The sequence below is a fragment of the Dipodomys spectabilis genome, unplaced genomic scaffold, assembly GCF_019054845.1.
Source record: "Dipodomys spectabilis isolate Male_0828 unplaced genomic scaffold, ASM1905484v1 ptg000042l, whole genome shotgun sequence".
NCBI lineage: Eukaryota > Metazoa > Chordata > Mammalia > Rodentia > Heteromyidae > Dipodomys > Dipodomys spectabilis.
In genome coordinates this window covers 16,603,675-16,675,492 of record NW_024870719.1, presented here as the reverse complement: position 1 = coordinate 16,675,492, position 71,818 = coordinate 16,603,675, and the positions used below count along the sequence as shown (strand labels likewise).

The 71,818-nt window shown below is 42.5% G+C and overlaps 2 protein-coding genes across 2 annotated transcripts; both read right to left on the bottom strand.

Moving 5' to 3' along the window:
• Positions 1–20,898: 20,898 nt before the first annotated feature.
• On the bottom strand, positions 20,899–34,653 carry Ptger2 (prostaglandin E receptor 2). Its single transcript, XM_042677852.1, has 2 exons — positions 33,575–34,653; positions 20,899–21,856 (listed from the first exon to the last, which is right to left on the bottom strand). The coding sequence occupies exons 1-2, from the start codon at positions 34,418–34,420 to the stop codon at positions 21,611–21,613; spliced, it is 1,092 nt and encodes a 363-aa protein (XP_042533786.1). The 5' UTR covers positions 34,421–34,653; the 3' UTR covers positions 20,899–21,610.
• A 13,737-nt stretch (positions 34,654–48,390) lies between these two features.
• Positions 48,391–57,104, bottom strand: Ptgdr (prostaglandin D2 receptor). Its single transcript, XM_042677874.1, has 2 exons — positions 56,182–57,104; positions 48,391–50,165 (listed from the first exon to the last, which is right to left on the bottom strand). The coding sequence occupies exons 1-2, from the start codon at positions 57,022–57,024 to the stop codon at positions 49,941–49,943; spliced, it is 1,068 nt and encodes a 355-aa protein (XP_042533808.1). The 5' UTR covers positions 57,025–57,104; the 3' UTR covers positions 48,391–49,940.
• Positions 57,105–71,818: the final 14,714 nt, after the last annotated feature.

Sequence of the window (71,818 nt, the reverse complement as noted above, 5' to 3'; positions counted from 1 at the left end):
TCATTGATCTTGTCATTTCAATAAGTCTTCAGCATGCTTCTCCAGGAAGCTATTCCCCAAGAGTCTTCTCATAGGGACATAAGAGTGTGTAATAGCATTAAAAAAAATGCTCCAGCAAGATAAAAATACAAAGGACTGTGGGAACTGTTTCTGAGCATCACTTCTCTGTCCCTCCAACAGTATTATGGGAAGCAGAATAAAGGCTCTCCCACACCAGCAATCCCATCCTGTGAAATGCTCTTTTACATGGCAAATCAGACTTTGCAGATGTCATAAAGGTCTATAGACCTCCCTCTTATAAGCAGGAGGGCAGGGTTGGGAAGGTGGCTCAGTGGTAGAGCACTTGCCTTGCATCCATGAGGCCCTGGGTTCAATTCCTTAGCAACACATACGCAGAAAAAAAAAAAGCCAGAAGTGGCACTGTGGCTCAAGCGGTAGAACACTATCCTTGCGCTGATGAGCTGAGGGACAGCGCCCAGGCCCAGAGTAGAGGCCCCATGACCGGACCCCCCACCCCCCAAAAAGGAGGGCAGACCACAGGCCAAATTTAGAAGCTCTGACAATGCAGCAGAGGTTGGAGCAACCATAAATCAAGGACTTGAGTCAGGTTCTAGAAGACAGAGACTGTAAGAAAATAGAATTTCCCTTACAATTTCCCTTACAGCCTTCAGATGGGCAAGGGCTAACTCTGCTAGCCCATTTTAGACTTCTCATTCTGGCCCTGTATACTTGCATGTTTTCAGCCGCTAAGTTTGTGGTAAGTTGTCACGCAGCAACAAGGGATTAAAATAGCATTCATTTGGTTAGTCTTTCTCTACTGACTAGTGTTCAGTTCTGCAGTTCTCATGGCAAGCCATGACCTCCCCAGCGGCCCAGGTGTCATCACAGGTGTTATATGTACATCCTGACTCAAGCCTGTTGGTTTCACTTTTAAATTATAGAAGAAGAGAGTGAACCAGAAAGCTCTGCTCTGGGTCTTTTTCTTTCCTTTTTCTTTTCCTTAATCAGAAACAATCAGGATATCAGGCCCTATAACATGTGTTTTCTATTTTGTAAGTATGTGTGCATACATAGGTATTAGTGTCTTGGATAGACCTTATTCTTCAATGTAAAGAATGACTCTAGAGATTAATAAATATGGTAATGTGCTATTTATCATTATGGTTTTTAGGGTGAGATTTTTTTTCCTCCCCTCAGTCATAATACTATAGTTTGAAAATATCCCTCAAAGGCCTATGTGTTAAAGGCTTGATTGCCAGACTGTGGCACTATTAAGAGGGGTGGAAGGTTTAAGAGGTAGAACCTAATGGGAGAAGTTAGGTAATTGGAGTTATGCTCTTCAAGCAGATAGTAATATTGTAGTCTCTTTTTGTCTCTTTGCTGAAGTAGAAATTATTCTCTTAATCCGAAAATAACAGCCACCAATCTTACCATGCAGAACCCTTACCTTAATGCCATTATTTGATGGCATGCAATATTTATAAAGTCATGATGATTCTTAGGAACAGAATCGCCCGCTTTATCTCTTGGGAAAGGTTCACTAAGTCAGAGCCTTTTCCAGTTAGGCCTGTGTTAGGAGGGAGTGTTTATTAGTTAGAGAAAGCAGCATGTAAATGAAGCATTCCTGCGTGCTGAGCAGGCAGACGGTTGGCACACATCACACTTAGAAACGGCTCTGAGCTATGGGGACCACTGAACCTCTTAGCTAACTTTGTTAAAGAGTGGTCATTGTACATCTACTAGATATTGCAAATAAGGGAAACCAAGGGACCTATGTTTCTTTGGGCTTAGCTTACTTCACTTAATATAATTTTTTCCAAGTCTTTCCATTTCCTAACAAATGGGGCAATGTCATTCTTTCTGATGGAGGCATAGAATTCCATTGTGTATATATACCACATTTTCTTGATCCATTCATCTACTGAGGGGCATCTGGTATATGTATGAGTCAAGCAGAAAAGGTCAGATAAGGTGATGTTAGGGAAATGAACCCTAAGATATGTATTCAAATGTTTTTTTTTCTTTCATGCATTTGTTTCTAATGCATTTATAAGATTATTTCTTTGTTGCTTTGTATGTCTCTCCCCCACAGTATAACCCCTGCTTTCACTGTATTTGACGTCTGTATAATTTGTGGAGGGGAAGGGGAAAAACAAGTCGTTTAAATAAGGATACAGGTGGACCTGTTGCAACAATGAGAAGTATAAGTTGTCATGTTGAAAACGAACTTTACAACTTTGGTGTGGGGGGGGGGAGGATTGAGTCGCGGGGGGAGGCTGGGAAGGGATGGGAAGGGGAAACAAAGGAGGAGGCTACAATGCTTGATAAGAAATGTACTCATTATCTTGCCCATCTAATTGTAACCCCTCTGTACAGTATTTTCACAATAAAAAATAAATAAAAATTAAAAAAAAGAGTGGTCATTGTATATGGCTGTTTGAATTTTAACTCAGAAGATGTCTCCCAGGAAAGCAATAGCAGTTTATTAGTTAAATAAATCACTGGCCAGACATTTTCCATTTGTTATCTTCCAGAAAATGAGAGCGGCTGTCTGACAAAAGCCTCAATCATAAAAAGTTGGAGATGACTTTTTCCCCAGTAGTGACTGGAAGAGCAAAATAATCTAAAAGCCAACCAACTAACCTATGTTTGATGCAAGCTGCAATATTATGGTTCATATCAGATTTAAGACAATATGCAAATAAATGAGTTCATGGTCGAAGAAAAATATGAACCAGAAATGGGGAACCATTTTTGTTCTGGATTTTGTTTTTTTGGCTAGCTTCTTCAGAACAGGAAGTGGCCTTAGTCGGCTGTAGCACACACTGTCCTGGGCAAGCATACAATTTTCAGGCACTGTCCAAAGATGTCAGATTAGGGAGTGTCACAAAGTTATCATTATAAGGTCCTTTCTTCAAAGAACCCAACGGAATAGATTCTGTGCAATGGAAACTCTTGTCTTGTCTCAGTTTCTGTTTTTTCCTCTCTCTCTCAAAAGTTTCTCACTGTAGTGGCATGTATGTACTCTTCACAGGATTGTAATTTTCTTTCTGGTTTCACATTAATAGACTATTGGTTATTTCATTCTGAAAAAAAAAAAAGAATGTCCATAAAACATGGGAAAATATCTAACAAAGACTTAAGTACCAATGGTTCAGAATTAACAACTATGAACAATATGTTGTATTTGCTTTGCATTTTTTTAAAAATGAAAATGATTGAGTATGTCTTTTTGTGTCCTCCTTGGCCTGTCCCTCTTCTCTTAGCAACAGGGACATAGCCTTGTCTTGTGTGTCTTTTCTGTGGGCATCTGCATTAGAATCCCTTGTGTTTTAAAGTTGTATACAGTGTCAGTATATTCTACAAGTCCATCTGAAACTTGTCATTGAGGTGTTTCCATAGGAAAGCTTTAGATATAATTTATCCATTCATTTTCACTCATGTCTGATCTCTTGTCAGACTGTGTACGAAGTATGTTTTCATCTGCATTTCCTGATTGTTGATGAGGTTGGACCTAATTTCATGGCTATTTTTTTCTTGATCGTTTGGGTTCTCTCTCTTGTAAATTGTCTGAATGGTTCTCAGCCCATTTTTCCTTAAAGATTTGTAAAATTTCTTCTAATAATTTTGATGCCATTTTTGACTACATAGATGGCAAAGTTCTTTTTTATAGCTATGGTTTATCTTTTAACATCATTACTCATGGTGTATTCATTTGGTAGGAGTATTACATTTTTATGTATATAATTTATTGCTCAGGCTTTTAAACCCTTTAGGTTTTTCACTCAAGCCTGGGGTTCTACTACTTGAGCCACAGCATCACTTCCTGGCATTTTTGGTGGTTAATTGGAGATAAGAGTCTCATGGACTTTCCTGCCTGGGCTGGCTTTAGAACTTGATTTTCAGAAGCTTCCTGAGCTGTTAGGATTATAGCATGATCCACCATCACACAGCCCCTTATTTGCTTATGTTATTTTTCAGGTAGGATCTCATACTTTATCCCAGGGCTGGCTTTAGTCCTTGATCCACATTCTGAACAGCTGGAATCACAGGTGGGAGCCATCATTCCAGCTTATTGATAAAGTGGGAGGTGTCTCACTAACTTTTAGGCCTGGTGGGTCTCAAACTGTGATCTTCCCAAAATCTACCTCCTAAGTAGCTGAGATTATAGGCATTAACCACTGTGCCTAGCTAGAACATTATAGGTTTTTCTCAGTTGATCTTCTTTCTAGAAAACTTGCCAAATTAAAAAAAAATATTCAAGTTGTTTGCTTATTGGATTTTCCATGGAGACAATCACTATTTACAAATAATGTGTCTTCTTCTCTAATCCGCATCCTTGTTTCTGTTTCTGGTCTAATGGCATTGGTGAAGTTTGCAGGCCAATAACATATAATGGTAACAGTATTTCCTTCCTGTTCTGGTAGATTGGGTACATACTTATATATCTTGGGGTAGGTTTTTTTTCCCCTGTTTTAAATAAAGGAACAGTCTGTTTTGTTTTGAATACAGCTCAATTAAAACATGGAGACCAGCTACTTCTTTACTCTGTTAGGTCTATAAAGATCTTTCTAGACTGATCTACATCTTTGTATTCTTTATTTTCCTTAGCTTAAAAGACAGTGTTCTTGAGAAAGTCAATAGGTTCACCCTTAAAGTCCTAATATTGGCGTGAAGCTAAAAATATCTCCCAAGGGAGCAATAAGCCAAATAAATCTTAGTAATAGTGTTATCTTCTGCTAGGATCTCTTTCATCATTCTAGGATATCTAGACTACATTTCTTTTTTTCAGGATCTCACACAGTCCTAGGCACTTGGCCTGGATCAGCCTATGAATCTGCACAGGATGCCAACAAGCCAAAGGAGGAAATTTACTATATGCACGATGGTCCAGCTGCTGTCCCAGGAAGACCTGGGAAGAACTGGGGAACTCAAGACCCAGCCACTGGCCTGTCAGTGCAACAAGAAGAGCCAGAAGACAACAGACAGGAGCCACGGTGATGCCTAACAGTGACACTCTGGGCTTCAGTAGGAATCTTTACATCTACCTTCCAAAACTTTCCAGAATTTTCTCTCATGGTCCACTAGAACCTAGAACCTTGAAGAGGAGGGAGCACTGGGAAACAGAGTTGGAGCTCAACTACATCTACATATTAAATGTCACCACAATTGTCTTGCTACACAGAAAGTGTCTTATGAATACCCTATCATCTTGATTTATACAGAATATCTTCATTGGTCTAGTTAGAGCATTCTGGTGAAAGTCTATTTTATTTGAACAATATTTCTTTTGTTGCAGCACTGGATATTGTGCATTATATTTTTAGCATCCTTCATAATTGGAAGTTGAGCTTTTTTCCTTTCCTTACTAATGTAAGATAACAACCTTATAATCAAGACCAAAGACAGGCAATATGCTCTTAATGAAAGAAAAGGATCTTCTCATTTTCATTCATATATATATATATATATATGTATATATATATAATTACACATGATTATTTTGTGTTGCACATGTGATTTACAATTGCAATTTTCTTCAAATCCATTTTGGAGTACAGGCATCTAAAAATCAAAGATTACTTTCTAAAGAAAATCTAAATAAGAATCCTTTCAATCCATACTTAACATTTCTAGAGAAAAATTCTTTTGAATAATACTTCTACTTACTGATATTTGGAAATAAAATCTACACTCTTCACTACATTTCTCTTGTGTGTACATTTGCTGCTTTTATTCCTAGTGTTTCATTTCTAGTCCAAGCTAGATGCCCACGTTGGTCCTGATTCCAAGAATCCCTCACAGCAGCCCTGAGTAGTTGAGCACTTGCCTTGAGTGTGCAAGACCTTGGGTTCCATCCCCAGCTCAATAAGAACAAAACAAAAGCAAGACAAACACCCAGAATTCCTCACTGGGAAGAGTCAGAATAGAAAATAAAAAGCTTTTGGATGAAGATGTAAACTTGAGGCTTACTCAAAAGCTTTTTATATATAGTATCTGGCATGGCTTTTTATTTATGGCACTATTTTTGAGATCTTATCTTGAGTTCCTAAGAAAACTCAAGCTGCAGCTTCTAGTTCTAAAGCCCCAGGGTTTTGTTCTTTGGCATAAGGAATGCAAACGCTTATCACATGTCACTTTTCTCTTTTGCCTGGAGAAAAGTTCATGTAAAATGATGGATTTAAGTATAGCACCATTATTTCTAAGATATAATTTGTACTCTGAAAATCTTCCTGGAATATATAATTTGGGGACTGACTAAATTAGGTTCTTGCTGAGGTAAGATAATACAATAAGTCCACAGAAATACATCTGACTGAGTCGTGTTTTGTTTCTGCTTTTTCTTAAAAATTGGTTGATAATTGCATGATTATCTATAGTGGGGGAAATGACTAGTGTGAGGCTTATGATACAATTGTACTTATGATACAATTTTGCTGAGATGTATATTATATTATTATAATTGGAAAAAAGAGAATCTATAGCTAATGTGGAATGAAGCAAATTCTTTTTAAAAAATTAAAAGAAAGTGTTGGGAACTGGTGGTTCATGTCTATAATCCTAGCTACTCAAGAGGCTGAGGTCTAAAGATTGAGGTTTGAAGCCAGCCCAGATAGAAAGGTCTGTGAGACTCTTATCTTCTATTAACCACCAAAGAGCCAGAAGTGGAGATGTGGCTCAAGTGGTAGAGCACATGCCTAGAGAAAATGCCTTTCTCAGCCTTGAGTTCAAGTCCTAATGCACGCACGCACGCACGCACACACACGCACACACACACACACACACACACACAATGTTTTAAAAATACGCCTTCAACTGGGCACCAATGGCACACACCTGTAATCCTAACTACACAGGAGGCAGAGATCTAAGGATCCCAGTTTGAAGTCACTGGGAGCAGAAAAGTCTGTAAGACTCTTATCCCCAGTTAACTACCAAAAAGCCAGAAGTGGAGTTGTGGCTCAAGTAGTAGAGTGATAGCCTTGAGCAAAGAAGTTAAGGGCAATGCTCAGGCCCTGAGTGAGCGCCTCAGGACTGGCACAAAAAAAAGCAAGAAAGCAAGAAAGGGAAGAAGGAAAGAAAAAGAGAAGGAAGGAAGAAGAGAAGAGAAGAGAAAGAAGGAAGGAAGGTCTTTAGAGGAATACGTAAGGGACTGTATTAGTTTTAGTTGTTCCAAGTAGTTTTACAAAAGATTTCAAACATATTATTTACTGATAATGTTGAACTCATTTGATTTTCAATTTGGCTATGATGGCTAAGGGAAGTTGCTTAAAAATGAACAATGCACACTAATAAGAGGAAATAGGTACTGCTTGAGGGGCAGCAGAAGCTCACACCTTTGAGAAGTGAATCTAGAAGTATCAGCGCTGAGACTAGATGGCTGGGGTTGTAAGAGATAAGAAAATGGAATAAGCCACCCAGGCTGCCCTTGTAGGCAGGACCTCTAGCATTTGAGCCAAGCCCACAGCTCCATGAGATTCTTTTAGAAATTTTATGAAGTAATTACTATTCTCATGAGTAGAAGCAAAAAAAGGAAAAGATTCAGAAGGTTAAGTAACCTGCTCAAATCTAAATAATTTGTTTAGTGTTGCACAGAAGTGACAACGCAAGGTTTGGTGTTAAGTCTGCCCATATCCAATGCTTAAGCTTTCTATGACCCAATCCCATCTACCAGCATGATTCTCTTAGAGGCAATGGGAAGATGGGGGGGGGGGGGTGAAGGAGGGAGGCGGGGAGAGTCACCATGAACTGAATGAGGCAGCTCTTCTAACTAATTTCCTGACAACCTGCTTCATCCCCTGGGTGTGCTGGCACAGAATCTCCAGAGTAAACACGATCCTTCTATGCATTCAAACACATATTTATGATTGAAAAGGAAAGTAAGCAAGGAGATTTATTTATTGGTTATATGGAAAAGCATAATATCAATGGAAATTTCATTACAGAACAAATCATATGGCAATTCATCTTCAAGTAGAACCAATTTTGCGGCCCAGTGTGTGAGTGCACATCTGTAATTCCAGTATGAGGAATCAGAGGGAGCAAAATCTTGAGTTCAAGGCCAGCCTGGACTATGTAGCAAGTTTATGTTTCAAAAAACAAAAAGAAAAAAAAGTATCTCTTGTTAAGATTTAACTTTTTATGTTTGTGTAGGATGAACTGAATGGTATATTCAAAGACAGCTATCCTACAGTTAATAAAAAAACAAACAAGCAAAAATCTCCTCATAGTCCTGAGGAAGAAGAAACTGTGGAAATCTACCACATCAATTAATCACACACAGGCTGAGCCTCTGCTTGGTAGACCAGTTTTCTCTGAGACAGACTCATTTTCTCACATGATAACTAAAAATTTCATTTAGTCAATATTGAAAAAGGCTTCCCCCCCACCCCCAGTCAAAAAAAATCACATCAGTTTAAATAGCAGTTCATACTTATAAATTGTTTTATTCCCCTTTTCTGGGAACAAGATGACCAATATGTAGATTCTTTAAAGTAACTTTTAGCATCATATTAGTGTTCAACCTACTTACTGATGAACTGGTGCATTTACTGGTGATTAAGTAGAGTAAGAACAGCATTTACAGCCTGGCACCAGTGGCTCACTCTTGTAATCCTAGCTACTCAGGAGGCTGAGATCTGAGGATTGGGATTCAAAGCCAGCCCGGGCAGGAAAGGCTGTGAGATTCTTTTTTTTTTTTTTTTTCCGGTCATGGGGCTGAACTCTAGGCCTTTAGCTCAAGGCTAGCGCTCTACCACTTGAGCCACAGTGCCACTTCCGGCTTTTTTCTTTTTGCTTATGTGGTGCTGAGGAATCGAACCCAGGGCCTCAGGTATGCAAGGCAAGTGCTCTACCTCTGAGCCACCTTCCCAGCCCCAAGGCTGTGAGATTCTTATCTCGAATAAACCACTCAGAAAACCAGAAGTGGCGCTTTGGATCAAGTGGTAAGCTCGCCTTGAGCTGAAGAGCTAAGGGACAGTGCTCAGGCCCAGAGTTTAAGCCTCACGACTGACCAAAAAAAAAAAAAAAAGAAAGAAAGAAGAGAGAGAGAGAGAGAGAGAGAAGAAAGAAAGAAAGAAAGAAAGAAAGAAAGAAAGAAAGAAAGAAAGAAAGAAAGAAAGAAAGAAAGAAAGAAAGAAAGAAAGAAAGAAAGAAAGAAAGGAAGGAAGAAAGAAAGGAAGAAAGAAAAAAAAGAACAGCACTTGCAAAGAGTGGTTTTATGGTCCACCTCCCTTTTCAGCCCTCACTGGTTTGGAGTTTGATTTTTCCCTTCATATATGCTCACTCACACTCAAAAAATAGTTTTATTTGATGAAAAGCTAATTAGAGCTGGAACTTATCATTTTATATTATAGATACTTTCTCCCTGTATACAGAAAAGCATGAACTTTTTGGCTTTGTTTTCATTCTGGTCTCCTGTTTTCTTAGTTGTTTGAATGTTGAAATTAACAGAATCACTAAAAGCACAGGACATAATTTTTCCCCCATGAATTCTCTAAAATACTATGGGACAAAAACAAATCCAGAGTGTAAGCGTGGGTATTTAACTGCCATCTATTCCTCACATTTTGCTAGTTGTCCCAATGATGTCTACTAGGGCAACAGGATCTAAGTCAGAGCCCCTTGTTGGATCTATTCATCCTGTCCCTTCCTTTCATGCATAATATTTCCTCACTTTTTTTTTTTTTACTTTCATGGACTTGATGTTTGGAAGACCACAGGCCAGTCATTTTGCATAAAATCTTTCAAAATGGGTTTGCCAATATGGATTTTTCTCACGATAAAGTCCAGGCTATTCATCTTTGATGGAAAGAAATCTCACAGACCCAGACATGGTGGATTACAAACTCAAGGCTAGCCAGGGAAACAGTGAGACTGTCTCAAAAACAAAATATGGGTTGGGGATATGGCTCGAGTGGTTAAAAAGCATGTATGAGGCCCTGGGTGTTCAATACCTGGGGGAGGGAGGGAGGTGGGAGCTGTGTGAGTATAGAGGGAGAGAGAGAAAAAAAGAGAGAAAGGAAGAGAGGGAGAGAGAGGAGCAACACGTATTGCATAGTCTTTTAGCTCATCACTTAAATTAGCTCCATCGTTGGTGCTGTTTGTGAAGGTCCCCTGATTGAGTTAGTCTGTCAGCGGTCTGTGCTGTGCTGTTGCTCTTTTTTCTTATCATTAGTGATTATGTTATAGGCAAGTACTTTGAAATCGTAAATACCCTGTTTCTCACTGAGCTCTCCTTTTTAAATTCATTTTTATTGGTGTGAATTCACTATTGCCTATTATATTTGAGGGGACACATGCTGTTATCATTATACATCTTGATGTTCAAGTTGTCTTGTTTGGTTACTGGGAATCTCTTTCAAGCTGCTTTCTAATGTTCATGTGATATGACTCTTTTCTTCTTCAAGCACCTCCTTAACTTTCTTGCACAGTAAGGTATTTTTATTCTTTCACTACCCCAGACCTGGGACCAGTTATTTCTACAAGGATTCCTGGCTCCTTTAAGGGGAAAATTGTACATAGAAAGGAAGATCAATGTGCAAGGAGTGCTCATTGCTATTGGATGGGAGGGGGGTTGCTAAACACTTTCTCACAGTGGACACACACACACACACACACACATCCCCACACATCCCCACATGCACATTTATTTCCATATATTGAAAAGTATGAGCTAATTCCAATTGAATCCAACACTAGTGTTGACACTAGTTTTCTCTTGTCTCTAAGGATGACAAATTTGGCTTACATTATCTCTCTCTCTTTTTTTTTTTTGGTCATGGGGCTTGAACTCAGGATCTGAGCACTATCCATGAGATCTTGAGCGACAGTGCCACTTCCAGTTTTTTGGTGGTTAATTGATGATAAGATTCTCATGGACTTTCCTGTCTGAGCTGGCTTTGAACCGCCATCCTTGGATCTCAGCTCTCTGAGTAGCTAGGATTATAGATGAGAGCCACCAGCTGACTCCATTATCCTTAATGCATTGACTTGTTTGATAAATCTGTTTGGCCAATCCTTTCATGCCTGTCATCACCTGTCTCCCCGAACTCTCAGGCCTCAATAGGAGCCTTCATTTATCCACTGTGGATGCCATCCCCATTCTCTTTGGGTCTTGGTAGCCTGTCTTACTGTTCCACCCAAAAGACTTGGAGTTGAGTTGTTCAGGGAGGAAAGGAAGAAAGAAAGGAGGAAGATGAACTACTTCCAGAGATAGAGATTGTAGTCTTATATTTTCTCCCCCATTGATTTTTCAAATGTTTATGAATAGTTACTGCATGCTATATCCTATTATAGATATTAAAGATATTGGACTAAAGATAGGTAAGGTCCATCTCTGGTGGGGTTGGTCTCCATTCCAGAGAAAGAGTCAGAAACTGAGGGCTGTAGTGTGAGGGAAGTAGAATGACCCCTAAGATTCATTCATTCATTCGTTCGTTCATTCACTTATTTATTTTTAAATTTCCCTTAAAAGCTTGAATTAGTTCTTATATTTACATATCTATTTTGCCATCTGTAAAATGGGAATCGTACTTACCTTACTGCGTTGTTTGGACAGTTAAATGGGATTTATATACACAACACTCAAAATACGGTATGGGATCACTTTTAAAATAGAAAATTCACTAAATGGAATATCCTACAGACAAAACTAGAAGGCTACCATGAAATGTGTAAGATACAATTCTAAGTGTCCAGGTCATCTGGCAACTGTAATATTCTATCACAAACACAAAATCAACCAGATCCACACCTCTCCCTTCCTGGAATATTAGCTAGAAGGGAGGAAGACCATGATCATTTTGTGTAGGTTCATCTTCAAGAACGCGTAAGGTTGTTGTCACTGGGGAAGCATGGAGAAGGAAAGGAGATGGAGAGTGGAAGGTGTGGTTTTAGCAAAGGCCTCATTGAGAAGAAATCACTGGAGCAAACATGTTGAAGGAGTGAGCCACCGTTTCCAGAGCAAGAACAGGAACTGTAAGTAAAGGTAGCAGCCAGGCAATGATCTTGATATTAAAACTTGCTGGCTATGCTCCAAAGAGGGCAATGTGGCCAATGGCCCCTGCTAGAGTCACTGACCAGAAAGGAGATTCTAGATAAGGGGTCGTCAATGCCAGAAGATCTCATCAATGCATGGTTTTATTCCAGTCCCATTCAATGTGTGTGCATGTGTATTTGTGTGCGTGCGTGGGCGTCAGTACTAGGACTTGAGCTCTGAGACTCTTGCTAAACTTTTTCCTCCATAGCTGGGCTCTAGTATTTGAGCCATGCCTCCACATCTGTATTTTTGCTGGTTGATTGTAGGTAAGAGTTTCTCAGATTAGTCTGAGAAACTGGCTGTCTTCTCCAGCTCTCAACTTCCTGAGTAGCTTGGCCAGTCCTAGTTTTACTTTTACATGTCTCCTTAACCTTTCAGTGTGTTAGTTCAAAGATAATCAGTTTTCTCTTGCTCTCCAGGAAATTTGTTCTTAAACCCCAATTCCTGTTACAACAAATTATAATTACTAGTAAGAAGACCTTACTATTTGAGAAAGCTCTTAATAGTGACAGTACAGAATAATTGGGTTTCCTACGAAGTTCTTTGTAACCATTGCGATTCACTCTAATCTGTGGAGAACACAGAGGGGATCTGTAGAAGGAATCTGCCTCACCACCTTCCGTAGTTTTCCAGACTGGCTTGTCACAGAAAGCTGTGAAGATGAGTTGGTGTTTCCTCTTAAGAGTGGGCATCCAACTCCCCCATCACCATAATAGGTAAGACAGAGAGAGTAAAGGTCTTTAGTTTATACTTAGACTTGCTCATCGTTAGTAGGAATGTCTAATCCCACAGGGAAATTTATTTTTACAGGTCAATAGCACACCGCAGAATGCAGCCCACGGTGTTCTGGTTACTGTTTTTATGCTCAAGTAACATGAGACATTTACTTTTAAAAACAGTTTTGTTTTTTTTTTTTAAAAAGTTAACATTAAATTTTCCAAGTCTGGGGCTATCTGGCTCATTCCTCTGAACTCTTCACTTTGAGGAGCTCTTGAAGAACTGAAAGACAGTCTCAACTATGTCTTCAAAGGTCTGGTGGTGCAGCTGTTGTACTTTTAAATTACTTAATTTATCATGCTCTATCCTTCACTCTCATAGGCTTGAGATGAGCATTGGTCAGTTCACTAGTAAAAATACCACCGATAGCCAGGCACTGGTGGCTCAGGGAGGCTGAGATATGAGGATCACAGTTCAAAGCCAGCCCAGGCAGAAAAGACCATGAGACTCTTTATCTCTAATTAATCATCAAAAAGGCAGAAGTGGAGCTGTGGCTTAAGTGGTAGAGTGCTAGCTTTGAACTAAAGTAACTCAGAGGTAACATCCAGGCTGAGTTCAGGTCCCAGGACAAGCACACACACACACCAAAAGACCATTGATGACAAAGATCATATGGCACTGGCTTCAAGTTCCTCCTCATTAGCTCAGGAGCCAAGTTCTTGTCACAAAAGACCAGGTTCAGCTGACAAGCCCAAAGCTCGCAAAGCTCTAAGAATTTACAGGCAATCCATCAGAAAGAATGACACCGCCTCATTTGTTAAGAAATGGAAGGAAAGACTTAGAAAAAATTATATTAAGAAAGCCAGACCCAAAGAAACATAGGTCCCATGGTTTTCCTTATTGGCAATAACTAGTATATGTCTAAGACAATCTTACCAGACAATTAGAAAAGGTTAAAAGCTATGTACATATGACCATGTAAGATGATGCTAAACAAAATGAACCCCAAGATAGGGACACAAGAAGTTTTATCTTTGTTGCTGTTGTGTTAAGTATACTTATACTATGTGTGATTTTTTTGTTTCTTTTGTATGTTCTTACCCCGTGGTATATCCTCTGTTTTCACTGTATTTGATTCTGGTGCCCTGCATCTTGTATATACATTTTTCTAATTTGGGGAGGGGAAGGGAAATAACAAAATGCTGAAACAAGGATACAGGATGACCCATTGTAACAATGAGATATACAAAATGTTGAAAATGAACTTTACAACGTCTGGGGGGGGGGGGGGTTGGGAGGGAGGTGTTGGGGAGGTGGGGAGGGAAGGGATGGTAGGGGAAAAAACAAAGGAGAGGCTAACAATGCTCAATAGGAAATGTACTCATTGCCTTACTCATGTAACTGTAACCCTCTGTACAGTATCTTTACAACAAAAAATATATATTAAAAAAAGAATTTACAGGCAAGAGAGAACCAAATGGCTATATGGTTTCAGGTTTGCAAAGGTCAGCACCATCATCAGAGGTAACTTTGAGGATGGCCTGGTTGATACCTCATGTGTCCGGTTTCCCTGGCTATACAGGGGAATTCTGTTGCTGCTTTCATCTGTTGAAGGTTGTAAAGGTCTGATCTTATCTCTAAGAAAGTTTCTCAATCTCAAGTGGTGTGAATAGAAGTCTAATGTCCAGTTTATGTCAGGAACTAATGTATCAGAACCAGTACTGGTAAGACTGGTTTAGATTCTTGGCGTTAAGTTCTGGTCTAGCTTATGTAAAAGTTGTTGTTCTGTCTCTACTGGCCCTCTCTCTTTTAGGCTTGCATGTTTTCTTTACATTCCACATGTGGGCCTCGCTTCACGGCATTGTGATTGTCATTCTTGTTCTTGACAATTGTCATTCTGGTTCCTACCAAGACTGCCGAGGATCAGATTCAGACCCAGGTCAGAGGGACCTCCAACCAATTAGCATCTGTGCTAATTAATACTAACCCCTAACCTTGGCATTTCCCAGACACTGTGCTAAATATATTGAGTTCTCAAAATCATCAAGGAGGTGAATAATGTTATTGTCCTCATTTTAGAAATGATGAAACTGAGAGTCAAGGAGGTGAAATAACTTGTTGGAGAAAATTTCAGCAGTACAAATATGTAATCCACCCCCTCCCTAAGATAGATCAAGTTTTCTGATTGAGTGTATGCATCAAAGAAGAGAGGGGAAGGGGCTGGGAAGGTGGCTCAGTGGTAGAGTGCTTGCCTTGCATGCCTGAAGCCCTGGGTTCGATTCCTCAGCACCACATAAGCAAAAAGAAAAAAAGCCGGAAGTGGCTCTGTGGCTCAAGTGATAGAGCACTAGCCTTGAGCTGAAGAGCTGAGGGATAGTGCCCAGGCCCAGAGTTCAGGCCCCACAACCAGACCCCCCCCCCAAAAAAAAAGAAAGAAAGAAAGAAGAGAGGGGACAGTGGAGGAGGTGGAGAGGAAATAGCCCATGAGCAGAGAACTGTGTTCAAGAAGGGGATAAAGGAGGCTGGGCGTGGTGGTACATGCCTGTAGTCCCATAATCTCAGCATTTCGGAAGCTGAGGAGGGACAATTGTGAGGTTGAGGCCAGCCTGAGCTATATCTCTTATCCGAGAGGGAAATGGGGAGAGAAAGATACTGGTGATAGTAAAGGGAGATGAGGAAATTAGTAAAGACTGCTTCTGGGATAGCAGAAAGAGCCACGTTGGTGGAAGGCTTTGACAGCTGTACCTTCTCTAGTTTCTTTCGTTCTGTTAAAATTGGCTTTCCCTTGATATTTTTCATGTTTATTTTAAGCAGAATTGATGAAGTGCTTCATAGACTCTTTCTGTATGATAGCCAGATGTGGCCCTTAGCATGGTGAGATGTTTGCTAGATTTTTTTTTTTGTCACTCCAGTGGTTGTAGGGCTTGAACTCTGGACCTGGGCGCTGTTCCTCAGCTCTTCAGCTCAAAGCAAGCACTCTACCACTTGAGCCACAGTGCCACTTCCATTTTCTGGTGGTTTATTGGAGACAGGAGTCTCACGGTCTTTCCTGCCTGGGCTGGCTTTGAACCATGATCCTCAGATATCAGCCTCCTGAGTAGCTAGGATTACAGGTGTGAGCCACTGGTCCCTGGCCTTTTTCAAAAATAATTAAATAAAAAGTTTTAATTTCTAAATTAACACCTTTTTTTACTTGTGGTGCTGAGGGTTGAACTCAGGGCCTTGCACATGCTAGACAAGTGCTCCTTTCTGAGCTACACTCCAGCTTGGCTCTCTCTCCTTGTTCAGGTTAAGAAGCTCTCATGCAGCCAGGCATCAGTGGCTCATGCTTGTAATCCTAGCTACTCAGGAAGCTGAGCTCTGACGTTCGCAGTTCAAAGCCAGTCTGGGCAGGAAACTCCATGACTTTCCATGGAGTCCATGAGACTCTATCTTCAATAAACAACCAGAAAACTGGAAGTGGTAGTGTGGCTCAAGTGGTAGAGCACTAGTCTTGAGCTGAAGAATTCAGGGACAGTGCCCAGGCCTAGAGTTCAAGCCCCATGACTGACAGAGAAGAAGAAGAAGAAGAAGAAGAAGAAGAAGAAGAAGAAGAAGAAGAAGAAGAAGAAGAAGAAGAAGAAGAAGAAGAAGAAGAAGAAGAAGAAGAAGGAGGGGGAGGGGGAGGGGGAGGGGGAGGGGGGAGGGGGAGGGGGAGGGGGGAGGGGGAGGGGGAGGGGGGAGGGGGAGGAGGAAGAGGAAGAGGAAGAGGAAGGAGGAGAAGGAGAAGGAGAAGGAGAAGGAGAAGGAGAAGGAGAAGGAGGAGAAGGAGAAGGAAGAAGAGGAAGAGGAAGAGGAAGAAGAAGAAGGAGGAGGAGGAGGAGGAGGAGGAGGAGGAGGAGGAGGAGGAGGAGGAAGAAGGAGAAGAAGAGGAGGAAGAGAAGGAGAAGAAGAAGAAGAAGGAGAAGGAGAAGCAGCAACAGAAGCAGCAGCAGTTTGACTGTGGAAGGAAACCAGAAAAACACTCTGGTGTGATCTTTGCTCTCTTCCCTGATCATAAATTCACCTCCAAAGTCAGCACTATGCTTGGAGAGCAAGGACTAGAACAAGCATTTGGGGGAAGGGATTTATTATATTTTATTCATTTTCATAGAGATGGAGCTGATATTCCTACTTCCCACAGGTGCTATTTAGAGCAGAAGGAAAAAAAAGAGGTTGCCCAATTTACTGTCTCAATTTTGTAATGGTGTGTTAAAAAGAAGACATACATTTTCATGTGCTATACAGTCTTCATTTTTTTTTTCTCTCTAGATCTGCTTCTACCTGGGATCTGTAGTTTGTGGACTTCATTCCCCAAGTCCTTCTTAGGAACATAGCAGTAGGGCTTGGCTGATGTAACGGAAGGGCAGAGAAGCAAAGAAAGGTAAGTGGTCCTCTGGGAAGTCTCGTTGCGTGCCTATGGTTTTGGCAGTGGTTGTTCTCCTGGGGGGGGGGGGGGGTGGGCAGCCACAGCTCCTGTTGGGTGACATTGCCTTACCGTTTTCTAGCAGTAGGTTTTCTTTTTTAAAATAATTTTTTGTTGAGATTAAGTGATTACATAAATTTCACAGTATTGTGGGATAGTGATACTTAAAGTCACAAATACATTTTAACCTTCATAAGGTAAATTGTCCTTATCATGGGCTAGCAGTAGTTTTTTATAATAACCTTGATTATTATCTTTAAGTAGTTGTACAGAGGGGTATGGATTTATAAATTTTTTCTACTTAGAGTCCTCATTGATCAACTTGACTTCTTATAGATTCCTAGAAACAAAATACAAGGATCACAGCATGAAACCACTAAAATCAACCTTTAATAGTACATATATTTTATAGTACATAAAAATAAATAAATCATGGACATTTAGTTACAATATTTTTTTATTTTTTTTGCCAGTCATGGGGCCTGAGCTCTGGGCCTGGGAGCTGTCCCTCAGCTCTTCAGTTCAAGGCTAGCACTCTACCACTTGAGCCACAGCGCCACTTCTGGCTTTTTCTGCTTATGTGGTGCTGAGGAATCGAACCCAGGGCCTCATGCATGCAAGGCAAGCACTCTACCACTGAGCCACCTTCCCAGCCCTAGTTACAATTTTTTTAAAGAGTCACAAAAACTATCTGGAAAAAAAAGTAACTTTCTGTACGCACAATGCCCAATACATGATCTAGGACCAGGTATTAATTAAATTGTGGCTTTTGTGAATTGCTAAAAAGAAAATACTCCCTTCCACAGTGTGTATTTCAGGTAAGTAAAATGTAATATAAAATAAATCCGGATTGTTGGAGGCTCAGTTGGTAGGTAGGGTGCTAGCCAATTAGTGAAAGTTGCTGGTTCCAAGTTCTAGTCCAGTCTTGGACAAAAAAAAAGAAAGAAAGAAAGAAGGAAGGAAGGAAGAAAGAAAGATAACTAGAAATATGTCACCATGTACTGTAGAAGTAAATTCAATGGTGATGGGAGTAGGAAGAGTCATCAAACTCCAAGTTGCAGCATGGCCTATAGGAGCAGATTGTAAGTCTACATGGAGAAAATAACCCTTCTCAAGTTCACAAAAATCATTAGCCTTGGCTTAAACTAAGTGAAATAAACAAACCTTGGCCTTAGTGAGTGATAATTGTTCTCCTCTGCCTTTTAAACACATCCAATTCTAAACAAGTATGTGTTGTTTTGTTCTTAGTTCAAATGAGAACTCACTTGACATTAGCTTAAGTACAAGCCCTCCTGACACCAGAGGCCCAATGCTACCAAAAGTTTAAGTGAATTACGCTGAGAATGTGATGTGGGAGGGATTTGGCCTCCCTGCTCTGGGTTTGAAGCTCCTGCCAGCCTTGTGGTTGTTTCTAGAGCTTTGGTCTGGATGTAGGCTGTCAGGAGTCCAAAGCACACTGACATTTAGGTCTTCTGAAAGCGTTTTACAGCTTCCAAGCAGACATACTTTCCTAACAGATCGCTAATTAGCACCAACATTTCCTAGTTCTTTCATGGAAAAGATGATCAAGGCCATATTGAACCATCCAGGAGCAGCTCAGCTCAGAGCAGATTCCTTGGGTCTGGGTCCAGCCCATTCCAGGATTCCTTGAATTAGGCTGACATTCTCAGGTAAGTGTCCACCTGAGTTTTGTCCCTCCTTTTCATACCGTGGACTGTTAGAGGCAAAGAATAAAATGTTGTTGTTGTTTTTTTTAAATCGCAACCCATTTTCTGATATGTCAAGTGTTATTTCCCTAATTTAAATTGACAATGAATCAATGAATCAACTGAAATAGGTATGTCTAAGGGTGTGGGGACCTTTAGAAAGGAAACTTTTACATATGTCACTTAATTTTTTTTTCCTCAGTTAATTTCTGCACCAGTTCTAGGGTTTGAACTCAGGGTCTGGGTACTGTCCTTTAGCTTTTTTGCTCAAGGCTGGCATTCTACTAGTTGAGTCACAGCTTCACTTTGAGCTTTTTGGTGGTTAATTGGTGATAAGAATCTTTCTTGCCTGGGCTGGCTTTAAACCAGGATCCTCAGATCTTCTCCTTAGCAGCTAGGATTACAGGCATGTGCTATTGGTGCCTGGCTCTGTTATTTTTAAAGTGCCATTAATAAGAGGCAATTAATTATTACACAAGATTTTAATTTTCAGTGCCTTTCATGTATAAATTGGTTCAAATGAAACAATAGGATTTAGTTGTCTACCACAGGTAAGGAACAAAGTTCTAGAAACTTACTAATACTTAAATATGGTGGAAATTCTTGTATTGGGTGGGGGGGGCAGGAACAGGCCTCCTAGACTGAATAATTTTGCTTCTACTAATGATGTTACATCTGTTCAAAAATATCTCAGACATTATTCTGGAATTTGGGGGCACAATGTGGTGGAGTGATAGGTGATAGATTTCAAAAGGTCATCTGATAAAAGGTATCAATCTTCCAGATTCAAAGGAACGTCAGAATTTTGTGTTTAAGGATTAGCCATGGACCTCATTTATCTGTCCATTGAGAATAATTTCATAGGTCTAGACTCTGGTGATCAAGGAAGATTTATTTACCCGACTACATTTTAATTATGTTCTTTCATGGTTTGTGTCAATTTGTACAAACCACAAACCATTTATTTATTCTAAAATAAGAACTAATTAGACAGATTCTGTCAAAATGATGCTTAGATTGGTGTTTGGTCTAATTGATCACCTAGTTATATAACCAGTTATAGGAAATAGTTTTGAATAAACAACTCAATGAAACTTTGGAAAAAACTAACATCCTCTTTTAAAGTATTTTATAATAGCCATACTCTGTTAAACAGAAGATGATTCTACAATTTTATTGGTAGACTGTATTGGTAGACTTAAAAGGGAAAGAAAAAGTATCTTTAAATACAAAGTAGTCTGCTATGTATTTTAAACTCAAATTTACAATGTTACCATACTTTTCTTAGAAGAGTGTGTGTGTGTGTGTGTGTGTGTGTGTGTGTGTGTGTGTGTGTGTGTGTGTGTGTGTGTGTGTGTCCGTGCGCGCATGCGCTACTCCTAAGGCTTGAATTCAGAGCCCGGGCGCTGTCCCTGAGCTTTTGTGCTCAAGGCTAGTACTCTACTACTTGAGCCACAGCTCCACTTCTGTTTGTCACCATACCTAAAAAAACTTCCAAGTTAAATTTAATTTTCTTCCTTTTGTCTCATTTTAAAGATGCAACGTCTACATTCATTGCATAATGTGGAGGAGGATTCCTTAAATACTATTTCATTTTCAAGTTTTTGATTTATAGTTTATTTTTTAACATTTCAGCTGAGTTTACACAATATCTATGAGCAAATGTGCAAATTCACTGAAATATGTTGATGCTGAGTTTACATCATGCCAAACATTTAGAAATATACTAAGGAATGACTCATGATTGCATGATTTCTGATAGATATGAGTCAAACCATATTCTTTCAATAAAAATAACAACAGATGGATTTTGCTATACAACACATTTATCTAATAAAGCATACATTAATCATGGCACTAACATCAACATCAAAGGAATTAGGATATGGATGAAGAATGGACTTTATTTTTCAATATTTAACCCTACTACTGGACTTCATACATAGCAATATACATCCTCCTCTCTGAACAAAACAAAGTAGTAAATAGAATTAATTTAACAACCTTTTATTAGCTCTTTTCAAGAGGAAAAATCTTCAACATTAGCACAATAGATATCATAAAATAAATAACATTTAACACAGAACTACTGAAGGATGAGGGAAGCACTGACACAAACAGCCAAATGCAACCTAGGTGGTGCCATTCTGTAGTGGCTAGAGTGCACCCATCACAAACATCATAGCCAAATGACCTCCAATTTCATGGTCCACATAGAGGATCCCTCCAAGCAACCACTTGACAGCTGCTTGTCTGTCTTGGTTGTTTCATTGTTTCTGCAAATCACCTTTCTAGAAAAATCCATAGGAAGTTTTCCTTTGGCGGGATGTTAGACTGCATGTATAGAACTACAGCAGCATGGAAGATGCAAAACAGAAAAGAGTTTTAAACAAATTACGAAACCACATGCTTGGTCAGTGGACAAGGAAAGTTTAAATCAACAGGTGACTAGGTCTTAGATGTCGCTGCTTGCTTCTCCTCAGGCTCTGTAACAGGTTTGCCAGGGCTAGGTTTTATAGATCCTTCTGACACCTTCCATGAAGTACACTGTCAGGCTGTCTGTTGCCCAAACTGCTGCATAAATGTTTGTTTACTCTGTTTTATTAGGGTAGTTTCATTTTGTTTACACACTGGACTTTTTAACATTTCTCCAAGGGACCATTTCAGAAGGATCTCCCAGATGCAAGCTAATGAGGCTCGTCCTCACAACTGCCCGCAAAGGTCAGCCTGTTTACTGACATTTGACTGAGTGGAACAGGAAGTTTGTGGTGCATCTTGGGTTCTTAATGAAGTTCGGCAACAGAGGACTGAACGCATGAGTCTCAGGACAGGAGGCCTGAGAATAGCAAAGACCCAAGGGTCAATTATGGAATTAATGGATAAAAATCTAAGAGCTTGGAGGTCCCATTTTTCCTTTCGGGAAGAGGTTTCATTCATATATGCAAAAATCTGTAAGAGGCAGAGAGGAGACATGTTGTTAGTTCTGCGCTGGTATCATCAGGCAGGCTGTTTTCTTGAGAAGTACCTGGTTTGTGAAGGGAGCCTAGTTCCATCATGTAAAATATAACATGCAAGCATGTTTTCTGTGCATCACAATTAACCTTGACCTTGTGGTCTTGTCATTGAGAACAGAGGGAAATGAATAAGCATTTCTTGGCTCCTCAAACAGAATCTTTATATAGTATCAACAGAACAATGACAATATTGCTAGTTCTCATTTATCGACAGCCTAATACATGCATTGTGAATTGTACTGGGTTCTAAACCCACTTTAGTCTCAGTGTTTGCAAAACTGAAACTTAAGTGTTGTCTTTTAATAGGTGGGAAGGTGAACTTTGGGAATACGATTACTAACATGCTATACTTCTAGATAGCTGGTCTGATTTGATAGCCACAGCTCAGTGACAGAGAAGAAGCAAGAGAGCACCATCTCAGGGGCTCTGAGTTCTAGTCGCTGCACTTGTTGGATTTGAATTGTAGCCCTGTGTATAGCTGTGGCACCATAAGCGAGACAGTGAACCTTCGCTGCACTGTAACAGTGCTCACATAAGACGTGTTCCACAGTGCTCATTGTTTCTCTACTCTTGTTGGGGAGGACATGGAGGAGCAGAAAAGTTAGGCATCTTGCTCAAGTATCTAAGGATGTTTAGTGGCCTAGTCAGGACACAAATTCTAATTCATGTGATGCCAATACAGTGCTCACAACACGCCATATCCAGGTCAGGATTAGAACAAGGATCTTCAGAGCAATGTTCTAAACTCTAAGAAGTAGATTTTTTTCTTTTGTCCAAGACTGGGACTTGAACTCAGTATCTGATGCTATCGCTTATGGACTGGCGCTCTACCATTTGAGCCGTGTCTCCAACCCCAATAGATAAACTTTTACACAAGGAATAATATGTCAAACCCATACCCATGCTCTCATCGGATTCCTTAGCTCTTTAGAGAGTAGTGTGATTTTTTGCTTTAGCTGAAAGGAATGGAACAATTGGAACAAATGGATCAATTTGAACATTTCCATAGAGCTTACAGAAAGTGTGGGTCGCACCTCATCATGTAACACCAGTTCTTTATAATGCTCTGGGGACCCTCAAACCAGCAACAGTCTGTAACTTAGGGAACCCTGCCCTCTCTTTTCCCCCACACTCTCTCCAACGGAAAGAATAGCTCATTCCATTTCCCCTGGTACTTACTCTGGGGACTCGATGTACCAGGAAAATGAGAGAGAGAGAGAAATAGAGAGAGAGAGACAGAGAGAGAGAGAGAGAGAGAACATAAAGAGAGAAGAGTAGTCATCTTCAGGTTGTGTATGTTAGGACAATTGCAGGGAAGTCTGGCAGCCAGAGGTGTTTATGCCAAAGAATCTTGGCATAGTGAATGGAGAGAAGATTTGGCAGCTGAGCAAGGAAAAAGAAGAATTGATGGTGAGTTTCCCAGATCATGAGAAGGAGAAGAAAAAGAAAGATAGAAATAAACAATGGGGCAATAATTTCCTAGTAGGTAAAACTACTTGCAATGCAAAATATACAATGGTGTGTCACACAGAGATGATTGTGGAGGTTCAAAATTAAAAGTAGTGGCATGCATAAATCTGATGGATTAAAATGTTAGTCAACCTATGCTCATACACACATGTGTATATATTAATAACTGAGCACTCTGTTGTAGAAAAAGTTTATAGCTGAGTTAAAGTTCAGCCAGAGAAGAGGATAGCCCTGAGTTATCCAGCCAAGACAAGCAGGAAGACAGGGTTCAGTAGTCCTCGCTCCACCCATGAAGATGAGTCAGGTTTTCAACAGAGAAAAACCTACACCACAGTTCCTGATGGCTTTAGAGGATGATAGAGTAATGAGAAGTGAAAGAGGTGTTTGGGAATGTGAAGCAATTCTGTACTGTTTCCTTTCATCCTCTGTGCTGGGGTACTTAAAACTGCTAAAAATACACATTTCAGGAGGTGGCCAAAGCTTTCTAGAAAACAAGTCCTTTCTTTGCACCTGGGAAAGAGACCTACTTTGATCACCCTGTCACCCTTGAAGCTCTCCCCTCCCTCCCTCCCTCCCTCCCTCCCTCCCTCCCTCCCTCCCTCCCTCCCTCCCTCCCTCCCTCCCTCCCTCCCTCCCTCCCTCCCTCCCTCCCTTCCTTCCTTCCTTCCTTCCTTCCTGTGTGTATACCAGTAAGGGCTTGAACTTGAGGCCTGGGAAGGTGCTTTCCCTTAACATTTTTGCTCAAGACTGGTCTTGAGCCACAGCTTTTTTGCTGGTAACTTGGATATAAAAGTCTCGTGTTCTTTACTGCCTAGGATGGCTTTGAACCATGATCCTCAGATCTCAGGCTCCTGAGAAGCTAGAATTACAGGTGTGAGCCACTGGCTTCCCCTTGGCTTTTTATTTTTTGTGTAGAGGCTACCACTTTCAATCTTACACATCCTGGGTTTGTGAAAGTGTAGTTAAAAATAATATATACATATATTTATATATATATATATTACATTTACCATTCTAGCAACTTTCAAGTATATAATTCAATGGCATTAACTATATTCATATTGTTAGGCAATTTTATTATTTATATTTTAAATTTTCTGTGCATTATGATGTTTTGATACCAAAACTTTCTAGCTGGGCCTGACAGGAAAACCTGTGAGACTCATATCCAATTAACTACCAAAAAGATGGAAGTGGGACTGTGGACTCAATTGGTAGAGTGCTAGCCAGCCTTGAGCAAAAAGGCCTAGGCACAGCATGCAGTCTTTGAGTTCAAGCCCCAGGACCAGCACAAACAACAAAACATAGCTTTCTAGCTTGGAGAAACTGACTCTCATTGAGCTGGTTAATTCATAGAGACTGAAAAGGGATTAGCTAGAAGCACGTCTTTAGTACACACAGGTCTAATCAGTCCTAAGGCCTATCTCCATCAACCTCTTTGGGCAGAAGGCAATATTCCTCTACTTTAATCATCCTGGGGCCAGGTACCAGGCAACTAGAAATGATAGTCCTCTAGCTTACAGCCTGCTGAGATCACCCAAACTAATCAATCTAAAACCAGCATTGCCTTTCCTGTGGAAACTCCAATAAAAGCTGTGGCTGTAGTGCTCCTCTTCCTCCTGCCTCTTCTGCCACCTGATAAACACCCTGGTGCTACTCCACACGTCCTTACTGTGACATCCCTGTGCCCCACCACGTCTCCTCCTGTAATGCATTGACTTTGCCATAGCATGAAGAACATCAAGCAACAACCATCACTACCTTTGCCTCCAAACTAAAACCCCAAACCCATTAGTTTACACATACACATCCCCATCTCCTTCCAGCTGGTCTTAGATTTTTAATGAAAGGCTGGCACAGGGGATGTAAAGCAGGATGAATGATTTGTCAGTGAGATTCTGGAATTTCCATTCAGAACTTGGAGGGATTTTTTTCACCTTTTTGCATATAATGCTATTAATATAGAGTATGTGTGAAGAAAAAAAAATAGTGATCTGAATGAGTTAAGGGAGTTTTAATCCCTTCATCAGGCTCTCTCTGCAGGGCTTCTCAAAGAATCCAGACCTGAGATGCTTAGCCAGTGGCAGAGATGAAAGTCAGTGCTATTTTAGCATTGTCTCCGGGAGCTGCCAGTGGAACACTTCATCTTGGCAGTGACCAGGGGCTGCTGCTTGTTTAAACAATTTCCATGTCTTTAGTGAAATTACAAAGTAGGTTCAGAATCTTACAGCAAATGAGGATTTTGTCTGATCACTGAAATCATCTGGAAAGCTTTGATGTATTCTGATGCTTTATTCCTTTCTTTAGAGCTTGGACTTACTTATTCTGGGCAATGGAAGTAAAGGTTGAGAAGCACAGCTTTAGAACATTGCCTAAAACCTTACAGTTTCGAGTGATTATTTATTACACTTACTTAGGCCTGATCAATTAAATGAGTGACTAAGTTTCCAGAACTCAGTTCCTAATCATTTACATACAATCTGATTTTGTTTTGGAAATTGAATCTTAAAGAGATCACAGCTGACATGTGATGTGAACTTGGCATGATGTTAAGAAGTTCATAGGTCTGTGTTGAATCCTACAAACCTACACAGTTATTACCCCATTTTAGAGGGGAGAAGGCCTAGGTTTAGAAGACTGGATACTTTACCTAAAGTCACACTCTGGGTAAGGAGTCAGACTGCACTAGTATGACACGAGACTTCACTGTTAGCCCACATTGTGTGGTCATCTCTATGAGAAGTCCTTGATGTAAAGTTGTATGTGAGACATCAGTGACTAGTTAAGATACAGGTTTGTAGAGACTTCTCTTCAAAGGTGTCTTGAAGGCTTATGGTTAACAGTATTCTTGTTTATAGAATGGAAAACTGTGGCTCTTTCTAAGTTGCTGTTTGACTTTCTCTAGGGCTTCATTTTCCTCCCATACTTACTCCCTGGTAAACTACAGGCATTGGTTTTATATGCTTCTCTTCTTTCTGAAAGATATTAAGATGTTCTGGCTATAGGATTTGCACAATTAAATCTTTAAAAAAAAAAAACCTTTCGGGGGGGATTATTTTCAAGGTGTACAATGCTTTAAAGAAAGCCTGCAGGGGCTGGGAAGGTGGCTCAGTGGTAGAGTGCTTGCCTTGCATGCATGAGGCCCTGGGTTCGATTCCTCAGCACCCCATAAGCAGAAAAAGCCAGAAGTGGCGCTGTGGCTCAAGTGGTAGAGCACTAGCCTTGAGCTGAAGAGCTGAGGGACAGCACCCAGGCCTAAAGTTCAGGCTCCATGACCAACAAAATAAAAGAAAGCCTGCAAATCACAAGTGCTCTGTGGTAGAAAGAAACAGAAATCTACTTTCTTATTTGACAAAAGGTCAAACTGGGGCATGGATATGGCTCTAGGAAGACCATGGCCTAGGCTTTTTGCTTCTCAGGATTAAGAAGAGGCAGGAATGCTAAGGTCTGGAGCTCTGGGCCTCCATATTCTAGGATGGTGGCCCTTAACTGAAAATAATGGGCACAATAAACCATCTATTTGGGTCTCCTGAAAAGAAACATGTACAAATGGTGTCACAGAGATCCATGTGCTGTCCAGGCAACAGGAGGCAAGTACCTCAGCCCAGAGGACATTTCAACCTTATTGTACTTTCCCTCTCTCTGGCCCTTCCTAGCTCATGTGACTCAGTTAAAGGGTACTTAAGTCTATTACTGTCAGGGGAAATTTTAGGCAGCAAAATATTGCAAGACATCAGAAGTTTGGTACATCTCAATGACTTGAGCTCAAGGTCAGAATTGGGGGGACTGGTGGTCAGAAACTTCAAAATCAGACAGCAGAGGCCAAGTGGGGAGACCAAGTTGTAGATTAACTAGCTTTTAAGCCTCTAGCAGGAAAGAGAGCTACATCTATTCCATTTTCCCCTGAACTTCATACTATGATGAGCTCTTGACATGCCAGAGAAGAAATAGACCATCTCAAAAATCTGTTTTTCTTATAAGCAGATGGCCTGTCCTAAACCATCTAAAAACAACAGTGAGGACATACCTCACCAAAGAGGTAGACATAATGCACAAATTCTCTTTCAGGAAAAGGACGATGCTTCTTGCAGTCTAAATTTTTGAAACAGGTATAATTCTGTCTTTATCTAACATTGTAGCATACTAGATATAGCAAATGGCAAAAGAAAAGATGACAAATTAAACCATGCAGACGAACCTTCTCTTCAAAAGGGAATGTGCATTATAACTGTCTCAACATCATTAACCACATCTTAATGATAAAGGGCCTTCAAATTGTTCACTTAAAATATCACAAGGCAAAGTTCATTGGTGGCTATGCACAAAGATTTTCAGATTTTTGGATTTCTCTTTTGTCCCTACCTATGTTGTTCTAATACACACACACACACACACACACACACACACACACACACACACACACACATATATGTAATGGGTCAATTTTTTCATATGAGACTTTCAACCCCCATGTATGCTATGCTTTACTTTAAGAATACCAGGAATGTAAGAAAAAAGCCAGAAGTGGCGCTGTGGCTCAAGTGGTAGAGCGTTAGCCTTGAGCTGAGCGCCCAGGCCCAGAGTTCAGGCCCCATGACCGGACCCCCTCCCCCCAAAAAAAAGAATACCAGGAATGACCAGGTATTTATTCATTATTGTTTACTTGAATTTGTTCAGTATTGTGAAGATCAGATGTCTACTAATCAGATTTACCTAGAAATTATAAGACTAAAGAATCTGTCAAGATGAAGACATTTTTAGAATGAGTCAATGATTTGCTCTTGAAATTTTAGAACTGAATAAAATGCATAAGCACTTTATCCTAATGGCATGTGGAAAACAGTTTAAAATAACCACAATTCTCAAAGTGGATGGGAATGTAGCTTGATACAGCCTGAAAATGGAGACACAAACTGTATTTGAAACAAGCAATAGGCATTCTTGTGTTTCCCGTGCTCAGTTCCATTTTAGGGGGAGGAAAAAAGAAGTTTCTATTTATCACTGTGAAATGATGACAACAGCTGATTAACATAAGGAGGAATTTATTAATTTATACAACACTCCTTTAGTGAATAAACAGTTTGGAATATGTTGTTCTCTCATGCATGATTTCATATTAGACAGCCAAAGTAATGTCACTTCCCAAACACCACATGCTTTTTTTTCATCACTAAAGAACTGTTTTATGTTCTCTAATGGAAGATTTTATGAGAAGGGTAATCTGATTATTTCTTAATTTAGATCAGCATTTATATTAGCCGATTTTCTAAAATCTCTGTCTCCGACTTTTACTTCTGAGGAGAAGAAAAAGGAAATGATATCTTTGAATCCCACAGATCCTCCTTGATCTGACATGAACAAGTCTTTGTCATTTTATTTTTAAAGCTAACAAGTTGGAGCGAAGAGGAAAAGCAGTCCAAATATTTGCAATGTGTTCACAATTCTTTTAGGAAAACTTGGTTTAATCTTCTCATATGTTACCCCTGAAATGAGTTCTTTCTCTTGGTCAGTATTGCTGGTTAATAAGTAGTCTTGGTGCCTTAACTGTCTGCCTTTCAGTCCCAACTCCACCACTTACCAGCTGAGGGGCCGACAGAATGGTATTTGCTTTCTCTGTTCCATGGGAATCATGTTATCTGTTTCATAGCCCACTGTGAAAATAATGCCATAAAAAGTAATGCTCAGAATCCTTAAGCCTTTTGGTGTTGACAATAATGATATGAGGTTGAATTGGACTTTGTTTCAGGGTGCTGGACATTTTTTTGCCCCATTTTGAATTTTACTTTCCAAACTTTGGAGACCCTACACTGGCCTTGTTAAAGGAAGGAGTAATTCCACTCTTCTTATATCCTGTGAGAATGGCTAATATGAGTAGTTCTGGGTTTCTTAAATCCCCATTCTCTACCAATGCAGAGTTACTATGGTACAAACTGGTGTTCTACTCATCTGCATGATGGCTAGTTGTTTGGTCTACTGGTTTGGGGGTTTTTGTTTCTTGCTTTTTGCTTGTTGTTTTGGAGGGTCTTTTTAGCAGTGATGGAGTTTGAATATAAGGCCTTGCACTTGTTGGTTTGACTTCCATACCCAGCTTGTTTAATAAGATTGAGGTTTTACAACTGTTTGAGCTGGCTTTGAACTGAAATTCTCTTAATCTATGCCTTGTGGGTAACTAGGGTTGCAAGCATGAGCCACACTGCCCAGCTGATCCACTTTTGAGGGAGTTAGTACTTCTTACTATTCTGAGAAAGAAATGGGCAAAAAGGTGGATTGCTACTATTTTCTGGGATACAAGGAAGGAAATTACTTTAAATATCTTGATTAGTAATTTTTTTTTTTTTTTTGTCGGTCGTGGGGCTTGAACTCTGGGCCTGGGCACTGTCCCTCAGCTCTTCAGCTCAAAGCAAGTGCTCTACCACTTGAGCTACAGCGCCACTTCCGGTTTTCTGGTGGTTTATTGGAGATAGGAGTCTCACGGTCTCTCCTGCCCGGGCTGGCTTTGAACCGTGATCCTCAGATCTCAGCCTCCTGAATAGCTAGCATTACAAGCGTGAGCCACCAGCGCCCGGCTTGATTAGTAATTTATAAGAAAAACTTTTTTGAATAGATAACTTCCAGACATGTTGGGATACACAAAACATATTTTCATTTATTTCATCTGTCTTTTTTCTAACTTTTGTTATATGGCTTCTAGAAAAATTTAAAACTGTCTACAAGGTTCACATTTGTTTTTCCATTAAGCCAATGTGCACTGCATGGGAAACAGAATTTCTGACTTTTTTTTTTCCTCTAAATCTTTGCTTTGTCTCAGTGACACTAAGTTAAGGTATATGCAAATGACTCCCACCTTGGATGGGACATTGGGATAGGCCATTCTGGCCACAGTTTTGGTGTGAGCCAAGTCGAATTCAATGACTTGGAGGACAAAATATTTGCTGGGACACATGCCAAGCACTCTGAGAGAGCAGAAATGTATGAACCAAACAAACAGTAGTCATGAGTTTCAAACTATCAGATCAGACCTTAATCAGAATAATGCAGGGCTTCATAAAGGTAAAATGAAAGATACCAATACTTATGACCAGTTATCAAGTCAATAGTCTCTGTTGGTTTTCTTATGAAGAGATGAGTTGGTTCCTCAACTTGTTTTGTGCCTTCTGGATGATCTATATAGTTTATCTAGCTGAGATGTCTTGGTAATCAAAATGCCAGCTCAGCTGGTATTCTGATTATGTTTATACTTAAGATTTTCTCCTACCCTCTGGGAATTTTTGCCATGGATAATTACAGAAGTAAACCTAGAAAGTAGTTTGCCAATAGTGCTGATTCTAAGGTGTAGTTTGGTGGAGTTTTAAGACTACAGTCTTCATCTTCTCTGTCACTGCCATGAATACATAACCTAAATAAAAATACAGCTTGGACGCAATCCCTCAATCCTTCTGACTGGGCCTCTGGCTCTTAACTCCTTCCCTTTGGCAACTCTGGAGCTGTGCCTGGCTAATAGTAAATGATGGATTTAGGAAATACACACACACACACACACACACACACACACATTTAAAAACTTACATATTGACGATGGAGTCCTCATGATAAAGGGCAAAATTTACGTGGAAAGAAGGAATCTGTTGAAAGCCACTGCTGCTATTGTCATTAAAAAAAATCATGCCAGGCACCAGTGGCTCATACCTGTTATCCTTGCTACTAAGGAGGCTGAGATCTGAGGTTCACAAAGGTTCACAAAGCCAGCCAGGGAGGAAAGTCCATGAGACTCTTATCTCCAATAAACCACCAGAAAACTGAAAGTGGTGCTGTGGCTCAAGTGGTAGAGTGCTCGCCTTGAGCTGAAGAGCTGAAGGACAGTACCCAGGCCGAGTTTAAGCCCCATGACTGACCAAAAAAAAAAAAAATCAATCATATCTACAGTGGGCCAGTCATGGTCAAAAGAGGGACCAATTTCTTCCTGTTTGCCTCTCCTAAATGGCTTAGGAAGGGGAATAGCAAGTGTGGTCACCCCTGGGCCATTCCCAGGCTGTACAAGTAGCTGGAGGTTTGGAATGTTTTTCTACTTATACTTACAGAAGACTGACATCCCAACGCCTACCAAGCACTGCCCCATTCAGGAAGTTTATGAGCCCTAAGTTGATTTTTGTTGTTTAATGGGACTTAAAGTGTTTTCTTTCATAGACAATCTTTTGCATACTTCCTAACCCTCTTCTCCCAAGCTCATTTGGCCTCTAAGATAATTAGAAGGTTTTCCTGGTTAAAAAATAAAACAAAAACAAAAGCTATGTTCATTTCTGCACGGTAACATTTCAGAAGCGCATACTCTTCTACTTGGTGTGGAGCGGGTGATGCCATCTCTAGACGCTCCTTGTTCATTACTTAAGAAAGCGCCGTAGACCAGCTCTAATCCCCTCAAATGTAACACTGATTCAGACCAGCTTCTGCACTGCCAAGAGGACAAGGTAGAAGGGTGAGGCCAGTGGGAGCCTTGCAGAGAGAACATAGGTAGAAAGTGAGTTCACTGGGAATGGAGATCTGTGTCCTTCCCCACCCCAAGGTTGAGTGGATGAAGATAACTGGGAAACAGTGATGAGGGCAGGGTGGGAGATAGGAGAAAAGCTCTGTTAATATCAGGCACTGTCCATGTCTTTCTTCTCCAAACTCTCTAGCTCTGGCAGGGCTAGAACATGCTCAGACACTGCATGGATGCATGCTCAGACTCTGCTACTGCATGGATATGAGGTTGCTCACACTCTTGACATTAGAACTAACTGGGGCAGCAGCCAGTTTAGAACCTGGGCCAGATCTGGCTGTCAGCTCCCCAGGCATCCCTCTGCTCCCTTCCCTCAGGAGGGGCAGTGTCCTCATAAGTAGCCTTCATGAACACAGAGTATAAAACCAGGAGCACAGCTATAACAAGGAGCACAACTATACAATGTATTCCTATATTCCGTGTATTCATGACAGTGAAGTCGAGAGGATATTTTGTAAGAGTTTACAAGTGTTCCTCTGGTCTGCTCCCTAAAAACTTAGCCAGAAGCTCCTCTATGCAGCTAGCATTATCTCTATAGAATGTTATGAGCGTTCATGGCTACCCAGAGTTATACTCAAATATCTCAATTAAGAAACCTGTAAATTAGATGTCAGTTGGACTTTTAGGACCAACAATGAATGCTTTGAGCTTCTACAGCAGGCATCTTCTTCCCCGGGGTCCATTTCAATGGCAGCTAGAACTGCTTTGGGCTGAGAATTACAAACCCCCTCCCTCTGGGGAGAAATGGAAGGTGAAACATGGAGAACCAGCCTCAGGGAGAGTAGCAAACTGCTGCTCAGGGTAGTAGATCATAACCGACAACCACCAGAAAGGAAGGGTTAACTACTCCTAAGCCAAGTTACCCAAAGACAGCAAAGGGACCAGCGACAGCGATGGAAGACGGATTGGCTTAGGGAAAGGGCCGAGGCTCCAATAAGTGCTAGCCCAGCAATAGGAGAACTAGGTTGGGGGAGAGGAAGGAAGTGGTGTAAACGTGAAAAGTAAAGTGAGGAGGTTATAGATCTTTCTAAAATTAGGACATACTTGTTTTTCCCAAGTTGCAAAAAAGTTTGTAGGGTGGAGGTGAGGGTGAGAATAGAAAGCCTGGCAAGGCTGCACAGAGCCGGGCTGTAGACATAGGACAGCCATCCTTTGCTACTCAGGAGGCTGAGATCTGAGGATTGTCGTTTGAAGCCCGTTTGGGCAGGAAAATCCGTGAGACTCTTGTCTCCAACTAACCAGCAAAAGGCTGGAAGTGAAAGTGGAGCTATGGCTCAAGTGGTAGAGCACCAGCCTTGAATGAAAAGCTAAAGGACAAGCGCCCAGGCCCTGAGTTCAAGCCCCAACACTGGAATAAAAAATAGTAATAGAAAGGAGGAGGAAGAGGAGGAGAAGGAGGAGGAGGAGGAGGAGGAGGAGGAGGAGGAGGAGGAGGAGGAGGAGGAGGAGGAGGAGGAGGAGGAGGAGGAGGAGGAAGAGAAGGAGAAGGAGAAGGAGAAGGAGAAGGAGACGGAGAAGGAGAAGGAGAAGAAGAAGAAGAAGAAGAAGAAGAAGAAGAAGAAGAAGAAGAAGAAGAAGAAGAAGAAGAAGAAGAAGAAGAAGAAGAAGAAGAAGAAGAAGAAACAGAAACTAGTAGGAGAGACTCACTGTGAAAGGCAAGGAGCAGATGGCGAAGGTGATGGTCATAATGGCCAGGAGGATAAGGTGGTCCGCTTCCTCCGCCATGGATGTCCTGTCCCCTCTCCGGCGCGGCCCGGGGCCACCCCGCGCGCTGCCCCCCGAGGGCCCGCAGCGACTCCTCTTCCCACGGCGGTGCATGCGGACGAGGTTGAGGATGACACTGAAGTTGCAGGCCAGCACCGCCACGATGAGCAGCAGCAGCACGGTGGCGTAGAGCTGCAGGTAAGCGGTGCGCCCGTGCCGGATGAAGCACCACGTCCCGGGGCAGTACTGGACGTACTCACCGTAGCGGAGCAGCGGCAAGGAGCAGAAGAGCAGCGACACGGCGTAGATGGCGGGCAGCACGGCCAGGCCCCCGCGGCGCGAGAAGCGGCGCTGGTAGAAGTAGGGGTGGCCGATGGCGAGGTAGCGCTCCAAGGCCATGGCGAAGAGCATGAGCATCGTGGCCAGGCTGAAGAAGGTCATGGTGAAGGCGAAGTAGGTGCACACGCGGCTCTCGGGCGCCAAGGCCACCAACGTCTGGTTCCGCGCGTACGAAACCAGCACCACGGGGCTGATAAGGCAGGTCCCCAGGAGATCGGTGAGCACCAGCTCGGTCACCAGCACGTGGAACAAGGAGATGGGGTTCCGGCCGCCGGCGCTGCGCCCCGGGACCCCTCGCCTGCGGCGTGCCAGCAACGCCAGCGCAACCAAGTTCCCCAGCACCCCAGCCGAGAACATCACGGCGCTGATGGCGGGGCTCTCGCCCGAGGGGAGCCGCTGTCGACTCTCGCAGTCCTCGTCCAGCCGGGAGGCATTGGAGACGTTGCCCATGGTGGAGAGCGAGCTCCCCCGGAGGAGAGGCGCGCGCTCCGCTCCCCGCCCGTACCTGGGAGGAGGAGGGTCTGAGCGCCCGAGGGTTCCCAGACCCAGAGGGAAAAGGGGAGGGACTGAACTCCAGAGCCCCTTTCCGGCCCCCAGCACGCCCCGAGGTGTAGCCGCGCCCCGGGCCCGGCCGAGCACCCACTGGCCGTTCGGCTGCAGCCGCCCTCGAGGCTCCCGAACTTTCCCGGTGGCGGATCCGAGCAATCGGCGACGGGTCCTGAGTCCCGGCCGGGCGGAGCGCTCCTGGCCCCGGCCCGCGCAGTCCTGCGGCGGTTCCAGGAATGGGTCCCGGCCCTCCAGGGCGCCCCGGAAAGAGGTCGGAGCACCCTCTGGGCGCCGCGCGCAGAGCCGGGGCGCGCGGGCTGCTGGCGTCCTGGAGCTGCAGCGGTGGTCCGTGTTCCCTCCCCGAGAGCTGGAGGTCCCGGACACTGGACTGAGCCGTCTGGTCTCAGCTTGTCGCGTGGAATTGGGGCCGGGGTTTTGAGGGAGTACCGGACATTTTCAGGGCACAAAAGTCCAGGATAACAGGAAAGCAACATGACTCATCCAACTTCTAAGTAAGGAGTATCAGGGAATACCAGCCACTGAGCGCAGCTGAAAGACTATTATCTCTCTTTTCTTCCTTCCTTCCTTCCTTCCTTCCTTCCTTCCTTCCTTCCTTCCTTCCTTCCTTCCTTCCTTCCTTCCTTCCTTCCTTCCTTCCTTCCTTCCTTCCTTCCCCTCTCTCTCTTTTTCTCTTTCTTTCTTTCTTTCTTTCTTTCTTTCTTTCTTTCTTTCTTTCTTTCTTTCTTTCTTTCTTTCTTTCTTTCTTTCTTTCTTTCTTTCTTTCTTTTCTTTCCCTTCCCAAGTTGATGCAACACAGGGTGGGACAAAAATAAGGAGGAAGTGAAAAGCAAGCTGGCCCGTTCCAAACACCCCAAAACCACACGCACCACTGACGGCCTGTTGTGCTACTGTGTTGATTTGGTTACTAGCATTTCACCTTTTCCTCTGTCAACACCAAAACGAATAACCACTGGTTTAAGCAACCTTAAAAAAAAAAAAGAAAAGAAAAGAAATATTTCTTGTAATTATATAAAATGGTATTTGTGACCACAGCTTGTAAACCATTCCAGTTCATTAATCTCTACTCAAGCTCAGTCTTGTAAGGACTGTGAATAGATCTGTTAGCCATTAATCTTTTCACATTCAATTATCCATGCAGGGCCCATTGGAAAAACCTATTCCTGGTAGTGTATTGGTAACTTGCCAGTTTTTGAATAGAGCTGACAAAAATGGTGACCTATCAACTATCCCAGGATCGTGAAAATAAACTAACGATTGATATTTAAAACAACAAAATAAAATCCAGCTTGGACTGAAGACTAAGTAACTTGTATCCCCAGCACCACAAAACAATTAGCAACAAGAAAAATCCAGCTTGGCTGGGCTCATGCCTGTAATCCTTGCTACTCAGGAGGCTGAGATCTGAGGATTGTGATTCAAAGACACCCCTTGCAGAAAAGTCCATGAGACTCTCATCTCCAATAAACTACTCAACAAAAAGTCTGAAGTGGAGCTGTGGCTCAAGTAGTAGAAAGCTAGCCTTGAGCAAAAGAAGCCCAGAGAGGGCTGGGAAGGTGGCTCAGTGGTAGTGCGCTTGCCTTGCATGCCTGAGGCCCTGGGTTGGATTCCTCAGCACCACATAGAGAAAAAGGCGGGAAGTGGCGCTGTGGCTCAAGTGGTAGAGCGCTAGCCTTGAGCTGAAGAGCTGAGGGACAGAGCCCAGGCCCAGAGTTCAGGCCCCACGACCGGACCCCACAAAAAGAAGCCCAGAGACAATGCCCAGGCCTTGCATTCAAGCTCCAGAACCAGTATCAAAAAAAAAAAAAAAAAATCCAGCTTGACATCCAATGATCTGGGTAATTAGATGCCACTAGAAAGGTGGAATTCTGCGATCCTCAGATCTCAGCCTCCTGAATAGCTAAGATTAGGGGCATGAGCCACTAGTGCCTGGCTACTTAAAGGATTTTTGAGTGATGAAACTTTAACTGTGTTTATTTTCAAATGGTTTTATACCTTTGCTGTTTTCATAATTTCCCTTATTACAAAAGCCTATTATTGACCCTTTCCTACATCCCTGTCTCTAGCTTTCCTTTGGATAGGTATCTGGTGGCAAGGCTCCCTTGGCTTTAATGAGTATCAGAGCCACAGTGTAGTTCAAAAATCCTTACCTCATCCCTTTCTTCCTTCTCTTACTATTCTCCACCCTGACTCAGTCCCAGGCCAAGAGAAGATTTGCACAGTGTGCACAAGCTAGTACCTAGCACACATTGCTTTCCACAAAGTCACCCCTTAGACCTGGAATCTGCACCTCAAGCATGCAGTAGGCCTGGGAAAGATGCCTACCTGGAGCACCAAAAGACTAGGACCAACATTTGAGCAGGGAATTCCATGATCTCGGTACAAGGCAGGTGGCCTGCAAGAGTATGGCACAGGAAATGGGTGAGTGGTGTCCCACCGGTGGGAAGATGGATTTGTGACAAGAGGAAGACCACAGGGAGGGCCTAGAAGGCTTGGGGGATGGTATCTTATCAACTACTCTACTGTGTTGCCCCTTTTAGCTGCTACCAACAATTCAAATTACCCATTGTATATGATTCCAGAATTTTTTTATTGAGTATTTTTATTGTCTTTAAGTAGTTGTACTATGGAGTTGCCATTCAACAAAGCAGTTTAGGAATACAGTTGCCTTGATCAATGTCACTCTTGTCAACATTCTCACCCATCTTTCCTATGATTCCAGAATTTGGATGGTAAAAAATATATCTGTGTGTGCAGAATGTGTGTATTCATACATATATTGTCTCGACATATTTATGTGTAAATATGTCTTTGTATATTTGGTTTGTCAGTTTTGCTATGTCTCATGTTGTCAGATGTCTTACTAGAAGGGTTAGTTCCTGTTAGTTCCTCAACAGGTCTAACACATTTGTTCCAGTAAGGCCAACTCTTGTTTTATCTTGCTTAAAAGCTGCCTCTTGGGGCTGGGAAGATGGTTCAGTGGTAGAGTGTTTTCCTTGCATGCATGAGGCCCTGAGTTGATTCCTCAGTACCACATACGCAGAAAAAGCTAGAAGTAGCACTGTGGCTCAAGTGGTAGAATGCTAGCCTTGAGCTGAAGAGTCCCCAGGCCCAGAGTTCAGGCCACTACTGACAAAAACAAAAAACAAAAAAAAACAAAAAAAACTGCTTCTTTTTATTGATAAGATCAGTGTCTCCATCTTAATAATACAATTTCAGTTCATACAGAGCCTAGATTTTCCTAACAGAAAACAAATGAATAACCCTCAGTTCCAGGACTGAGCCAGCAATCTTAGCTAATACTTTAGTTATTGTGTGTGAGACCATTGTATTTGGGAAATAGCAGGTGATGTACAATTTTATGTGTCAACTTGAGTAGCCATGGGATGTTCAAAATGCTAGATACACAAAGGCAGGGTGTGTCTGTAAAAAGGCTTCTGCACACTATCAGTGTTTGAGCCGGCAGGAAAGCAGATATCTAACCCCTCTAAGTGGGAGAGCCTTCTTCCAATCTATGGGGGACTGAACAGAACTGAAAGGGTAGAGGAAGTATGAATTTCCAGCTTGAGCAGAGACAATTGTCTTCTTTTTTGTCCTCAGTATTGCTGACTCTCAGGCCTTGCAAACCCAGACTGAAATCATCATGATTATCTCTTCCGCTCTGAGACCTCTTTCTAACTCCATCATACATACAGATAAAGTTACATGTTGTTTAATGGCAGACACATGTTCTTAGGTGGTTCTGTGGTTGTACAAACACTGTAGAGTGTACTCACACAAACGAGTGTGGCTACAAGATAGTTAGGCAACATAATCTTATAAGACCACCATTATCTATGAAGTACATGTGATTGTGAATACAGGAATCATACATCTGCCCACCTCCAACACCCAGGTTAGATTGTTTTTCCCACTTTGACAAATATCTGAGAAAAACCATTTAAGAAAAGGAAAGAGTTATTTTAGTTCATAGTTTCAGAGATTATAGTCCAATGTTGTGGATCCATTGCTTTCAGCTAGAGGTGTGGAAGACGAAAGTTGCTTACTCACATGGTAGCTATGAAGAGAGACAGGAAAGGGCCTGAGACAAAGTATATCTTTTTAGGGCACGTCTTTAGTGACCCTCTTTCCCCCAAGTAGGCCTCACTTGTCAAGTTCTGCTACATGCAATAGTCTTTTCAAATTTAGAATCCATCCATGGATGGATACACTGATGAAAACCAAGCCCTCATGATTGGATCACTTCTCAAAAATCCCATCTCTGAACACTGCTTGTATTGGAGTCCACCCCTTTAATACATGAACCTTTTCAAGGGACACTTCATATCCAAAGCACAGCACATATCTATGTACATATTCAGTTGGTTCTTTTACTTTGGAAAGCCCTGACCAATACATGTGACTAAAACTCCAAATACTTAACTGAAGTAATTTAAATTACTTAATGTAGGCCATTTCTTCAAAAGTAAGAAGATTTGTATTTGGAGGAAGAAGAGTCGGGGGGAGGGGGAGGAGGGGAAAGCCAGGATTCATTCTTGCTCATTCTTGTGTTTGTTATTTGTTTCTATTTATTCTCATGTGAGAGAGCTAGGTTTGAGGGCTTTCACCTATTGTACCCATAATTCTAGATACTCAGGGGACAGAAATATGAAGATCACAATCCTAAGTCATCTCAGGCAGGAAACACCAAGAGATTATATCTCAAAAAACCATCAAAACCCTGGCTAAAGTCATGGCTCAAGTGGTAGAGCACCAACCATAAGTGAAAAAGCCATGTGAGAGCTTCCAGAAAAAAAAAAAGGATACATCTCCATACTTATTAAAATGACCTTTATCATATTTTGGGTTAAAAAAGTATATATTTATATAATGCCATTAATGTTAAATTATATTCATAAGCATTTGCATAGGGCAGATAAAGATGATCAACAAAATATTAATGATATTTTCTCTAAATAGTGCTTTCTTTTTATACTTGTATATTTTAGTTGATTTTTCTATAAATTTGTATTGCCTTTACATTAGAAAATGCAGGAAGATGATGTTGTTTAGAGAGTCTTTTTCTGTTCTCTGTGTGTGTGTGTGTGTTCTGGGGTGTGAACCCAGAGCTTAGATGCTGTTCCTAAGCTTTTTTCTCTCTCTCAAGGATAGTGCTCTGCCACTTAAACCTCAGGTCCAGTTTCAGCTTTTTTGGTAGTTGATTGGAGATAAGAGTCACAGACTTTCCTGTCCCAGCTGGCTTCACACCACAAGCCACAGATCTCAGCCTCCTGAGTAGCTAGGATTACAGGCTTGAGCCACTGGTACCTGCTGAGAGTCTTTTCTACTTGGTAGAAAGCAGAATATTAGATGCTATTGACTAAAATTCTCTCCAAGTTTTGCTCTTTAATGAGTCTGAAGGTCTTACCAGTTGTATGAGCTGATAGAAAAGTTTTACAGTTGGATTTTTCACAAAGGGTTTGCAGGTATCACTGTTAGTTGAATATTGGAAATCATCCAACATTATTCATCATTTCTAATGAAACAATGGCTCAACCTAATTAAGGCACTTCTTTTATGTTAGATTCTTAACATCCTTGGTTCATTGCCTAGTGGTGACACACACCATCACCAGGAAATCCACCTCTCCTAAAGCTGGCAAAAGCATCAACAACAAAAACAGTCAACCAGAGCACCAAAATAGAAGTATTCAATAGAAACTGACTTCTAGACACCCTAGAATTGTTTTCTTTAGGTCTGAGACTGGGACTCAAGCTCAATACTTGGTACTTTTCTTCATTGGCTAGTACTCTACCAACTGGGCCCCAGCCTAGGTGTTTCAGTTAATAAATGCTCAAAGAATTAGAGAAACAGTAAGCAAGCAGGTAGAGAACTACAGTAGGAAATAACCAAATGGAATTTCTAGAATTAAAAAGTACCTTAGTTTGGAGTTAGCCAGAGAGCAAACTTAGAGACTGGCTGTAACCAGTCACCTTTCTGTCTGTTGCTTTTAAACTTTTTTGGCCTGCTGCTCCCGAGACATATTCTCTTCCCCCATCATGGAGACAATCCTTGTTTCCTGCCATTTGCTCTCTTCCTATGCAAGAAATGAGGCATACCTGTTCTCTGTGCTGTGTCCCCCAGGCCTCTGTGAGATTTTGGAGTGTGGAGATACAGTTTTAAAGAAAGCTTTGTTGAATATCCAAGCTCTATCTTCCTTCTGAACCTTGCCCTCTCTTGTTCGCAGAGGGTTTGGAGGTTGCTGGGGGAGAAGTTGGGACACCTTACTTACTATATCTTGTCTTCTCTGATCTGCTCTCCTAAGCCCAGAAGCCAAAGTCCAGACCCAAAGGCTGGGCTGTTGATGTTCTGTGCCTTCCATTCTCTGAGGCAGGAACCCTAGCTGCTGTTGGAAACAGGAACTTCTGGGCAAATATACATAAGCGAAGATGTCATACGAGTATCTGGCTAAATTTATGTCTACATAGGGATGTGTGTATGTGTGTTCAAGGCTTGGTGAGACTTTCCACAGCCACACAAGTTATTTGAGAAACAATTTGATGATCTTTCCATAATCCCAGTTCAATAAGAATTGCTTTTGGATGGCTACAAGAAGGGGGATAATTCTGTGGTCCTCAGAGAAGAAATATCAAGAAGATAAATCTACACTAGTGCTGAGTAGTAGCCGAATCATTCTGAAAGAAATCATTCTGCTGTTATGAAGGCAAACTACTTGTGGCTCTAATTTCCTTTTCATATGGCTTCATGATAAAGAATGCATGCACATATGAAGGTTCTCTTTTCTTGCAAAGGTTTGCTTTCAAAGACAGAACCAACTGTAAAGTAGAATAGCAATTGTAACAGAAAAGCAAGGCTATAGTTAACTCATTTTTACCAAATGACAGCTATTATAGAAAATTTGGAAAACTTGAAGCAAGAGAAAAGGTCATTCATAAAGGGTCACTGAAAACTGACAGCAGTGGCTCATGGCTGTAATTCTAGCTATTCAGGAAGCTGAGATCAGAGGATCAAGGTTCAAAGAGGTTCTGGCCCAACTGGGAGAATACCAGCCTTGAGCTAAAAAATGAAGGGACGGTGCCCAGCCCTGAGTCAAAGCCCTTGGACTGGAAGTCTTGATTCAATACTACGCTGGGCAAGAAAGTCCATGAGACTTACCTCCAATGAACCACCCCAAAAGCCAGAAATGGAGTTGTGGCTCAAGGAGCAGAGCACAAGCCTTCAGCAAAACAGCTCAGAGACAGCATTCAGCTCCTGAGTTCAAGTCCCAGGACTGGCGCGCGTGCGTGCGCGCGCACACACACACACACACACACACACACACACACACACACACACACGGAACATTAATATCATCATTTCAAATAGCTTGTATATTGACTTTCTGTTTTGACAATTGGTAACTAAAGAGAAAGAACCAGACCTTTTTATAACAAATATATCTTAGAATAGTAACCAAACAACCCAAATGATGAAAGTTCTTCATTATAGAAGAATGTTAGTTAAGAACATAGAAAGCATGACAGAAGGGGAGGGGAAAGGGAAAAAATGAATAGGGACACAGGTGGACCCATTGCAACAATGAGATGTACAAGACATGTTGAAAAATGAACTTTACAGTTTAGATGGCAGGGGGGAAATGTAGTTGTGGAGATGGGAGGGAAGGGATGGTAGGGGAAAAACAAAGGAGGAGGCAACAATGCTTGATAAGCAATGTACTTATTACCTTGCTCATGTAATTGTAACCCCTCTGTACAGTATTTTCACAATAAAAAACTTATATAAAAAAAGAAAGAAAGCATGACAGAAACAGAAAAGTCAACATGCTGACATCCACATTAAAGTGACTGATTTGAGCACTAATAACTGTCTTCTCTTGAAATATGTAGCACACGATCCATCAGGACACTCACATAAGACCACATTTGTCTCCATGAAGATCACATTTCCTTGTTGCATGGTGTATTGTTCAATAAACTTACTTTAATGTAACAAAAAAGCAACATCAAGTTTGACATCGATGATTTCTTTTAGCTATAACTGAACTCATCAAGTCTTCCATTTTAACTTTCAACTAAATTTCAGAGACCAACTAGAGTGGCAAGTAGTCAAACTCAGAAAGTGGGACAACTGGCCAAATCTCCACAACAAGTTAGCCACTAGAAAGAACACGGAGAATCCATGAGGCAGAATGAGGTAGGAAACTAGGTTGTGGTTGGACAAATAAACTGTAGCAGACGTTTTGAGACACACTGTGAAAATCTGAATGTGAGCTAGATAAGATGAAATGTACTGATCTGGAAAGTTAGAAACCCATAATAAGCAGATAACAATGATACAGTATGTAGCATTTTGGCAATGCACACACAAATATGCACACATTGCATACATGAATATTCAGAAGAATGTGCCACAAGTGTTCATGGTAGTGATTATTTGATAATAAAAATACAGTGTGTTGTATCATTTTTTTTTGTTTTGTTTTTTTTGGGGTCCGGTCATGGGGCCTGAACTCTGGGCCTGGGCACTGTCCCTCAGCTCTTCAGCTCAAGGCTAGCGCTCTACCACTTGAGCCACAGTGCCACTTCCGGCTTTTTTCTTTTTGCTTATGTGGTGCTGGGAATCGAACCCAGGGCCTCAGGCATGCAAGGCAAGCGCTCTACCACTGAGCCACCTTCCCAGCCCCTGTTGTATCATTTTTGTATCTCTTGTTTGTTTTGAATGTGTGTGTGGTACTGGGCCTTAATTCAGGGCCTCATGCTTGTTGCTTGGCTTTTTCACTCAAGGCTAGAACTCTACCACTTGAGTCACAGCTCCACTTCAGGCTTTTTTCTAGTTAACAAGACAGTTTGTTTTTGTGCTGGTACTGGGGCTAGAACTTGGGGCATGGGCACTGGCCCTTAGCTTTTTCATTCAAAGCTCAGCACTGTACCACTTGAGCCCAAGTTCTACTTCCAGATTTTTGGTGGTAATTGAAGGTAAGAGTCTCTGGACTTTTCTGCCTGGGTTGACTTTGAATTGTGATCCTCCAATCTCAACTTCTTGAGTAGCTAGAATTACAGGTATGAGCCACCAGTGCCTGGTCTGCTTCTATCATTTTTTAAATGTAATTTTCTATAATGTACACATCACTTTTAACAATAATCAGCAAGAGTAGGAGTTGGCCAAATATATAGAGAAGCAGCACCTCCATTTGGGCAAAGATTTGATGCATGAAATAGTAGTCCAAATCTTGGCTTTTTATTTCCTCCATCAGACTACATAGAAAGGAGGGGATGAGATTCTGAGCAAGCAATGTCCAAATAGAAGAATTTGATGGGCCATTGCTACGTCTGGATCCTCTGCCACTAAGTTCGGAGAACTCTTAGGACATGTTATAGTATCTGAAAGATTCTCATTGTTCAAGTCAGTACCCCTAAAAGTTCTCAGGCTCTCATGTGCCCTATCTTTTGCTGTCTGGGTATATAAAAATGGAGGAAGGAATAAGCAGTTTTCAAGACACCATGGCTTGTCCTGTTGTTCTTGATTCCAAATAGCTTTGGGACAAAATTTGGTTACAGGAAAGAGAGCCTACACTTGAATCAGGATTTTAAATATTTAAATTCAGCAAGCAGATGAGAATATAGAGAAGTGTATTGACTACGACAAGCCTGAATGTAACCCAAGGCTTACAAACCTAAACTCTAACCCCTTTTATGATTGGTATAACAGGAGAGATCCATTTCAGACACCAAAGTGGTTCCATGAGCAGACTTGCCCATCTAGGAAGCTTAATCAGTCTTGGTGTGGGCAATCTTGGTGTTCTAAGGAACCCAACCTTAACAGGATACCAAACACAAATGTGCAATACGTGTGGGTTTATAGCACTTTTCTTTGATACTTTAGGGACCAGTTGTGAGATTATAATACTCATTTTGAAAGCATTTATATCTGTTGTTTTCTTTTCCTTTTTATCCTCATCTCCCATGGGAATTTTGACTCAAGATTATTCAATGTGAGAAAGTCTGTGTCACTTATAAGCAGTGCCAATAAGAGAAAGTAAGTGATTTCAAGCTGGGAATTGTCTTCTATGTCTTAAAATCACGAAGTTACCTGGTGCATTTCACTGGAGTTCTCTTGCAGTCCAGCTCAAACAGCTGGTTTGATTATATGAATGGATTTTAGGCACTAGTACGCCTTCCAAAGGAATAATATAAAAATTTAGGGCAGTCATTGGTCAAGAATTTTGACATTAAATTTGGATATCCTCTAAAAAGAGGGGGAAAATGCACTTGGAAATAAACAGGGAAATCTGATTTTATCTAACTGTAATTTAAAATTATGAAAATACCACTTTCATATGATTAATAATTCTAACTTGCAATATTCCTTCCAGTTTTCTCTGCTATGAAGTACACATAAAATTTTGCCTCCTCCTTTTTCCTAAGTACCTCCTATGTAGTCAGTCACATTGTAATAACCACATCAACTTGCAAATTATAACTATTTCTCTTATTTCTGGGCAGCCAGACTGCTTCTAGTTCTTAAAAAATAGCTTCATATGCCGGGCGCCAGTGGCTCATGCCTGTAATCCTCGCTACTCAGGAGGCTGAGATCTGAGGATTGTCGTTCAAAGCCAGCCCGAACAGGAAACTCCGTGAGACTCTTATCTCCAATAAACCACTCAGAAAACCAGAAGTGGCACAGTGGCTCAAGAGCTCTAGCTTTGGGCAGAAGAGCTGAAGGACAGCGTTCAGGCCCAGAGTTCAAGCCCCGTGGCCGGAAAAAAAAAAAAAAAAAGCTTCATATAAACATGGGTACTATTTGGAAGGGGAAACAGAAGAGGACAGTACTTTATATGCATGTATGAAAACACAATAATGAAATGCATTAAATTGGCTTAGAAATGGGGAAAGGAGAACAAGAAACAGCAATAAAGGGAGTGAATTTAATCAAAGTATATTATGTGTGTATATGTAAACAACACAGTAAAACCCCCTTCATACAATTGGTATAGGCTAATAAAATTTTGTTTAAGAGAATGACTAAATTTCAAAAAAAATTTTTATTGAGAAAGTGATGAGCTGGGGGGTTTCAGTTACATAGGTAGGGCAATAAGTATATTTTTAAAATTATTGTTACCCCATCCCTCTTTATCTCCCACTTTATCTCCCCTCCCCCTCTGCCTCCCCCCAAGTTGGAATATTCCAACATAGTGTCAAGTGAGTATAAATGTTGCTGTGGTTCATTCACTGTTCTGCTGTTTCTGTGATCCTCTTTCCCTCTTTTTATGGGGGTAGTATTTTGCCATTTAAACCTTCCCTCCCTCCTTTTTTCCCTCTCTCCCTCCCTCCTTTCCTTCCATGCTGGAGATCTGTACATTCTGCCCAAATGTTCAACCACGGAGCCACACTTCCCATATTTGAGATTCTGTTCCTAGGGTTGGATCTCGGCTATGAAATCACTAAATCAAAGAATGATATCATTTTTGAGCGGTTGGTATCTATTTTCACATCACTTTTTTGTTGTTCTCATTGTTTTAAGACAGATTGTTTCTGTGTAGCCCATGCTACATTCATGCTCATCCTCCTCAGCTTTGATCCACACCACTTTATAAGAGGTAAACATAATTATCAGCAATGAAAGGAAAATATTTTCAGCACACCCACCTAGCATTGGGCACTACTGTTTCTAAAATGCACTACTGTGTCTAAAATGCTTCGATCATTTACTGGGCCAAAAAATGTCATCTTGTTGTTTTGATTTGAAGTTCTTTGACTTTGAGCCAAGGTTGAACTTTTTTTTGGGGGGGGGGGGGTCCGGTCGTGGAGCCTGAACTCTGGGCCTGGGGTGCTGTCCCTCAGCTCTTCAGCTCAAGCTTGAGCCACAGCACCACTTCCGGCTTTTTTCTTTTTGCTTATGTGGTGCTGAGGAATCGAACCCAGGGCCTCAGGCATGCAAGGCAAGTGCTCTACCACTGAGCCACCTTCCCAGCCCTGAACATTTTTTTTTAACTTTATGAATTTTATACATTTTCTGAACCTCTGGGAACCTGTTTCTGATTTCTCAAGGGCCTACAGGTTCAGAAAATAAAGTCTAAATTATACCAAAGTTGGGAGTTGAATAGAAAAAAAAATAGCCTTATAAAATTAAGACCTAAAGGGCAGGAGTGAAGGGAAGGGAAAGGGGGGGAAAGGAGGGGAGAAGAAAGGAGGGGAAAGGAGGAGAGGAGTAGGGGAGAAGAGAGAGAACAAGAAGAGAAGAAGGGAGGGGATGGGAAAGAAAGAGAGAGGAGGAAGAGAGAGAAGAATAATGAAAGGGAGAAGGAGAGGGAGTAAAAAGGGGAGAGGGAAGGAAAGGGGAAAGGAAAGAAGGGGAGGGGACAAAAGGGGAGCAGAAGGCAGAGGACCACCCTGGTCCTGAGAAGCTATAAGCACATGCTGGCAGACCCTGTGAGATTTTAACCCCAATTTCATCTTACATGGAACGCACATGCGCAAGCAAGCACACACACACACACACACACACACACACACACACACACACACACACACACACACACACACACACCATGAATGAAGCTGAAGCTGAGAAACCTCCTCCTCCTGGACATTCACTGTCCGGTCCTGTCCCTACCCTGCCATGTTCCCTTCAACCACAGGTCATATGTGACTAGTTCCTTGCCCTACACTCTGAAAGTGAGAATCCTACTTGGAACATGACGTTAGACTTGAGAAAAAGATATTAAATATAAACATAAAATGCACATGGAGGTGATTTTTCAAAAAAATGCAAAAAAAAACCCCAAACAAAGACAGGCACCAGTGGCTCATGCCTGTAATCCTAGCCACTCAGAGGATCATGATTCAAATGTAGCCTGTGCAGGAAAAACTCTAAGACTCTCATCTCCAATTAATCACCAAAAAGCCAGAAGTGGAACTGTGGCTCAAGTGGTAAAGTACTAGTTATGAACTAAGAAGGCTCAGGGACAATACCCAGGCCCTGAATTCCATTCTAGAACTTGGAGAGAGGGAGGGGGGGGATGGAGAGGAGAGGGAAAGAAGGGAGGAAGGAAGGGAGAAAGGAAGGAAGGAAGGAAGGAAGGAAGGGAGGAAGGAAGGAAGGAAGGAAGGAAGGAAGGAAGGAAGGAAGGAAGGAAAAAAAGACAAGAAGAGAAAGAAAAGGAAGAAGAGAAAAGAAAAGACATACTTTCTCAAAAGCCAGGATGTAATTTGCTTCTAGTGTGAGGAGAGGTTGTCTCTAGGAAAAGGACATAGAAGGTTTCTGGTACTGATGTTATTCTGTGTATTGTGTTGCTTGTTGTTTACATGGATATTCCCACGCAAACTATCTTTTATGTGTCATTTTCAGTTTTCCACTGGAATGAACATTTCACCCCCCTTTCCATGCTTTCTGGAGGCCCCTTCTTATGCAGTTCTCACAGCCCTGCCCAGCACTCTGTTGCCGGCCTCCTCTCCTGTGGTATAGACATACAGGGATAGACATTACAGGGCATAGACATTACAGGGGAGGCCTGAGTCTTTCTATTCTTTTCCACAGCACCTGCTTGGTGGGAAGTCTACAAAGGAATAAAGATCCCTGCACAGCTGATGTTAATCCAGCATGGATTTCATCTGGACAGTATGTCAACATTTTGCAAAAACAACAATCACGAAGCCCAGGGATAAACCTGTGAAAATCTGCTGAAGATAATATAAATGCTAGCAGGACAGGACATGATAATTCCCATTATTACACAGAGAGAGTTCACAGACTGACACCTGTGAACTCAACATAAGTGAGCCTTTTCCTTTTACGAAGCAAAATAACTATCTCCATAAAAAATATTATAAAGTTACATTTATTGATTCCTCCAGGGTTTTACTGAATCATCCAGATGATTATTCTCATACATCTTTGGAACAAGAACAACAATAAAAAACCCAGAACAACAATAAAAAAACCCAGAACATCTCCCTGGGATGGGGAGAGAGGACACATGCATACTTACATAGTAAACACATAAACAAAAGGTAAACTTCAAAAGCAAAGTGTATTTTGCACCATGTCATACTCTTATATTGACTATTTCACAGTTTTGCTATACCAGAGAATACCTATTACCAGGTTAATATCATCTCTGAGATAATTTTTTTTTAATGAGACATTAAAAAAAATGGGTTGCTGCTAAGCTGGCTGGAATGCCATAGCTCTCCGGCTCAGAGTCCAGGTGTTGTGGGGAACAAATGTCCCACAGCTGTACTCTCACCAAAGGTGAGAGAGAGCTCCTGCTGGGAGCTGGACTGGGGCCTCCTCTTCAGTCACAGCCACGTTCCTCCATGGTTCTCTTCCTGGGTGTAGTGTTGTCAACCTTGTAAACTTTTCAGTGTAGCAGTAAAGTGCTTGACTGTGCTCCATTTGAGCTACATCCTGCTTCTGATTTGAAGGCACAGATCGCTGGAGCCATAGTGGTATTGGCATGTGTCTGTAGAGGGCCTCAAAGGTAGGTATTGAGCCGTTGTCTACCTGACCCTGAGTCCTTGGAGGGCCTCCCGCTGGGCTAAGTGTTGCTCCACAGGTAAACTTAGTCAACATAATTCTCTTGTAAGTCACAAATCCTGTTCTCCCAACATGCCCAACAATCAATCCATCAATATGATAAAAGTCTATGAGGTGGGGGTTCCAATAATCGGAAGTATTTTTGGGGTCCACTCCCAAATATTGATTCCTATTGATACCTCTGCTTCAGTACACCAGAGGCTGGACTTCAAAGGATAATCACTTCTTTTCTTTCCTGAGTTGTGGACTTCAGTGATATCTCAACCCTTCTGTACTTTTAGATGCACAAAAATAAATCTCACAAGGCAGCACCCCAGGCAGTTGCTGGGGAACCTCATGCCTGTCTGGGTCCTCATTTTACTTCTCTGAGAAGTATCTATAATCTAGGCTAGACTTAGGCCAATTGGTAATGAATATAACAGGGACAATTAGGATATACAAAAGTCTGATTTTACTGGAAATAAACAGGGTAAGATATTATTATGCTTTTTAAAGATTACCATCCCATTATTGTAAACAGTGGTATTTCTGCTAAGTTTAATAAAACCTAGTAGGCCTCAAGGCCACTCTGAAAAGTGGGGGACACAAAGTACTAAAGTTGGGAAAATTCATAGCATTCCTGTGAGACTTAACCTTATTTGCCACAAAGGCATTTTTAGTTATTGTCAATTCCACAAACAAAAAAATGCACTAAAATGGTTCGGAAATACAGCGTGACAACACATGGTTAAGATATATTAAACACTTTTGAAAATACCTTTGGATGCTCTTGTTATGGGAGATAACTTTTAAGAACTTTTTAATTTTTAAAATGTTTGTTTTCCTGAAAATGGAATATATCCTTCAGCTTCCCAGAGAGAGTAAAACTCTGTCACAAATTGGATTCTGTTTGGGAGGAGTGGCTGTACCAGTTTCTATACATAAGAGGCCTTATGAAAATCTTGCGGAAGAACATACGGAATACTGGAGTTCTAAAGATGATGAAGATCCAAGGATCCACGATTGAAATCACAGACAGAAACCTCAAGGCTAGAAGATCATCCAGCTCCTCCGGGGCTTGGCTGAGAGCATTAAATGCTCTGTAGTAAGCGTGATACTGTTTGGAAGAAAAATATGATAGAGAGTTGGGTACTGGAAGGTGGATAGCTGAGCGAATTTGCTTACTTTACCTACCTTTCTGTGAAAACACAGCAGCTTAGCTTGAAACCACTCATGTTTGGTAGACATACCAGCAGCGAAGCTCACTACCGCACCTGAGGGGCCTGGGTGAGGAGCCAGCATGGTAGAGACACTGATGGTGTGCATGACTCCCTGATGGCTGTCCCAGCTGCGGGACAGTTTCCAAGTGACTGGAAGCTCATGAAAGCCTATTGGAGCCTTCACAGACTGGGCTACCATGGCCACATGCATCTGGCAGTACCTCAGTTCTCTGTCTCCCCCTGTATCCTCACACCTAGACAACTTTATTTTCCTTTCCTTCCCTTTTTCAACCTGCTTCCTTCTCTCATCAGTTTGCTTAGAAGTAAGCCACACCTGTGAAATGTCACCTGTATGGAACCACCGATGAAACAGAAGCTTTGAATGGAATAGAAGAGACAGAAATAAGACAATAGGAAGACACGAAAGAAAGGAACCGATCATCTCACATTAATGGCTCTGTTTATTCTGGGCATAGGTCTGTATAATTGCATGATTGGCATCCATTTTCTAAAGCCTGTTTAACTGTGTCCAGCCTCCTCTTTTTGCCCTGATCTCCCTTGAAGCCTGTCGAGTTTTCTCAGTGCCCTGCAAAGCTCTTCAAATCATGGTTTTCTGCTATTCAACTCCCACTCAATGTAGACCAGTACCATCACCTCCTCCCACTCTGTCTGTGCTGGCTACCTTGTCTTTTTGCCATTGCCCTGTGTGTACCTGCTGAGGGTCGAAATCTATGATGGGACAAATGCACCCTCATGGAACAGAAGCCACACAAAGCTGATACTCATGGGAGGGTGTGCCCATTCAGGGCAATCACACATTTGTCCCAAAGAGAATGCGTTTTCCCACGGTCACCTCCCTACTTCTAGCTGCCTTTTCTGTGCAGCTAGCGGCCACTCCAGTGTACTGTATTTAAGAGGATGGACCCAGCTGTTATTTCTACTTACACGTTCATTTCCTCCATTATTACCTTAAAATGGCAATGGGGATAACAATGGCTATTGCCACGTGCGGACTACCATCCCAGACACTATTCTAAACCTTTAGAAATGAGCTTTATCCCTACAAAAATCATAGGAAGTAAATACATTATTCCCCATGGAAATACAGGCAGACAGTGCCACCCTTCAAGGTCTACCTCAAATACGAATCATTTCAGGAGGTCTGTTCAAGTGGTGTCTAAGCGAGTTCCACCTTAGGTCTGAGGATGTGAATTAGGAGTCCCTGCTTGATGGTGCCATAGAAAAGTTACAGTTTCTTCACCTTCACAATGAGGGTCACTGTGCAATTTTCAGGATTCTCGTGATGTTTGAGGGAAATGGTGCAGGTCAATCTTGAGCACAGGCTCTAGCATGCCATGAGAACTCAGTCATTAGCTAGTGCTTTTCTATCATCAGCGTGGAGTGACTGCTTTCCTCTGCTAAACCCATCGATGACCCTAATCACCTTCCTTTTAAACTTGCAGTGGTTTTCGCATTTTGTATGTTTACAATGAATTGCAGAGAGTCTTGAGCGTGCTAAGTATTGCATATGTGCAGAACAGTTGGTCTGTGGTGGCAGGAGGCCCCGTGTTAAAGTCTTTTCATTTGTTTGTTTCAGTGCTGGTACTGGAACTTGAACTCAGTTCCTGGGCATTGTCCTTGATCTTTTTTCTTTCAGGCTAGTCTCTACTACTTGAGCCACAGCTCCACTTCTGGTTTTTGTTTGTGGTTAATTAGAAATAAGAGTATTAATTTTACTGCCCAGACTGGCTTCAATACTTTATCCTCCTATCACAGCCTCCTGAGTAGCTGGGATGACAGGCATGATCCACCAATGCCTGACTTCTTAAGATTTTTTAAATAACTTTTTTATTGTGAAAATACTGTACAGAGAGATTACAATTACTTAAGTTGGTTTTAAGAATAAATATTTAGTGGCTCAGTGGTAGAGTGCTTGCATTGCCTGCATGAGGCCCTGGGTTCCATTCCTTAGCACCACATAAGCAGAAAAAGCCAGAAGTAGCACTGTGGTTCAAGTGGTAGAGCGTTAGCCTTGAGCTGAAGAGCTAAGGGACAGTGCCCAGGCCCAGAGTTCATGCCCCATGACTGACAAAAAAAAAGAATAAATATTTAATGTGAGTTTGTTTTATATGTGCCACATACATCTCAATGTCGAGAATGGCAAAATATAATTTCAACTATGTGAGAATGTTTGATGGCTTGGAAGCCTGGTAATGGTATCTGAATGATGCCTAATGATATAATTAAAACAAGCCATTTTATTTCTATGGGGTATTTTTTGAGGGCCAGGGCCAGAGTTTGAACTTGGGCCATTGAACTTATTGGCTTACTTCTCTACTGGTGCTTTACATGTCTCTAGCCCAGTTTTTTGCTGGTTATTCTGAGATGGAGTCTTGTGGGCTTTCTACCAGGGGTGGCTTTGAACTTTATTCCTTCAAATATGAATCTCCTGAGTCACTAGGATTATAAGGACGAGCCATCAGCACCCTGTTTCTATGCAGTATTTATGTATTCCAGTTCTATAGATTTCCTGTTCTTTTTTGTTCGTTTGTGGTACTGAGGATTGATCTCAGCGCCTCACACATGCTAGGGAAGAAATGATCTGCCACTGAGTTATACCTTTAGTTCAGTTATCTATGTTTTCAAGTCACTGGATTCGTTATTAGGAGTGCATCCTTCATTTTCAAAGTGGCTCAATTTACATAATGTATGAGAAGAGTGCCCTCTGGTGGTTCTAGGGGTCCCTGGGACGATGCTGCTATTGCCAGCTAGGTGGCGACTTGAGAACATCCCTGCTCAGATCTCTCTCCATTCTGATGCCTTCTTTCTAGCTCATCACTGTAACACTCCAGTTTTACCCTCTGCTCCAGCTCTTCAGATTCATTTTAGACCATTTCCACTGGGCCCATTGTTTTCCGACTATGCCTTAGAGGTCTGTAACACCTCCTTCAGAAAAAGCATCCCAGCCATTCTTCCAGCAGGCCAGATGGGCACACCCAGCTGAACTGTTTCCACTGACTCCCCTGACTCCATGGATCCTGACAGAGACAAGCACACAGCTTGTGTTTACCTGAGGACCCCACCTCATCTCCACATGCACTCTGCCATCCATCTCTGCTCCTCACCAACCCCCAGCAACTGCCCTTCTAAGATAAGAAGGATCTCGATGAATGTATTCTACACATATTACAGTATGCATGGAAGAGTCCTCTGAAGTTCATTCATTCTATATTTCCTCCATGCTATAGCAAACTGGAAAAACTGAAGACAACCTATGTTAATATTTTATTCTAACTCAACATAATTGTGAAGTTCAGTTTTTAAAAACCATGCTTGAGCAGGGCTGGGGAGATAGCTCAGTGATAGAGAATTGCCTAGCTCGTGAAGGGCTCAATCCTCACATGGAAGAGGGAGAGGGAGAGGGAAAGAAGGAGGGGAAGGAGGAGGAGAAGAAGGACTGGGAGGGAGAGGAGGAAGGGGAGAAAGAGGAGGGGAAGAAAAAGGAGGGAAGGAAGGGAAGAAAAGGGAAGGAAAGAGGAGAAGGAGGAGAGAAAAAAGAGGAGAAAGGGAGAGGGACAGAGAGGGGAAGAAGGAAGGAAGATAGGGGAGGGGGAGAGAGGAGAAAAAGGGAAGAAGGAAGGAAAGGGAGGAAAGAAAGGAAGGGGAAGAAGAAGGAAGAATAAAAGAAGGAAAGATGAAGGAGGGAAGAATGAAGGGAGGAATGAAAGGGAGAAAGAGAAGAAAAAGAGGGAAGGAAGGAAGAAGGGCAAGAAAAGAAAGCAGATAGGTTTTTAATCATTGCTTCTACAATTGTTCCCCTCCAGATGTAGTCTTATTTGATTACACATAGCAATTCAAGTCCATGCCTGACGCTAAAACCATCTCTTTTCTAGCGATGACAGCTTCTATGAACAATGCTATCTGCATTGGACATATTTGAGATGTTACATGGTTTTTAGAAAATAATTTCCAAGTCCATTTCAAATGTTCACAATACTCTATGAATTATTCAGATCTCCTTAGAGGTTCCTTTCACTGTTTTATTCTTTTTGCATTCCTTTTGTGAACACATTCGCTGCTGAACACATTAGCTATCTGTGCATTCAGCTGCTGCCTGCTCTATGGAAGTATGGGTAGTGAGTGGAGACCCGGATGCAGGACAGTGGTCTGGAAATGCTTTATACAGAAAGTAAGAGAGTAAATAGTTTAGGTTTCATGGGCCAAGAGGCAAAAATTATGAATATTTGGTAGGCACTAGTCTAACAAGAGAAATATTTCTGAAATATTTTTCCTTTTCATTTTGATAGTAGAAGGATTTGAATTCAGGGTCTTCTACTTGGTAGGGAGGTACTCTACCACTTGGGCCACACTCCCAGCAATGTTTTGCCTTAGTTATTTTTGAGATATGGTAGGAGGGTATTACTTTCCCCGCCCCCACCCCCACCTCCAGTAACCTTGGACTATAATCTTCCTACCTATCCCTCCCTCCTAGCTGGGATTACAGGTGTACACCACCATTGCCCAGCTTCTTAGTTAAGCTTGAAGTCTCACTATGCTTCGCTGGGACTTGAACTGCGATCCTCCCAGTCTTCATTTCCTGAGTAGCTTGGATTATATGCATGCATCACCATGCTCAGCCTTTATTTCCACAAACAGAAAAGGCCAGAAGTGGTGCTGTGGCTCAAATGGTAGAGGGCTAGCCTTGAGCAAAAACAAGCTTAGGGACAGCACCCAGGCCCTAAGTTCAAGACCCAGGACTGGAAAAAAAAAAAAAAGTTTGGTGTTGAATCTGAGCATACCAAAATGCCTTGTCTATTTAAATAGATGTAAATTTCTATCTTTTTTAGAGGGGGGAGGGCTGTTTCTGAGCTAACTCTGTGTGATGTTTGGACCTCCCACCTCTCTACATTTTAAGGCCTTATTTCAAGAAAAACCACTTTACATCTCCCCCTTCATCCACATTGAAAGCTACATCTGATTTCCTTACACTTTGATAAGAACATAAACTTTACTTGTCCCAGGAGTCTAGAGATTTCCAGGACTTTGAACTGGCCTTGCACTGGCCTTTATTTAAACGTTATTCTTATAATGAACAGGTACTTTGGTAGTAGGAAGGAGAGAAGCAATTCTGATGAAAGTTTCACCAAAGTCTGGGACACAGAAGTGAAACCCTTCCAAAATAACAATCCAGTCACCGCCACCGTCCCTTTAGTAAACGGAAACCTCAGCGAATGGCTTTCATGCCACTTCCCTGGGCCAGACAAGAGGCCGAGGCAGTCAGGAGAGGTGGTTAGAATGACTGCTGTCAGCTGACATCAGACCCACAGCAGCCTTCCGGACGTATTGCCCCGACTTACTGCCCCGTCCCTAGACTCGGTGGCCAGCCTCTCCCCAAACCTTACGCACGGGGGGGGGGGGGGGGGTTCTAAAACCAACCCATGGGATGCTTGTAGTCGCTCAGTCCTTTGATCAGTGTCCAGAATCAGTTCCTCCTCTCCTCCCTTCCCTTGCCAATATATTTTGGAGAAGAGTCCCAGGCCCGTTCCTGACACCACTAAAATCGCGGACGGCTCTAACGAAATAAAGCACGACCTAGCAGTCCGGCAGGGCCATACTGCCCAGGAGGTGCGAGGATTGGGGGCGGGGGGCGGAAAATTGGACTCTCCAGCTCCGAAGTCAGAGGAGGAGATCCTGCAGAAGGGACTCCCACCCAGGATTTCCTTTTCCTTTTCTGACTCTCCCTCTTCTTACTCAGGAAATAGGGATCTGAAGGGAATCTGGTTGGGAGAAGAGCACCCACCAGCAACCCCCCTAGCCCGGGGCTCAGTTCCCGCGCGCACGCGCGCACGCGCATCCGTACCCGCTCCATCCTTCCCGCCAGCAACCTGGGAGCCGGCCCAAGCACTCACTCACAATTAAAGGCAGGGAGCACATGGTGAAGAGCACGGTCATGAGCGCCAGCAGCAGCAGGTGATCCAGCTCCTCCAGGGGGTGCGGGGACACCGTCCGGCCGTCGCCACCGCCGGCGGGCTCAGCTCGATCCCGGGAGCAAGGGCGCGCAGGCCGCTGCAGACGCCGGTGCATGGTGTAGAGGTTGTGCATGGCGCCCAGATTGCACAGCACGATCGCGAGGACCAGCAGCGCCATGAGGCTGGAGTAGAGCACCGAGTAGCCCAGCACGGACAGCGAGCCCTCCTCGTGGATCATCCGGATGAAGCACCAAGTCCCCGGGCAGTATTGCACAAACTTCCCGAAGCCCGCGAAGGGAAGCGAGCAGAAGAGCAAGCAGAAGGCGCCCAGGATGGGCGCCACGAGCACGCCCCGGCGCGGGGTGATGTGCCGTTGGTAGAAGAAGGGGTGTCCCAGGGAAAGCCAGCACTCCAGCGCCATGGCCAGGAGCTGCAGCGTCGAGGCGAGCCCGAAGAAGGACATGAGGAAGGCGAAGGCTTGGCACAGCCACTTGCTGGGTGTCGGTGCCAGCCGGGACAGGGTCTGGTTTTGCGCGTAGGCGGTCAGCACCACGGGGCTCAGGAGACACTTGCCCAGCAGGTCGGTGATCGTCAGGCCGCACACCAGCACGTAGAAGACCGAGCGCGGCGGGCGCGGCCGGCAGGACCCCAGCCCCGAGCGTGCCAGCAACCCCAAAGCCAGCAGGTTGCCCAGGAGCCCCGTGCTGAACAGCACCCCGCCCGCCATCGCCGAGTAGCCCTTCTCCACCCAGGTGGCGTTGTCGCAGCGGTAGGCAGGTGACTTCATGGCGGGTGGTCCGTCGGGCTGGAATGCAGGATGCAGCTAGGGCGAGGGCCACGGTGCCGGGGTGCGGAGGAAGCCCCCCATCCCCGGGCCGCTCCTTGGGAGGAGAGGCTGAGCCTTGGAGGAAGCTCCACCGGGCACCAGAGCCGCCTCCTGTCTAAAGTTGGGTCACACCCCTGTCCGAGGGCGGGACCAGCAGCCCCGTGCGCATCCTGCTACAGCTCTCGCAGAGCGTGGAGCAGCCCAGCAAAAAGCGGGGTTCTGATGGGTGGGGTTCTGAGTAGAGAGAGACACACCTTAGAGCCTAGATTGAGGAATCAAGGAAAGCAGCCAGAGCTCAGACACTCAAGATCAAATCGTGCTTGAGAGGGGAGGGAGGAAATCAAATGGGGAAATGAAGCAGCCAGCACTAGGGAGGTGGGGGACCACAGGGTGGCTGGTGATGGTAGCCGGAACTCTGAAGATGTGGGAAGAAGGAGGCACAGGGAAGTAGCTGCCTACCGCCTAGTTTTCTAGGCGAAGGTAACCAAAACTTGCATAACACTTAATGGCTTCTCAGTATCTTCTAGATTGGGGTATTAGCAGTGATATCCATCATGTAGGTGACGACCTGGAAATGAGGGTGCCTTAGAAAGTTAAATGATCTCCCCAGGATGGCAAACGTGGTAAGAGGCAGAAGTCAACTTGGAACCTGACATACTGTTTAAAGAGTCCATCTGTTGTCCATGGCTTCTCTTCCCAAAAGGATGGCCAAATTTCAGGCCAGGTGTGTGTGTGTGTGTGTGTGTGTGTGTGTGTGTGTGTGTGTGTGTGTGTGTGTGTGTGTTCCAAACAGGAAAAGCCAAAAGGTGACTTTTGCCTCTGTCAAAAGACTTTTGACAGTGACTTTGTAGATGGGGAGGGAAGAATGGCGTTAATAGCATCAGGTAGGCGTGGGTTCAGGTCCTGCATCTGTTACTTCATTGTTTGTGTGAGCCTGAGGGACCCATCACCCTACTTGTTTAGCCCCTATGAGGCAGATATGTGCCACAATTCTCCCAAGATGTTTTAGTAGCTGATACATAACTGCAGGCTTTAGCATGGCTTTTTGAAAACAGAAAATAGTAATCGTCTCTCTTGATAGCTTTCTCACGCCTCTGCATTGTGACTACTAGAAAAAAAAATTCTCTTCTAGCTTTGACTGGGCCACATCAAAAAGGCAATTTTTATTTTATTTTTTAATTGCACTCCATATCCTGGGGCAGATACTAGCTTTGAATGTGGAATCTGAGTGGGATGATGGGGGCTAAATTATGTAAGCAAGTCGATTATGCCTTGGCTTGAAGAGGTTCATTTTTAGGCCCCATGTCTGTTCGGATGGATAGAGTCAGACAGAGGACAAGACCCTGGGGCTGCAGACATGAAAGCCTACAGGTTGGCAGATGAGGCCGCCTCCAGACTGGAAATCTGAGTGATTGAGGCAGGGCTGTGGAAAGGGAGCATGAAAGTTTGGGGGTAGGCAGTTCTGATCTCTACCACTAGCTGTGCGACCCTGGGCTTAGTCTATCTGAGTTTTTATTTTTATTTCCTCACAAATAGGATACAGGTTGCTCTGAATGGGGACAAGGTGAAGTGCTTGACAGAGTTACATGGTCACAAGAGCCACCATTTATAGGCCCTTCTGCATGTTGGGCACTCTCCAAGACTTCCACATACGGATCTAATAGAAGGCCTTGAATGCAGTTAGTTCCCTTGCCTTCTCTCTCATACCCATCCCTAACCCCTATCAAATAATGATGGGTTTGGAAGAGCCCCACTTGAGCTGATGATATGGAAGGAGGGTGCCCTGTAACCAAAAGTGAGCCTTACAAAAGCTAAGGTTTCCTCTCCAGATAGAAGGCAGACAGACAGACAGACAGACAGACACACACACACACACACACACACACACACACCACAATTTACATCAATTTTGGGGTGCTCACAGTTGCTGGAAATCCTACTTATGCTATCCACAGAGTCTCAATAGGATGGAGTTCAAGAATTCTCCTTCTACCCCTTTTGGCTGATCCCCAGAAGCAAGTCCATTTAAAAACAAAAACAAAAACACTTCAGCTGCCTCTCTTTCCAGAGCCCTTAAATTTAAGTGACACACAAAAAAATTTAAAGATGAGAAATGGGCCAGCTGTGGGTCCCTGACGTGGTTTCTATATGTCATGCTTCCAATTCAGGAAAACACATGTTTCCTGCTGGCCAATCTAGCTCACCCTTTTCATGGGATTTCCAGCTATCTTTTTTTTTTTTTTTTTTTTTTTTTGCCTACTTCTCTGGGGTTTATTCTGTCCTGTTCTCAGATTAGTTTTGGAGTCTTCTCTTCCTACTCCTAGGAAATCATATCTAATGTTTGCTGAATAGCTAAGAAAAGTATCATTTGTTCATACACCAAATATTCTTTGAGCTCTTCCTTTGTGTTGGGCACGGGGATGAAGAGAGTGGGTATTTTAGAAGCATACAGCAATTCAGCCTCCTGCCATATGACTCCCATCACTTGTCACAGGTCAATGACTGCCATCATGTCACAAGCTTGTCAATTTTTTTTTGTCCCAGTCCTGGGCTTGAACTCAGGGCCTGGACTCTGTTCCTGAGTCTCTCTATGCTCAAGGCTCTACCACTTGAACCACAGCACCACTTCTGTTTTTATTCTGTTTATGTGGTACTGAGGAATCAAACCCGGGGCTTCATCCATGCTAGGCAAGCACTCTACCACTAGACCACATTCCCAGCCCAGCAAATTTTACATCAGTTTTTAGAGTAACCGGGCTTTCTCTTTGTTAGAGAGAGAGAAAAAGAGAGGGGGGGGAGACTTTCAATGAAAATATCTAAACAGCAGTGCCAAGGTGCTTGCTGAATTATAAAACAAATCTAGAAAAATATGTATGGCATTATATTAAAACTATTCCAAATATGATTATAATTGTAAACATAACCTTGTACATCCATGAACAAGGCCTAAAGTTGGCATAGATCAGTGAAGCATTGACTTAGGCTAGAGAAGGGATGGTAAGACAGTTCCCCCTTGGCTTTCTCATATTTTCAAAATAGTACCTATAATAATTTTATTTATTTATTTTTTTGGTCATTCCTGGGGCTTGAACTCTGGGCCTGGGCATATCTTTTTATTAAGGTTTTTTGAGACAGGGTTGTGCCTCATGTAGACCAAGCAGGCCTCAAACTTGAGATCCTCTTGCCTTGACCTCTGAAGGTTAGTGCCACCACAGTAGACTGCAATCACTACAGTCCCACCTACAGTCCCAACACATAGGAGGCTGAGGCAGAAGAACTGTTTAGTCTAAAAGTTTGAGACCAGCATGGGCAATATAGCAAAGCCCTGCCAGGCACTGGTGGCTCACACCTGTAATCTAGCTACTCAGGAGGCTGAGATCTAAGGATCACCATTCAAAGCCAGCCTGGGCAGAAAAGTCCATGAGACTTTTATCTCCAATTAACCACCAGGAAACCAGAAGTGGTGCTGTCACTCAAGTGGTAGAGTGCTTGCCTTGAGCTGAAGAGCTCAGGGATAGCATCCAGGCCCAGAGTTCAAGCCCCATGATTGACCAAAAATGAATATTTAAAACATAACATGAGTTTATACTTATAGCCAGGTTTTAGAAAAGTGGAGGGGAAGGGAAAACAAGACTCTACTCCCAAATCTTATTTACCCTTACGTCTGTTAATTTTACCAGTTGCTGTGTTGGATGCAGGGTGTGAAAAACAGAGACTGGAGAGGAGGAAGCCTCAAAGCTCAGCATGGTCCCCAGCATGGTGTATCTTCTGCATGCCTCATCCCTATCTAGATACTCCTTGACCTTTTGCAGGAGGGCAGGGGCACAGCAGTGTTGGTGATGGATAAAATCTTAGGAGGTATCCTGTCTGAATTCACATCTCAGCTTTGTCCTTTTGTAAGCAACCTGGAACCTTCTCAAACCTCAGTTTCCTTGCCTATGAAAAAAATGGTGCTATGGGCTCAAATGGTAGAGTGCTAGCCTTGAGCAAAAGGAGCTCAGGGCCAACATCCAAGCCTAGAGTCCAAGCTCCAGGATTGTTAAAGAAAATAAAAAGGAAAGAAATTGTACTGAGCTCATAGGGTAGTTTAAAAATTCCTCTGGGGAATGAGAAACATTAGTGATGCCTCAGCACCCCAAACCAATGATATCAGACTATCTGGGGGAGCTCACTGAACTTCATGAAGTTCCCTGTGCAGTTAAGGTGAGAACCACGGACTAGAATGTAGAACATAGGGCTAAGACAGGCTCGGGAGGCTCTATAAACTGTGCTATTACATGTTCTTGTTCCTCTCCACTATGCCATAGAAATAGTCTTCGTGTGTGTGTGTGTGTGTGTGTGTGTGTGTGTGTGTGAGAGAGAGAGAGAGAGAGAGAGAGAGAGAGAGAGAGAGAGAGAGAGAGAGAGAATGAGAGAGTGAGTTTTGGTCTTGGGGCTAGAACTCAGGTCTGGGTACTGTGCCTGAGCTCTTTTGCTCAAGGCTAGTGCTCTACCACTTTGAGCCGAAGCACCACTTCCGGTTTTCTGGTAGTTAATTGGAGATAAGACTTTCCTGCTGGGTTGGCTTTGAACTGTGATCCTCAGATCTCAGCTAGGATTATAGGCGTGAGTCACCAGTGCCCAGCTTTACAGAAATATTCTTTACCACTCGATTTTCAGATAAAGGAAATGTGACACAGAGTGTCTAATAAATTGTTGTGGTTCATATAATTAGTATAAGTTGAGTCTTGAGTAGCTTCCAGCTCTTTTGGATTCCTGGAACCTCTGTTTTGGAGAAAGAGAATCATGAAGGAGAAAGAGTGTGAGAGAGAGAAAAGAGGGAGTCTGGGATTTCCTTCTATTCATTCATTCATTCATTCATTCATTTTTTCATTCATTTATTCTGAGATGTTAGGGATTGAACTCAGATCCTGGGGCTTGCTATAACCTGTGCTAACCTGAGCTATAACCTAACTTTTTTGTTTGTATTTTTGTTACTGACATTGTATCTTACTCACTTTGCCTGAGCTGGTCTCAGACAGATGGTCCTTCTGCCTCTGCCTTCTAAGTAGATGAGATTACATGTGTGGGCCACTATACTTGGCCCAAGATTCCCTTTATCTGTTCAGAAGTTGGGAGGTACAGCTACTAGAAGGGTCTGAAATGCCTTCATACCCTTTTGTTTCTGTAATTTTATAAAGCCTTGTGGCATTTCCTGCTTTTTTACCCTCTCCCCAACTCTTGGTCTAATCTGGTCTGGCAAGAATTTCCATTTTTAAGGCGATTAAATCTTCTAGAGATCTAGAGAGCGGGTAGGACTTGACCTACTTCATTGGACCTTCTACAGGTATGACACTAGGTAGGTTTTTTGCTGTTACTCAGGGCCTGAACACTCTCTCTTACCTTTTTTTTTTTTTTCCCTCAAAGATGACACTCTACCAACTGAGGCACACCTCCACTTTTGGCAGTTTTGCTGATTAATGGGAGATTAAGAGTCTTTTCTGCCTGGGTTGGCTTCAAACCAAGATCCTCAGATCTCAGCCTCCTGAGTAGCTATGATTACAGGCATGAGCAACGGGTGTCTGGCAGGCATAATACTTTTAATAACAACAACAACAAAATCAACTTCCTCTAAGGCCATAAACAAGGTAATGAAATACTGGGAAGGACTTTGATTTAGACTGAGGAGGACTATAAGATTGTTCAGAGTGAATAAACGAACAGGAGAGTTGTTCTGGGAAGTGAGACACTGTTATCTCCACATTTCTTATAAACTTCATCTGTACTTTTTTTTTTTGTTTTGTTCTTTGGAAAAATCACTTGTCATGAACAATAACTAACATCACTAATACTTTGTAATTTTGCCTCTCTGGGAATTTAAAAATACAGCTTATCTAATCTATGCTTTTATCTCAGCATGTTTTTGTCAAACTTCATTTTTCACATCTGAGTTATTGTGAGTGGGGATGGCTTTGATTATGGCAGAGTACAAATCCATAAGAAGAAAAGAAAGATGTCCAGTTACACATGTGGTATGGCAGAGAGTGAGAAAGAAACAGGGTGGATCGAGTGAGGTATCATGCCATAAAATACACCCATTCAGGCAGCAGGGCCTATGATTTATTCCAATCATGCTTGCTGATCTGATTGGGTCACAGTCCATTAGTTGAATGGCTTAGTCATGTGGCAGAGACTAATTCCTTACCAGATCCATTTTCTCTTCTTTAGGCAGTCATGCAAAACTACCTTTTCCTGCCTCTCTTATAGTATGAGTCATGATACAGCTGCTTCCAGCCCCTCACATTCTTTGTCTCTATTTTTTACCTTCTCCATCTTCCCACTAAACATACAGCATCTGAGATCCTAGAAAAGGATAGACTGATACATGGAAAGAATTCTGATCTCACAAGTGCCACATAAAATGTTTACATGGATACTGTTGACAAGGAATATACATGCAAGAGACCACTCAAGACACGCTGAAAATGCTGGCCTTCAGTTGGACACTTTCCACCTGGAATAAAGCTGAAGATGCGTTGGAAAGAAAGAAAGGGAAGAAAGGGGGACAATCAGCAGAACCTGCTGCTCTATGTAATAGTTCAGATGTTGCAGAGTGATGGAGGAAAATGAAGACTGAGACAAGATCATTGAATTTGGCTTCAGGAAGTCACTGATGACCTTTAAGATCCCCCAGTGGGGTAGTAATCAGATTGCAGAACATAAAGGAGGGTACATGTGCTGTGAATCACTGGAGTCTGCCCTGTAATTTTGGGTATGAAAGGAGAAGTCTGAGAGGCAGAAGGGCCAAGACTTCCAATGGGGTCGAAGTGTTCGCATGTTGAAGGATGACCAAAGCAAAGCAGTAGGGAATAGGATGCTAGAAGAAAAAAAGAGATGACAAAAGAAGGATGACTCAAAGATTAGGATGGATCATAGTGATAAGAATGAACCATAGAAAAGAAAGCTCTCCTCCCATGACAGGAAAGACTACATGGTGTGCAAGTTCCTGTGATCAGCTCGAATGTAATGAGTGATAATAAATGTCTCTCCAGTTGAGTCATCTCAGTTTCACATCTACAGGCATGACACTTTAACAGAACAGTCAGCTACAGGCATGACTCTTTGGCGGAACAGTCAGCTACATCTAAGGCCATGAGCACAGTAAGGGAATTCTACAGAGGAATGTAATTTAGAGTCTCCTGAGTGAATTAAACTAACAGGATTCCATTAGTCCTTTCACCAAAATAGCACTGGAGATAGGGCTGTGAACGTGGAAGATTTGGTTGTTATCCACATACAATAGGGAGAGGTGGCCATTGGGGGGAAAATGACAGTGAAACAAGGAGAATGAAGAGATAAGTTGGTATGGATGGAATGTCAGAGGTATAAAGAATTAGAAAAATAAAGGAACAGCCATTGTGGAGCAGACTCTGTAGCTATGACATGACTGGTGGGAGATGGGGGAGGGGAAGGGGCGACTGTCAAAAAGTGAGCGCTTATGAAGCTAGCTGGACTTTGTGGTCATCCCTCTCTGAGTCACTTACTCTCTCATCATCCACACTCCCATGCCAAGGCAAGAACGGAAAAATATTCTTGGGTATTTTACTTATAAAGTTATATTGTGGAAGAATGGTCTGAATTAGTGAAAATGACTACCACAGATTTTTTTTTTTTTTTGCCAGTCCTAAGGCTTGAACGCTGGGCCTGGATGCTACCCCTGAGCTCCTCTTGCTCAAGGCTAGTGCTCTACCACACTTTCAGCTTTCTCTGCGATTTAATTGGAGATAAGAGTATTTCAGCCAAGCGCCAGTGGGTCACACTTATAATCCTAGCTACTCAGGAGGCTGAGATCTAAGGATTGAGGTTCAAAGCCAGCCTGGACAGGAAAGTCCCTGAAACTCTTACCTCCAGTAAACCACCAGAAAACCAGAAGTGGTGCTGTGGCTCAAGTGGTAGAACACTAGCCTTGAGCTGAAGAGCTCAGGGATAGCAACCAAAACCCAGGGTTCAAACCCCACAACCAACAACAACAACAAAAAAATCACAGACTTTCTTGCCTGGGCTGGCTTCAAACTGCCTTCTTCAGATCTCAGCCTCCTGAGTAACTAAGCTTACAGGCATGAGCCACTGGAACCTGACTTACAACAGACTTTAAAAAAAAGTTTTATTATTATTTTTGTGTAGCTGTTTCAAGAGGAAAAAAAAGTATAGATGGATTACATTTCAGTGGAAAACAATTATACTTCCATTGAAAACAATTGATGAGTTACTTGAACACAAAATTGAAGAAGAGATCTGATTAGAGTGTTCAAAGGTTCAGATTCCCAACCCCCTGACTTCTAGGGAGGGAGAGGGCCCAGAGTAGAGTTGATCACCAACAGATAACAATTTCATCAATAATGTCTAGGCAATGAGCTCCCCTTAAGTCCCCTAAAAACAGGGTACAGAGAGTGTCTGGATGGTGGACTTTATCTACATGCCAAGAGGGGTGGCACAATCCCATTCCATGGGACAAAAAGCTTAGTTTTGGGGACCCTCTGGTTCCTATGGGTCCCTTGATTTAGCTACTCATCTGTATTTTTTGTGATTTGCTTTATACTCAAGTGTGAGTGAAAGTAACTGTTTCCTTGAGTTTTGGGAGCCCTTTGAGCACCCTTGATGGAATGCTAAGGGGCGTTGTGGGAATTCCCAAATGATAATAAATTGGTTGGACTAAGTGAGAAACAGGTTTGTCTTTTTGTTTTTTCCAGAGGGATGGACCCAGCCTTTTAAACTGTGGGGTCAGCACTAACTTTAGATAGGTCGTGTCTGAATTCACTTGTAGTATCTCAATGAGTGTGCAGAATTGGAGAATGGGCTGGTGTGGGGAAATCCCTGACAGATTAGAGATCAGACAACAGTTTTTCCTCCTGCAATCACCCTAAAACTGAGCTGTAGGAGAGCTGAAGCTGGGCATCTTTTCCTATGCTATAAAGGAGAACTGGGAAACCTCAGGAAACCCAGCTGTAATGAATAAAAGGGATGTCCTGACTCGAGAGAATCTTTGACCCTTGAGGGAAAGACAGTATCAGCTGCTGGAACATGAATGTGTAGGGACTTTTGGGGTTCTTAGGAAGTGAAGAAAGGTGATATCTTGCTGGCCCTGGGACAGCAAGCAAGAAATAGGGAACAGAGATATTTCCTCCTGGAAACTGCCTGGCATAAACACAACAGCAGACTGCTGGCTAACAACATGCTTGCAGATAAACTGAGTCCCTGTGAACGGACTCTAGAGAAATGAGAACAAGCCCAACCTGCCAGACACGGGTGGAGAAAAGGAATAGCTAAAGTAGATTCTAACACACCAATGCCACAGAATTTGGAGTGGTGATCGTTGGAATGTTTTTTATTAATTGAGGAAACCCAAGTAGAGTTAAGAAATATTTTCTGAAATAAAAGCATGAGTTTCAAACACACACAAGTTAGTGGATGGACTAAAGGAGAAACAGAAGGAGAAACAGACTGTCCTGTTCTTGAAACATACATACTCTCTTTCCCTGTGTCTGGTTGTTTGTTCAAAGGATCAGTTCCTTTTGGATATTGTGGTTGGACTTGTTCCTAGCTTCTTCCTGGACCCCCTCATGGCCTAAGGAATCTGGATTTAGGGTTGGGACTGAAAATTTTGGCACTTCCCTACCAGCTTCCTCTGGCAGGCATCAGAGCCCCTTTGCTGAGGCAGCCCAGCTCTGGCTCTCCCGGTGGGGTCAGGAAGGCAGGGGCAGGGCCATTAGCTTCTTGTACTGGGGCTGCATCCAATGACCTTACCTCAGTCTCAATATGCACTTTACCTTTCATTTCTTTTCACAACTTTTCTGTTCATCCTTAATAACTTACAACCTACATGTATTTCCTAAATCTTAGGCCTTATATTGAATACTTTTAAAACATTTCCCATTTCTTCTATGACATTCTCTACCTTGTCATATTACTGTATTGAGCATTTCAATTACAAATACTTTAAAGCCTGTGACAAATCATTCTCAGAAACATCTGGAAATGTGTTTCAATTTGCTGCTTTTCTTCTTAGTCTTGTCTAATGTTTTTTATTAAAGGATAGACATTATGTAAAAATATTGTAGATGTTTTGATGAACACACATTTCTCCAGAGAGTTTACTTCTCTTTGGTTAGGTAACTAGAGAAAGGGCAAATTATCTTATCTTTCAGAGACTGAGCTGAGCTGTGACTTGGTGGCAGGCTTTATGAAACTATGGAGAACGTGAGTGAGAGTTGAAATCAAGCCTGTAACTGTTCTTTACGCCCTGATCTCTGTAATGAAGTAAATTTTCCAAGAGGAAAAAGTATTTTTTAAAAACCTTTACAAAGGTGTGTACACGGGCTTGCTGTTACCTTGTTTTTCCCCTTTCCCGTTACTGTTTGGTTTTGGTAGGGGAATGGAGTCAGAGATGGGCAGGTAACTATGGCAACCTCAGTTACGTTAATATAGCATTCTATAATCTGTAGTTCTAAAATTCTAAGAGGCTTATAAGGCAAAGAAGTTGGAAAGAACAGTGTCAGTCCAACGAGAGCTGGAAGTAGAATGCTTATGCATTAAATCTACAGTTAGTAATAATTTTGCAAGCAAAGAAGAAAAAGCATTGACCTGAAATGGTATTATGGTCTAGGGTGGAGATGTCTTTGAAAAGCTTATGGGTAAGAGGCTTGATCCTCTAGGCGGTAGTGTTCAGAGCTGAGGTCTTTAGTTGCTGAGTGAATTGTGCGGCTCCTCACCAATGTATTAAAGCATTGCTGGATTGATTCGTAGCTTAATGGGCTATTTGGAGGTGGTGGACACTTGAGGTTGGGATCTACTTGGAGAGAGTAAATAGTTTAGTTTCAGCATGGTGGCCTGGAACTTCGGCATAAGAGACATCATTTTGATTTTTATCCTGTTCTTTTGGAGGTCGAGTACACTAGCTTAGTCCAAATGAATGAGCTTCTACAATTTTTATGTAATACATGCCAACTCTTATAGTGTTTTTGCTAAAAGAATGATCATTTGATTTAGCCCAAAATAATTTTGCAATTGTACTTTCTATGAGTTAGTATATTAAATATGAAAAAAGGAGAAAGATGTTAAAACCTACATTGCATTTCTCAATGATTTCTTTTCAGCAGGGTCTTATAGGTAGGTTCCAATGTGTATTTTCACACTTATTACAATTCACAAAGTATGAGTTGTTTATAGATTTCTGAATTGGATATACTTAAATGTGAAATAAAAAAATGACAGTGAAATCGTCTTTCTTGATTTTGTCCTATTTTGACATCTGTGGCTGGGTCCTACCTGGAGGTCTTGCGCCCTGCCCTGCTGCATTTCATATGGGCATTCTCTGATGACTTAGGGCACTAAGGAAAGTGTATGTTCCTTCTCAGCAGGACCTTCTGCTCTGCTCTTTTGCATTCTTAGCTGTGGCCTGGCATTCAAAATGGAAAAGAAAAGTTGTAAAAACGAGGCAGCTTGGTCCTCCTAATGATTCTATCAGCAAGGAAAACTTATAGCACAAGCTAAACTCTTAATCCTGTAGGCCTCAAGATTCTAGAAATTCAGAAGCTCTTTTTCCTCAGAACTACATATGGACTCTAACATGAGTCTTGAAATCTTAGTTGGAAATTAAACCTGACCTTACTGAGATCTAAGGAGCCTGGAGTTTACGCCCTAGTACTAGCACAAAAGGAAAGAAAGCAAGAGCCAGTCGCCAGTGGCTCACGCCTGTAATCCTAGCTACTCAGGAGGCTGAGATCTGAGGATCACAGCTCAAAGCCAGCCGGGGTAGAAAAGTCCATGAGACTCTTATCTCCAAATAACCACCAGAAAACTGGAAGTGGTGCTGTGGCTCAAGTGGTAGAGCACTAGTCTTGAGCTGAAGAGCTGAGGGACGGCACCCAGGCCCAGAGTTCACCCTACTTTCCTGTCACCACCATCTCTGCATTCTTACTATATTATATGCTTGATCCACAGGCCCAGGATCCCACAGAGTACAGGATATGACCAGAGACCCCCCTTTTTAATAAAGGAGATTCAGGAGCAAGCCCAGGTCACTGGCTCCATTACTGGTATCACATACCACTTCCCAGAATTCTGGAACAGCCTTCCAAAGTCACAACTGAAGCATCAATACCTTAAGAAGATGTGGTGTTACACTTTCAGATACACTCTAGATGCTAAGTCACTATGTCCATTAGAAAGAATATGTGGGCCTGGTGAGGTTGCTCACACCTGTATTCCTAGCTATTCCAGAGGCTGAAATCTGAAGGTCATGGTTTGAAGCCAGCCCAAGCAGGAAAGCCTGTAAGACTCTCATCTCCAGTTAAGAACAACCAAAAAACTGGAAGTGGAGCCGTGGCTCAAGTTAGTAGCGTGCTAGCCTTGAGAAAAATGAAAAAAAGGCTCAGGACAAAGTCCAGGTCCTCAGTTCAAGCCCCAGGACCAACACACACAAAATAAAGCAAAGAAAAGCTAGCTAGTGGCTGGAGAAGCAAGGGTTGGGATTATAATGGGGCTCCTCCCATTACTCAGTGATCCACTTCTTCTTATTTCTAATTTGCAGACGCAGAGGTCCTGGTCCCTAGGGAGGTAGGCGTAACACTAAATTACAAATCACTTTAGGCTCCCTGCATCCAGAGGTGCAGCTACTATTATACAAGGGGGACAAGAGGAATATATTGGAAGCCCTTGGTATATACTGAGGGTATCTTGGTACCCCTGACCCCCATGTAGCTAAATAAGCAGAGGTAGCCAGTCTAGTCTGAAAAGTATAGTGTTAGCAAGAACCCAGACACCTCAGAAATGAACATCTGAGTCATACTGCCAAGGACTTAATCTGCTCAGGCAGTTATTAAAAACAACAAGCAACAATAACAACAAAAAACATACACAAAAGCCACATGGATCAGATGGTTGATAAACAACAGAAATTTACTTCTCACACTTGTAGAGGCTGCAAAGTCCAAGGTCAAGACAGAAGCAGACTCAATGCCTGCTGAGGGAAGTTTCCTAGATTATAGATCATAGACATAGATTGCTATGTCCTCTTGGGGGAAAGACTAGCTAATTCCCTGGGGTCTTTTCTTAAGAACACCAATTCTAATCTTGAGGACTCTGCCATCATGACCTAGTTACCTCTCAGAGCTCCCACTCCGAATATCAGCAACTTAGGATTTCAACCTAGAAATGAGGTTGCCATAGTAACCAGGTATGCCACAACCATGACTTGCAGAAGTGGTAACTGAGAGTGAGGAAAATGGAGAAGGGAGATGATAAGAACCAGTTATGCCCTGATATTAACTACAATAATGCCTTTTCTTTTTCCTCTTCCTCTTCCTCCTGTTCCTCCTCCTCCTCCCTCCCCCTCTCCCCCCCACCTCCTTCTCCTTCTCCTCCTTCTTCTTCCTCTTATAGACCTGGGGCTTCAACCTGGGGCTTCTTTTGTTCAAGTCAGAGCTCCACCTCTGGATTTTTTGTGGTTAATTAGAAATAAGAATCTCATAGAGTTTCCTGTCCTGGCTGGCTTCCAATTGCAATCCTCAGTTCTCAGCCTCCTTCATAGCTAGGATTATAGGTATGAGCCACAGTGCCTGGTGGCCTCCTCTTAAAGTGTAGGCCCAGAGAACTAATAGAATTGCTGGTTCCTGAGCCTCTGTAGAGAGGTAGATCTATGAGTATGAAGAGGGGACTGTGGCAGTCAGGGAGTATAGCTGACTGCTAGAGTAGGATGTTCAGATCCTCCATTCCTGCACTACTGAATGACTGGTTGAGACCCATTCCTGCAGGTCATGGTATAACTCAAATGGAAAATGGCTCAAGGATGCCGCACCAGTTTGACCAAACTTCCCTAGACCTGTCCAGAAAGTTTAACACTAGTCCTACCTAACGCCTGTATTTCCTCTCTCTCTTCATAGATATCATCAAGGGAGTGGAGTCTCTCTCTGCCTATGTTTCCTTACACCTCCAGGTATACAATCACTTCTATCTAATCTGTCTTGACTCCTGCTTCTTGATCAACAGTAACTAACACTTGCCATTTGAAGCTATAAGACTGCATTATGTCATCATGTTTGTGAGTACAAATGGACCTCAGAGGATAACTGAGCTCTGGAATTCTCCAGTATTCACAAGGAAAGAGAAGAGCAAGAATTAGTCAAAGAGATAAAGGCAGGATGACCAATGAATTAGGAGAAAAGACCAAGAGATCATAGTATTTTAGTGTTTATTTGAAGCTAAGTAAAGAAGTTGAGCCCAAGAAAAGAAATGGTCAACTATATCAGAAATGTTACGAGATCAGGTAAGTTGAGGACCATGGATGTACATGGTGGGGCTTGACGCTGACCTTGACATTGGAGATGCTAAATATAGGCAACCTCATTGAGGAGAAATGAAGGGTTTTAGACACGAATCAAATAAATTCTCAAAATAGATTTAAGTAATTGGAGAGGAGAATTGCAGGCTTAACCCAGAATTACAGTAAATATACTTAAGTAAATACTAAGTGTAGCCCTACTGTAAAGCTCATTCCCAGTGCAACATTATCTGATATTGCCGTCTAGAAACCCAGACTTACAATGGAGGAATTCAGTGTTAACTCTGAGATGGTGATAGCTAATGGAGTTGATGACAGAACTTGGCCTAAAGAGGAGGGACGAATGCGCAACAAGTGTTATTACTATGGCGTTAACAGGAAAGTTCAGTTTGAGGGAATGCTTATCTAGACTTTCATAAGAAATGTCATATGATGTAA

What these genes read in the sequence shown, in the direction of transcription:
- Ptger2 (XM_042677852.1), bottom strand. Translation starts at nt 34,420, where the DNA reads ATGGGCAACGTCTCCAATGCCTCCCGGCTGGACGAGGACTGCGAGAGT. An exon ending in TCTGCTCCTTGCCTTTCACA is followed by an intron (nt 21,857 to 33,574) that starts GTGAGTCTCTCC and finishes TGCCTCTTACAG; the next exon opens with ATTTTTGCATATATGAATGA.
- Ptgdr (XM_042677874.1), bottom strand. Translation starts at nt 57,024, where the DNA reads ATGAAGTCACCTGCCTACCGCTGCGACAACGCCACCTGGGTGGAGAAG. An exon ending in TGTGCTCCCTGCCTTTAATT is followed by an intron (nt 50,166 to 56,181) that starts GTGAGTGAGTGC and finishes TCTTCCAAACAG; the next exon opens with TATCACGCTTACTACAGAGC.